This window comes from Myotis lucifugus, unplaced genomic scaffold (assembly GCF_000147115.1).
Source record: "Myotis lucifugus unplaced genomic scaffold, Myoluc2.0 scaffold_14, whole genome shotgun sequence".
Lineage (NCBI taxonomy): Eukaryota > Metazoa > Chordata > Mammalia > Chiroptera > Vespertilionidae > Myotis > Myotis lucifugus.
This window is the reverse complement of record NW_005871062.1, coordinates 10,763,807-10,835,216: the sequence shown is the minus strand read 5'-3', so window position 1 is coordinate 10,835,216 and position 71,410 is coordinate 10,763,807. Positions and strand designations below refer to the sequence as shown.

The window sequence follows — 71,410 nt, the reverse complement described above, 5'->3', positions numbered from 1 at the left end:
AAACTTTATACAGATATGTTTTTCCACTACCACCTGGAACATCCAAGAAAAAGCATTTGGGGTGTACAGTTTGATCTTTGATGGCTGAAGTTATAGTCTGAAAGGCTGCCAACTGTTCATCATTCAGAGAAATTATCAAAACCTCTGCCTGTTGTCGCTCGTACGATTCATCACATGTATTTGTATTCGTTTATATAGACAGTGGTTCTCAACCTTCCTAATGCCGCTACCCCTTAATACAGCTCCTCATGTTGTGGTGACCCTCAATCATAAAATTATTTTCGTTGCTACTTCATAACTGTAATTTTGCTACTGCTATGAATCATAATGTAAATATTTGATATGCAGGATGTATTTTCATTGTTCGCGACCCACAGGTTGAGAACCGCTGATATAGGATAGTCTGGAAGTTTGAAATGCGAACATTTCATTCCATGCAATGTGAATACCTCTTGAATTTCATTAAGGACATGCATTTCACAGTTCATACAGGCACCTTCTCTTCGGTGTAATTTCCAACAAAAATCTTCAATAAAATGAGATTTAGTCTCATCCCATAATTTGTCTGCATCAGAAGGACATCCACACACACATATATATGCAAAAAGTTGCCATAGTTGTTTGGGCATATTAAGGATGATCGCATCGTCAATCGTATCTTTCCAGACAGTGTCGTCGATTAATAATCCTCGATGTTTAGCAGCTTCATGAAATGTATCATAAATTACACCTCCTACAGTTCGCAGATCATCAGAACTTACCGCACCTTTTACATGCAGAAGCAAAAGTCTAAGGTAATATTGTTCTGGTTCTTTAAAGCTCACGGTGAACAATCTACCTAATACTTTATTCCAGTGGTTCCCAAACTTATTTGGCCTACCGCCCCCTTTCCAGAAAAAATATTACTCAGCGCCCCCTGGAAATTAATTTTTTTTTAAATTTTAATAGCAATTAAACAGAAAGATATATGTATTAATGTTTCTACCTTTTTCGTAAAATATAGTAAAGAAAGGTGTAAATTAGAAACATTGAAGTTTGAAATTATGAAACTATTTATTGAACTCAGAATAGAAAGGTAATACAAAAAAAGTTAAAACAAATGCACCTGTGGCCATCACCGCCCCCCTGGATCGCTGCAGCGCCCACCAGGGGGCGGTAGCGCCCACTTTGGGAATCACTGCTTTATTCCCACCCTTTTGGCATTTTCTCCAAGAAGAATTATTAAACACATAATGCTGTGGAATCTCCTAATAATAATAATTACGCACGTCGGAATCTTCTCTACTCAGTAAGAACCAAACCATCAAAGTCAAGTTATGCCTCTTAGCCCTATCTATAACTTCAGCAAAATCATCAGTATAAAAATACTAATTCTGATCATTTGGCAAATGAATAGCTAATCTTGTGATTGCATGAGATTGGTCATGCATTCACATTGCAAAAAGTCTCCAAACAGCCTCAGGAGCGCTCACATACCTGGAGTCAATGAAGTCCTGTACTTTGTCATGATTGATAGTATTTTTTTCAGAAATTTAAATATTTGCACAATCGTGCCCTTTATAGATGTATTTAAAGAAATATTTGACATTTGTAATTGATGCGCAGATTTCAATGTTTATATGACAGTTATATTTAAGGCACAAATATGGGTTATAAGGGACAATCCAAGTGTTATCGACAACTTTATTTCCAATAGACATGGTGCTACCAGATCTTCGTTTGTATTTGGGATACCCATCAATATTTCCAACGGTTGCATTTTGAAATTCTTTCAGATATCCCTTTGAACATTTTCCATTTTCCATACATGGACTATTTGAATTTTGTATTCCACATGGCCCATGTATCATATTTGATTTTACAATTTGAAAAAGTCGAGGACACTGGTCTACATCTGGAATTTCTGCCTTAACTATACGGTCAATGTCATCTTCCATTCATAATTTGGATTCACTATCTAATATCAATAATATGTGAGCATGAGGCAGTCCGTGTGTCTGAAATTCAATGACATGAATTTTAGCTATTACTTTGCAAATAAATCGAATTTACATATATCATTTGGTCTTCAGACATATTCTGTCACCGACGCCGGCCAGGAGGAATCGGGCTCCCTCCTCCCTCCTGTCAGGGTCCCTGGTGGGCTGATGGGAGGGGGGGTGGGGGCCGGCCGGGGAGAGGGGCCTGGCGGGGATGCAGGGGGAAGCCCGCTTTGAGGTCAGGGACACCGGCGGCTCCGAGGAGGAAGGTGGCGGGGAGGGCGCAGGGCACCCGTCATGGCCGGGGTCTGCTGGCGACTCTGCTGACCTGGGGGACTCTGCTGGCGACCTGGAGACGCACAAGAGGCCGGCACTCAAGTCCCTGCGTCCAGCGGGAAGGGCACTTGCTCCCCACAACCCCATCTTACAAATGCTGTGGTTGAACCGGAATATAAAAGTAGAAAGGCCAGTGAGGCCGAGCTGAATAAACCTCTACGGAGGCCACCGGCGGGTGATGGGGGGGGGTGGGGGTGGGGGGACGCGCGGCAGTGCCTGGTTTCCTTTCTCTGCCCGCTGGCACCCACCTTGGCTGACCTGGCGCCACCCGCTCGTAGGCCCTGCCCCCCCCACCAACCGGTCTTTCCATTCAGTGGATTTGCATATTAGGCTTTTATTATATAGGATTACATTGCAGATTAATCATTTCTAATTGAAAGTTGGGTGGAAGCTACTGAATGGCTGAATTAAATGGCATTTTTAAAATTGTGGCAAATATATATAGCATAAAATTTGCCATTTTTAAGTGTAAAATTATGTCACGAGGCAAAGGGACATCTTTCTGCCCAAATTTCTCAGGTACTTCCCCCCTAGAGACATCCAGGTGCAGATGCACATAAATCCCCTACAGATGTCATATTACTTATCTTGCTGGTGAGAGAGTGGGTGTTTAACATAAAACCGAAAACATTAGAATATCAACTAGAGATGGAAACAGGTGGGAACCACACCCCCTCGGGCAGAAGCACCAATGGGAAGGACTCGGGGTCTCTGGCTGCAAAGGCCCCGTGGTGGCTCTGCCAGCCTGGGCATTGCAGACGGAAACCCACCAGGGGATCACACCGGCCCGGGGCTCCTGTGAAGTACCCGAGCCCTCACCACCAGCTGTCTCCATGGCCTGGCTCCCAGGTGGCCTCTCCTCCCTTCCTGCACTCGGTCCTGCTGGCAGATCCAGTGCAGAGTCCACCCTTCCTTCATTCTGGGGCCGAAGGGCAGGCCTATGGCTCCTCTGCTCCCTCACCCTCTCTTCCTGAGGGCTGCGTGGCGCCCAGCCCTGCCCGGCCTGCATCTCTAGTTTTGAAAAACCTAACTAGGCCTATCTTTCAGCAGTGAGTGGCTGGCCCAGCTCATTCTTCCAGAATCATCCCCACATACCCGAGCCTGACCTGCAAACCAGGCCAAGATCTTGGGAGCCCACCTGCTAAGGAAATCAAACCCACCAGAACACAGTGGTGTGAAAGAGACTCAGGGCACCCCACTTGGATAACGCCTGGATGGCTCGAGCTCATCCCAACACACACAATGATGGCGCGTGAACTCTGGAGCAGAGTTCTCCAGGCTCCAAAGCATCCAGTTCCTTTCTTTTTTTAAAAGCAACTTATCTATCTATCTATCTATCTATCTATCATCTATCTATCTATCTTATCTATCATCTATCTATCCTCACTTGAGGAAATGCTTTTGTTGATTTTAGAGAGGAAGGGAGAAGGAGAGAAACATCAACATGAGAGTGAAACATCGATTGGCTGCTTCCCACATGCACCCCAACTCCAACCAGAGATCAAATCCATAACCTGGGTATATGCTCTGACCCGGAATCGAACCTGCCACCTTTGGGTGTATGGAATGACGCTCCAACCGGGCCCCCGGCCAGTTTCTTGCAAGAAACCTCAGTGGCTATCTAGGAGCTGTGCCCCTACCCCAGGGCAGAGGCTCTAGTGCCTGGAGCGGGAACCCACTCTCCAGGGCCTGTCCAAAGGCAGGCCAGGAGCTCTAGGTGGAGCCTGAAGAGGCAGCTGGGGAAGCAGGGAGACTGAAGGGCCAGCTCCCACATGGGGCTCCCTGGCACTGAGGTTTGTGGTGAGCAAGTGAGTATATGTCAGAGATAAACAACACAAACACATTATGAGGGGGAGACTAAAGCATTCTTGGTACATTCTTCCGAAAAACAAAGTACAAAAGTAAAATAAAGACTACTACTAGCCATAAAGACAAACAAGAACCCCAGGAACAAAAACGTGAACAAACTTAACAACAACGAAATCCTCTTATTGCCTAAGTTTGTTTCTTTGACTCTCAATAACAATGCCATGTTCTGCCATCCCCGGGTAGTAAGTCACTTCCTGTATTGGAGAATGCCAAATTCAAACGCTCAGTGGTTGGGCGTCGACCTACGAGCCCCTTTGATTCCCAGTCAGGGCACGTGCCTGGGCTGTGGGCTGGATCCCCAGTGTGGGGCGTGCAAGGGGCAGCCAATCAATGATCTCTCTCATCATTGATGTTCCTCTCTCTCTCTCTCTCTCTCTCCCTCCCTCCCTCCCTCCCTCTCTAAAATCAATAAAAAATATATATATTTTTAAAAGTGCTTAGCCTGGAGATCCAAGATGGGCAGAGTAAGGTGGAAGTTACACCCACCTCCTCCCAGGTCCAAACTGGAATCACAGCTAAAATACAGAACAATCAACCTGAATAACCAAGTGAAGACTGAACGTAAGTCTTGTAACCGAGAATTTACAAAAGAAACCACATGGAGACTGGTAGGAAGGCGGAGAGGCAGAAAGGCCTGGCCCCGCCCCCACATGTGGCAGCTGTGAATCCACAGTGGATGGGGTCGGCTGCAAAGGTCCCCGTGGGGAGGGTGGGTTTCGCAGCTCCATGCGGGCTCCCCAGACTAGAGCACCAGAGTGGAGAGGAGCCCACAAACATCTGGCTGTGAAAGTCAGCAGGGATTCTCAGGGAGAGACGAGTCTGCTAGAAACCCAGGCGCCCTCTTAAAGGGCCGATGCACCAAATCTCCTTTGCGGCCACTCACCTGGGCTCCAGCAGAGGGAGGATGGCTTGGAGTGGACTGGCGTTCTGTGAGGACAGATCGGGCTGTGTGGCTCCAGGGAAAGAGCTGAAGGGACAGCTGCCAGGGTCCCTGTGCTAAGTTTCCCTCCCACACTCGACATCTTACCTGAGCTGAGCACTCCCCTCCATGCGGCATCAGCCCATACTCCCAACTCCCTGTCACCACCCTGCTGAGCTCACGCTCTGCAAGGGAGTCAGCTTCCTGGGCCCACGGGGTAGACTTTCCTGGAGGGCTCTTGAGGGTGAATTCAGAGGTGTCAGAGACTGAGCTGGATACAGGCTCTGGGCAGGGGCCATCCCTCCCTCTGCAAGCACCTGACCCAGTGCAGCCCCACATGGGAGATCCACCAGCCCCCCTTTCCCAACCTCTAGAGGCCCCTACGGAGCAGTCAGCTGGCTGTGGCCAGCGCAGGCTCTTGGTACAGACGCTCTTGAAGGTCTCTCCAGGAGGGAGAGACTGAGTTGTGTGGCTCTGAGGTGGGGCCATTTTCTCCTGCACCCTCGACTGGTGCTACCATCTCAATGCAGCGCTCTCCCTTCACGCGGCCACATCTTGGTTGGCTTGTCCTGATGAACTCTGCTGACTCCCTGAGACCCCACCCCACCACAAGGGCAATCTTCCTTGTTTATAGCCAGATCTCATGACTATCGTGTATCTGTAAGCTGCTTCCTCGAAGATGACAGTTAATTTGTAACAAACCAGCATGGCATTTACTATGTGCCAGGCATTGTTTTAAATGCTTTACAGACACTAACTCACTTAATCCTCATTACAACCCTATGAGACAGGTACTATTATCACCCCCATCTGACAGCTGAGGACACTGAGGCACACATGTTACACAACAGCAGGGATCTGAATCCAGGCTCCACAGCTGAGGCTCCTAACCATTACGTTATGTGCCTTTAAAAGAAAAAGATAAGCAAACAAATCATGACTGTACACAATGACCTCATATGCACCCTTTTAGACCGCTCTCCTCTCCTCCCTGGGGTGAGTATCAGATGAAAGTAAACTATGGCTCTCTATCTCTGACTCTCCTAACTAATCTCATTATAAGCAAATGGTAGTTTCCAGAGTCAAAGTCACAAGTACATGATTGGAACACTAGGGTGTAAATGAACTATTTTTACTTAATTAGAAAAATGTACTTCCTGATAGTTTTTAAGCCAAAGATGAGCAGATGCTAAAAGATAGATACATTATAGACTGGAATTTAAACATAAAATAGAAGCAAGCAAAGCATAAAACATCAGCAACTGCACAGATGTCCCATGCTTGTAACTATCTGGTTGGATGCCTAATTTCTCTTCCTCTCTAAGGCTTCCTAAAAAAGCTTACCTGGTCAAGCATGCCAGAAAAAAAAAAGGATTCCTGTTTAAAGGTAAAAATAAATGTATCCTACCACATTAACATTTTGTAAAGTGAGTTATCAATATGCTAAGGGTGAATGAATTAAAAATAGAAATGAACTAAAAGAAAAGACTTACGTAATTTATTCAAGCTATACCACAGAAAGACATAAATAACATGACAGGGTAGAGAAACGTGAGTCAGAGACTATTTTGGGGACCAATAAATACTGACTGGAGATGAACTAATTGATATCCAGGTTTCACACATACATTAATCCATTTGGAATTAACCCCAAAAAGTTATATAAAAATGATCAAATAAATAGGACAGAGAAAATTAAATGGCACATTTAATCCAGCTATGGAAGGGGGATCGCCTCCATTTCCCCCCCAAAGCCAGGAACTATTAAAGGTAAGATGGATGAGTTTAAATATGAAGAGGAAAACTTTTTGTATAATGAAATTAGCATTAAACGGAAGGGGAATAAAGCTAAAGAAATGACCAGGTAATATAATATATTTTGAACAGCTAGCTTTTCTGAAAAAGACATGATTTTATAGTCCATCACTCAATGAATATTTGTTGAGGGGCTCAGGACCAGGCTCTGCTGCAGGTGCTGGGGATGCAGGAGTAAACAAACAGACCCCCACCTCAAAATCACCACCTTGATGCTGGGTACATTCTAGTATTTCTAAAAGGTCAAAATCCAGAATAACCTTCTAAATTGGTTCTCTCAAACTCTCAATTCAATGTTACCAACCAAGAAATATAAGTTAAATTTAAAAATTAAATTAAATATACCTTAATAAAAATAGAGATAAAATCTAATTCATGAAGGAGAAAAGGTAAGACAAACATAAAATCATCTGAACACTGCACCAATTATATATATACTAGAGGCCCAGGGCACGAAATTTGTGCACAGGGGAAGGGAGGTCCCTCAGCCCGGCCTGCACCCTCTCGCAATCCAGGACCCCTCAGGGATCGGGCCTACACTGGCAGTCGGACATCCTTCTCATAATCTGGGACTGCTGGCTCCTAACGGCTCACCTGCCTGCCTGCCTGATCGCCCCTAACCACTCTGCCTACCTGCCTGATCGCCCCTAATTGCCTCTGCCGCAACCCCCCCCCCACCGCAGCTTTATCCGGAAGGACCTCCGGAAGGTCTTTCGGCTGTCTGGTCTAATTAGCATATTACACTTTTATTATTGTTCGTGGGTTTTTTTGTTTGTTTGTTTGTTTAATACATTTTTATTAATTTCAGAGAGGAAGGAAGAGGGAGAGAGAGATAGAAACATCCATGGTGAGAGAGAATCATGGATTGGCTGCCTCCTGCAAGTCCCCCACTGGGAATCGAGCCCACAACCCAGGCATGTGCCCTTGACCGGAATCGAACCTGGGACCTTTCAGTTCGCAGGCCGACGCTCTATCCACTGAGCCAAACCGGCTAGGGCTACGCTTTTATTATTAAGGATGTGTGTATGTCAGTAGTGGGACGATCCACCCTTTCTACTTGCAAAGGGTGAACAGAAAGCTACTATATTTCTTTAGGACATTTACAAAGAGTTTTCTCCACTTTAAGAAGAAACTGAATAAAAAGTAAATGTCCATTGCACCAATTTGTAATATGCCACTAGTGGGTACTCAGAAAAACCAACTGGTAATATATAACATTTTAAATACTCTGTCTCCATAACTCCACTATATGAAGGAAAATTTTCCAAAGACAAAAAAGAATTTAAATCCAGTATTTTACTGGGAACTAAATGCCTCAAACAAGATTGATGGTTAAACTACACCTCAGTGCTGCCCAATGTAAGTATAACGCAAGCCACAAATGTCATTTAAATTTTTCTAGTATGCACATTAAGAAAGAAAAAGATACAGGTGAAATTAATTTTTTTATTGTTGACACTATTATAGATGTCCCCCATTCTCCCTCCTTTTACCCACCCCACCCCCAGTCCCCACCCCACCCCACCCCCACCTCTGAGTGGAATTAATTTTAATAATATAGATTGAATAATGATAAAGGCAGTGTTTATTAAAATACATTTCACTTTCAAAATTGTGCTATCAGCTATTAAAGTATGTATACATTTTTTGGGACACCCTGTATATTTATCCCAACCTATACAAAATCTTACCTTTTTAACATGTAATCAATAAAAACTTATTAATGAGCTATTTTACACTTTTTTTTTAAAGCACATGCCTGGCTACACAATAGGATCATCAGGGGAAATCCGGTGTGTATTTGATATATACACCACATCTCAATTCGGACTGGCCACGTTCCCAATGCTTGATAGCTAATGTGGCTCACGGCTAAAGTCCTGGACAGTGTAGCCCAGCAGTTCTGAAGGGAGGGCGATTTTGCTTGCCCAGGGCACATCTGGCAACGTTTAAAGACGTTTGTTACTTCTAGCATTTAGTGCAGTGATGGTGAACCTTTTGAGCTCGGCGTGTCAGCATTTTGAAAAACCCTAACTTAACTCTGGTGCCGTGTCACATATAGAAATTTTTGGATATTTGCAACCATAGTAAAAGATTTATATTTTTGATATTTATTTTATATATTTAAATGCCATTTAACAAAGAAAAATCAACCAAAAAAATGAGTTCATAGGTTCGCCATCACTGGTTTAGTGGGTAGAGGCTAGGGACACTGCTGAAATCCCAGGATGCACAGGACAGCCCCCGAAACAGAGAAGTGTCTGTGGCCCCAAATGTCAATCGTGCTAAGGTAGCTCTAGCTAGCTACACAGCTAAGACAGTGCTTGTGCGCTGGTCTAGGTGATGTATTTTATGGGGCCTGTTCTGTAAGCTATGGTGCTTTAAATCCTCGTTAGAAGTAACTTTTTAAAGCCTCTCCTGAGAAGGGAGGAGGGCCCCCATCTCTCTTCATTTCTCTTAAGGGGCACTATCTGCACACTGAATGCCTCTCCCTGGCCAGATGACACAGACACACACAGGGAGAGGTGTCCGCAGCAGTTCATTCTTTCCAAAGGGGAAATACTGTTTGATCCAGAGCTGAGAAAACATTAGACAAGGAAATACTGTTGCTATTTATATTTTCCTGAGGACTACATGGCTAGGAGACACTGAGTATTTTTTTTTCCTACCAAAGTGACACGGGTGGGGCAGGGTGGGGACACTTGGAGAGCTAATAGGGGACAATGAAATTCAGGTTCTGCTACGGTTCACACAAAGGTCAGGGAAGCACACAGTCACCTACGTGCCCATCTGGCGAGGGAAACAAGGAACATTCGATCCAGGAGCAAACAGCCATGCTTGCGCAAGAGGCTTCCCTGCTGCGTGCATTCACACCACCCCCGTGGCTGTGCTCATTGGTGCAACCACCACACCGCGGGACACCGCTTGTCTGCTTTGTCCCATCTCATTTTCTCAGGCTGCCAGAGCGGAATGTCTGCTGACAGGGCGACATGGGCTTTCCCCTGCATGGAGGCCTCTGGGACAAGATAACGGGGCCAGAAATCATTCTCCGGGCTGAACAGCCCCTCCCTGATAGCAGGACAACAGCAGGGTGGCCTTCCTAAACCTGGAGACTGAGGATTCATCCAAGCTCTTATGGATGCAGAGATGGCAGGCAGATTGAAGGCTGCAATTCTCCTGACTGGCACACCCCCTGGGGTATGATCAGAATGGACAGGCCTCAGACCCTACAGGGTATTCCCCTCCCCTCTCCGTAATCACCAGGTCTTAACACAGACACTGAACGGGCAGCCTCTTCTCATCAACCTTTCTGGCCCAAGTCAAAGCTTTTCTGTACATGTCCCAGTCCCATAGCTGCCTTTATGACGAACATCTTGGGAGACATCTCTTTAAGGGGAACTGCTGTACAATTTTAGATACAGGTTTCAGGAGACTCAAAATATTAAAAACTAAATTAAAATTTTCTTTTAAATTAAAAAAGATGATGTCCTCCCAAGCTGACATCAGGCTTTCCCATCGTCACTATCCCCAAGTTAAAGAAACTACCAAGGGACATTTCCTCTCCCAATTCTCCACACATCCTTACTCCAATGAGTATCTACATGATCCTGACCATCTCAAGCTCTTCCCTTAAGAACTTCCAAACAGTGGCCACTTCAATCAAAGAGACAGCAAAATTCTCCGACTTAGCAGCTATGAATAACTCATGCATCTCATCGGTAACTACCTGTTCACTCCTTATGCTGTAGTGCCTGGTGCTGAGGATCAGCTATTAATATACCAATGGATATAACTGCACAACATCACCATAGCAAAACAGGTGTTTTCCCACAGTTCATAATCTGGTATTACTCTATAATCAGCAGAAATTTGAGGGCTTTTAGTTGTTTTATAAATACGCTAACTTCCAAGGAACTTATTCAAAGTTCCTATTACACTGGTGCGTGAGATTAACTTTGTTATTACAATGATAAGGTTTCAAAAGATTACAGTGAACCTGAGTCACAGGGGGAAAAACCTTACAGGGAACACTTGGAGCCCCATTGGTTGAGGGGAAGAGATTTTATCCCAAGGGATTCAGGGCAGAGGTTCTCAGTGCTGCCTACACAACAGAATAACCAGGGGAGTGTTAAAGCAACGCTGAAGCCCAACTCCAACCCCAGAGACTGGATTAATTGGTCTGGGATAGGGTCCTGCATCGGTATTTTTTTTAAAGGCTCTTCAAATGACTTTAATATGCAGCCTGGGCTGAGAACCACAGATTTAGATAGATGAATACTGGTCTTCTGCATTTGACAAAAATCCCTTAAGTTCAGGCTTTGGCTTAAAAAAAATAAATTTATAAATGAAACTTTCTTCAGTGCCTAGTGTCATGTGTATGCTCATGTTAAATGCTCAGTATAAGACATCAGTGGTTCCATCATGTGACCGTGGGACTGCAGAGCAGGCTGGAACTGCTGACAATGGTGAGAAGCAACCACAAAGGTGGAGATATGAGCAGTTTGGCTATTCTTCTACTGTGAGACGACAACATTTAAGAAAACTAAGTGATCACTACACACCATGTCTGCTTTGGTAAACAGAAGTTTTCATCTGATATAACAGAGTTAAATTGATTCTTTGAACAGCTAATTTAAAAAATAATCTTATAATTTAAACATATATAACATCAACTTATCTAAATAGGCTAACTCCCTAAAAAGGGGGTGGAAAACAAAGGGAGAGAGAAGCTTAATTCTGCTAATCAGTGAGCTTCATTGTGGCAAATTAACTTAACATTAGTCTGCAAATTTTTTTGGTTTTTTGTTAATCATTTTTTGATCCATTGATTTTTAGAGAGAGTGGAAAGAAGAGGGAGAGAGAGAAACATCAATGTGAGAGAGACACATTGGTTGGTTGCCTCCTGCATGCATGACCAGGGCCAGGGAATCGAACCCAGAACCCTTCAGTCTACAGGCCGTCGCTCTATCCACTGAGCAAAACCGGCTAGGCCTGCAATTCTTTTTTAATTGAATTTTAGAGAGGGAGGAAGGGAGAAAGAAAGAGACATTGATTGGTTGCCTCTCACCCCAACCGGGGATGAAACCCACCACCTAGGTAAGAGCCCGGACCGGGAATCGAACCTGAGACCTTCCAGTGCTCGGCATAATGTTCCAACTGAGCCACACCGGCCAGGGCACACATTAGTCTGTAATTTTGATATTAACAGATTCAACCATTGCAAAACCTTCTGCAGGCTGGTTTCCTGTTCCGGCATCGGCCTTTTATTTTTGATTAAGAGAGAGGAAATGAATAGTGAGGCATTAAAGAAAAATTTGCAGAAGGCTACCTAAAAGCAGAACCAAGATGTCATTGAAAAAGTTTTCATTAACCATTTGTAACTTCCAAGCTATCTATCTCAACAAAATAATGACTGAGGTATTTAAAACTGCTTAAGAAACAGAAAGCTTGAGCATCTACCCATGTACCAGAAGGTCAAGGTTCAAATTCCCGGTCAGGGTACATGCTGGGTTGCGGGCTCAATCCCCAGTGGGGGGAGTATGCAGGAGGCAGGCGATCAATGATTCTTCTTTTTTAAAAAAATATTTTTTTTATTGATTATAGAGAGGAAGGGAGAGGGAGAGAGATAGAAACATCGATGAGAGAGAATCATTGGTCAACCACCTCCTGCATGCCCACACTGGGGATCAAGCCCACAACCTGGGCATGTGCCCTGACCAGGAACTGTGACCTCCTTGTTCATAGGTCAACGCTCAACCACTGAGCAACACCGGCCGGGCCCGATCAATGATTCTTATCTTTAATGTTTTTATCCCCTTCTTCCTCTCCCTTCCTCTCTCTGAAATCAATAAAAACATATTAAAAAACAAAACAAAAAAAGAAACAGGAAGCTAGTTCCAATACTTTTCTTCCTTTTTAACAGAAGCTCCTTTAACTACTCATGCTAACAGGCTATATTTATTTCCCTTAGGCAGCATTTCCTAGCAGAGCAGCAGCAGCCCTGCTGCAGATGGCGTAAAAGAGCTCATGATCAAGGCCAACAACCTCAGGAGACCCATGCGCTGCAGGTTCAGTCACCACCCAGCAAAGCCACTGGGGCTCTGCACCAATAGCAGCACTGTTGTCATCTCTACCAGAGAGCTCTGGACTGCTATTGGAGACCAACACCTGGCACCAGGCCAGATACCCGTATCATACACACTGAGCTCTATACAGCTTTACGGATGTGGGGGATGAGAGGGGGCCGCAGAGAGCAGGTGTTCTTACTCATCCCGTCACTGGTTGTTGAGAAAATGTGCTGAATCACTGAGTACCAATCAAGAGTAAAATAATGCAGAGACTGCAAATATGAATCTCCTTCACCCTGCCTCCTCCTTCCTAACAGCAAGAAGACTCACAGGTAATACTCTTAACTCTGAACACACTAGGGCATGGACAAATTCACACACCCTTAGTCCCTAAAGAAAAGCTTTCAGAGTCAAACTCTCAAAAATGTAAGGCACTAAACAAAACTACTTCATAACAATAACTGTCTCTGGGTAGAGGGGATAAGGGTGATTTCTAGGGTATAGCCTCAAAATATTTCAACTCACTAATTATGAAAACTCCAACCAAGGTTAAAGGGTCAGCCCAACACAAAACTAAAGGAAATACTAGGTGACGGTCACTGGGCTTTGTGAATGCTTGCTTTCTCATCTTCCTAGCGGCAGAACAGTCTAACACGGTAGAAAGAAAATTCCACCAATGGAACACTTTTGAGCGAAGGGGGAAAAAAGAGAGCAGTCATAAGGGCACATGAACTTGGGTCGACTTCCGCTTATTTTCCATTCTTCCTCCTTTTCTAGATTAGACATGCTAATGAAAATAAGTCACCCTAAACTCTGGTCTGGGAGCAGTAAGAAAACAACTACCTAATAAAAAGGTGTATAAAGCATTAAGTAGCTTTGTCTTGCTTTTGCTTAAATTTTAATTTAAAGCAACTAAAATCCAAATTCCCTGGCCTATTACTGAGGAACACACACACACAGCATCTGAAACTCACCAACCTATCCCTCTACATCTGTGACTTCACACTTTATGCTCAAAGCCAACGGAGTCCTAGTTGGCCCTATCCACAACCCTTTCTTCTGCCAGGCATGCCCTTCCTTTCTCCAAATTCTACCCATTCCTCAAATCTCCAATCAAATGTTACCTCCTCCTGAAGTCTTCCCTGACCTCAAAGGCTGAACTCTCTTTTTCATATTAATTTCCATAGCATCTAAATTACAGTCATCTATGTACATGCTTCCGAGTTTAAGCTTCTATTGGAGGACAGGCAAGCCCAGCATCAATTTATCTTTATCTGCATCAGACCACTTCATTCCGTTGTGTGCATGTATCTTGCAGAGTGCTCAAATGCTCACTGAATTAAGAAAATGAATAAACATCACATCTTAAAATAAACAAACAAACCAGGGCTCATGGAGTTATGTGATATACATATGCATATATATATGAGTGCAATCGTAAGAAAAGAAGCTGTGCCTGAACCATGCCTCAGACACAGAAACAGTGTTAAGGATTGGTCTAGACATAAATCTTCATGTTTATTGAAATAATGCCAGCCAATGTTAGTACTTAGGCCCAAAGAACTAACAGCAACAGAAGGCACCCTATTAGCACTTCAGGATTAAAGCATGCCTGCTAAGCATGGAATTGTGTGTGGCCACAGCATTAACTTAACAGTCCTAAACAAAGGAGGTGTTAGTCACCCTACCTTTAGGGTGACTAACATTATTTTACCTTCATTATCTCTCAGCAGATGTGATACAGATATCTGAAGATGTGACTGATTAGAGCAATTTTCCCAAAGAGTATTTCAAAGGAAAGATTTGACCACAATACTAAGGAATGGGCAAACTGTGCACTCTGCAACTTTGCTTACAGAGTGAAAAAAAATCACCAGCCTGTTTAAAATCAGAATCTGTTCCTTGGCGCCTTGCTTCTGACTTCTGTTTAACACAGTTTCAGGTCAGCTGGGCCTATCAAAGGCTAATGGAGGTGAGTAAAACCTTGTTTTTCAATTAAGAGTCACAGATGTATTCTGATCTTTTGTTACTTGGAGTAGTTTTTTTCTTTCTGAGGGACAGTAACTAAACCTGGCAACTGGAATGTCTGGTCCCAGATTTCCTCTCTAATAACTAATATAGAAATGATGGTTATGATTATATGACATGAAATTTTAATCTCTAATTACCAGCTTACATTTTAAAAAGCGATATGCTGTACACAGCCATTTTGCTTCCCAACTACTTAAAGTATCCATTTTTTATATCATCTCTAAACCAGAAATCTTTTGTCATCTTTTTGGTTCCATCTATCAGCAAACTATTAAACACAGTAGACAAGTTCAAGATCAATAAATCTTAAGAAATTTTGGCTTTTGACAGGTTAAATGCAAGAGCATTCTAGGTGGTATGTAAATTTGTAAAAACATTTGATGTATTCACTTTAGTGTGTATAAAAATATTGGTTGCATAAACCTATGATTTCATTGCTTAGGTCAAGGCTAAGCAAAAAGAAAAAAAAACAACTAATGAAAAATATTTTAAGTAATAAAAGTACAGAGGGTACAAGGATGTGGTAAAAACTAAAAAAAAAAAACCACAACACAAAAAAACCACACACAACAAACTAAAAAAAAAACCCCACAGGATTCAAATTTAAAAGTTTAAGAAAGATAAAAGGATAACAAAAATGAAATTCATACAGACTCCTGAAATTTTATAAAAGTGGTATTAGCCTTCCTGTTTCTTTAAGATAAGGCTCAATCACATAAAGTAAACTTGTTGTCTGATGCCTAACTTTAATTTTGGGGACAAAAGGTACAACAGTGACTCTATTTCCAGTTCTCCACTTACAAAGAAAAAGCTTACTGCACATCCCAATGTCAATTCTTCTCTACTCAATTGGGAGGGACCCTGTCCCCAGAAATTTCACAGGACCACACCCCAGCTTCCCAGGTTCGACCTCTTCCTGCTCAACAAGCCATCCTTGGACAAGCCTGCACACTCCCAAGGCCTCATCTACATCAGGGGTGGGGAACATCACCAAATATTTGACCAAATATAGCAGGCTAATTTTTTTTAAATAATTTTTATTTCTTGAAGTATTACAAAGAGTATTACATATGTCTCCTTTTTTCCCCCCCTTGACATTCCCCCGGCCCCTACCCCCTAGTGTCTTGTGTCCATTGGTTATTTTTATATGCATGCATGTAAGTCCTTCGGTTGATCTCTTAACCACCCCCCCAAACCCTCCCCAGGCTTCCCATTGTAGTTTGACAGTCTGTTCAATGCTGCTCTGCCTCTGCATCTACCCCTGTTCATCAGTCTATACTGGTCCCCATTATCTGTCCCAACCTCACTGGAGCCGTCCCAACCTCACTGGGGCTGTTTCGTCCTCACCAGGGCCGTCTTGACCTCACCGGGGCCGTCCCAACCTCAACGGGACCATCCCGACCTCAACGGGACCATCCCGACCTCACTGGGGCCATCCCTACCTCACCGGGGCTATCCCTACCTCACTGGGGCCGTCCCAACCTCACCGGGGCCGTCCCGACCTCACCGGGGCCGTTTCAACCTCACTGGGCCATCCCAACCTCACCGAGGTGCAGGCTAATTTTTTTAAAAAATATATGTTTTATTGATTTTTTAGAGAGGAAGGGAGAGGGATAGAGAGTTAGAAACATCGATGAGAGAGAAACATCGATCAGCTGCCTCCCGCACACCCACCACTGGGGATGTGCCCGCAACCACGGTACATGCCCTTGACCGGAATCGAACCTGGGACCTTTCAGTCCGCAGGCCGACACTCTATCCACTGAGCCAAACCGGTCAGGGCAAGCAGGCTAATTTTTAAAAAAATATACTTTTATTGATTTCAGAGAGGAAAGGAGAGAGAGATAGAAACATCAATGATGAGAGAGAATCATTGATCGGCTGCCTCCCACATGCCCCCCACTGGGGGTTGAGCCTGCAACCTGGGCATGTGCTCTGACCGGAATCAAACCGTGACTCCCTGGTTCATAGGTCAATGCTCAACCACTGAGCTACACTGGCTGGGCAGCAGGCTAATTTTTAAGTTGATAGTTTTATATGGCCCATGAATGTTATAAATATCCAAATGGCCCTTGGCAGAGAAAAGGTTCCCCACCCCTGATCTACATGGACGCACTAATGACTCTAAATTTGTTTCCTGTTCTCCTTCTTGCCCTGCTCTATCCATCTACTGATCATTTTACCTGGATGCACTTCAAACTCAACATGCTTAAAAGCAAACTCATTCTTACCAGCAATCCTAGGCACCCCAATGTGTCCCTCCCCTTCCAGAAATGCCCCTAAATTTCTCCCATCTCCTCCACCTCATTATTACGCTGAAGACAGACCCGGGGCCTCTCTCACGTGGGCTAGCACAAGAGCCTCCCGACTGCTCCCTGTATTTTCTCCCTCTCCTTGTACAGCTATTTTTTCCTTAACTGCCTCAAAACTAATCTTCCTAAGATAAAATCAAGTCTTAAAAATCCCTTATCAGCTCAACCTCATTAGTCATTAGGTCACACATATTAAGACTACAGTGAGATAGCAGACATACCTATCAGAATGGCTAAAATAAAGATTATGGGGCGGGGGGGTGGTCAGCTGGAAGAAGGTAAACCGGATAAATGGTGACAGAAAGAGACTAGACTCTGGATGGCGAGTACACAATGCAATGTGCAAATGATGTACTGTAGAATTGTGCCTATATAATTTTATTAACCAACGTAACCCATGTAAATTAAAAAAAAAATGAAGATAATGATAACACCAAATATTGGCAGGAATGCAGAGAAACTGGATGCATACATTATTGGTGGGAATGTAAAATTGTACAGCTACTATGAAAAAGGGTATTGATGTTTCTTACGAAACTAAACATGTACTTATCATATGACCCAGCAATCGCATTCATGGGCATTCCAGAGAAATGAAGCTTATCCACACAAAAGCCTACACACAAATATTCAAAGCAGCTGTATTTGTAATAGTGAAAAATTAGAAGTAATTCTAATGTCCTTCAACAGGTAAATGGTTAAACAAACTATGGTTTATCTACAACGTGGAATACTGCTCACAATTAAAAGGGAAGAAATATTGAAACACGACAAATTAGATGGATGTTAAGGGACTAATGCTGAATGAAAAAAGCCAATCTCTAAGATTCCATAGTATAGATTCCATTTATATACAATACTTAAAATGACAAATAGAGATGGAGAACAGAATCATGGTTGCCAGAGCTTAGGGGAGAGGATAGGGAGATGGCTGTGGTTATAAAAGGGTAGCATGGGATGGAGGTGTTTTATATTTTGACTGTGGTAGAGGTTCTTACAAATCTATACATGTGAAAAAACTGCACAGAATACACACACATACGTAAATGAGTGCATGTAAAGTTGGTGAAGTCTTAATGAGGTGGATAGACTGTATTAATGTCAATCAATCTCCTATTGTGATATTCTACTATAGTTACTCAAGAAGTTACCATTGGGGGAAGCTGGATAAAGTGCATATGGATCTCTCTACATTATTTTTTACAACAGCATGTGTCTCTACAGTTATCTCAAAATAAAAAGTTGAAAGATGGAAAAACCCTCCTCAATGACATCTAATAGCTCCCCAATACCCGTAGTAAAGCATGATATGCAGAATTTCCCTTACACATCCTACAATCGAGACAACTAGTTCCAAGAGCTAACATCTATTGAGCACAGGCTATGTGGCAGGCACCATTCTAAGCATTTTATATGTATTATCTCATTTAATCTTCAATGATCCCACAAGTTCAATTCTACCATCAATGCTATTTTAAGAAAATTTTTACAAAGATTTTTTAAAACTGATTTTTTGAGAGGAAGAGAGAGAGAGAAACATCGATGTGAGAGCGAAACATCAATCGGCACACCCCTTACCAGGGATCAAGCCCACAACTCAGGCATGTGCCCTGACCGGGAATCGAACTGGCAACCTTTCCATACATACCCAACCAACTGAGCCACACTGGCCAGGGCCTGTCAATGCTATTTTATTCATAAACCATTAAGGCACAGATGATATAAGTAGCTTGATAGCATTACCAACCAATCATCCTTCAAGCCCTGCTCCAATGTTACCTTTGTGACTTCTTCTAGATTTAAGTGCTATACTAACAGTGTCAAAAACTCAGAAGATATTAAAAAATGTTTAACAAGGTCTACACAAAAGGACACAAAAAAGTTATAAAGCTGACACCTTAAGGATTTGACACTGATTACACTGAATCTCTGCTTCTCCAAAGTTAAGCTTGAGTGGGAAAGTATTGTATAGATTATAGCGGGGACAGAAAACACCCATTAGTGAGAAAATGTTAACTAATAAGACAGCCAAAAAGACAGCTAATGTTAGGCTAATGAAACTCCAGTGTCAGCTGCAAAGCCCACATCTTTCTCAAGTTTTCACAAAACAAATACACGAACACAATTACATGACTTCTTAAACCCAGTTATCCCCACATCCCCTTTTCGTTAGTTTTCCAACTCACGAAAAGGCATTATCTCTTTTCTTAGAAAAAAGACAATTTCTCCTGTTTAAAATGTATATTCATTATTTCCCTTAGGAGAAACAAGGTTATTACATGGATTTACTTGAAAAGCTTACTAATTATCCTACAACAATCTAGAATTGTCCCAAGTACTGTCTAAATTCTGAATGAGTCTCTCCAAAGGAGTCATTTTAAACACAGACAACAGAAGCAGAGGGGAAGAAAATAATTTTAAGCCCATGAATGAAGCTTAATGGTTCAGATTTCCTCTGCTCCATTCCCCCTCCCCTCCCATAAGTTGTCTTCTCTTAAGCAAAGCCTTTGCAGAAGGCACCAAAGGTGAGCATAAGTGGCAGAGAGAAGGCAAAGGGAGAAATAGGTGGAAGGCGGAGAGCCAACCTCTCCTCTTTCGTAAGTAACCATAAATTCTTTTTTAAATGAGTTTATCTGTGCCAAACTGACACTCCAGGGTACAAGATCTCAAACGCTCCCCATAAATTCTTAACAGTGATCTAAAGCCAATAAAGAAAAAGAAACTTCTTTTAAACTATGCACTACATGAAAAAAAGGTGTGGTCTAGTATAACAAGCAGCTAAGACAAGGAACTCAGAAAGGACATACTGACCAGCCCCGTTCTCTTGTATTTGGAGTCCCCTCTGTCCTGTCTGGAAGTACTGCTTCTCTCTCGCACGTTTCTATAACCAGGACTGGGGATGATATACTCTTTTCCTATGTCGATGTCCTTCATCTTCTCTGACTGGAGACGCCAGGGCTCACAGACTCCTAGTTCCACTTGAGAATTTCTGAAATTAAAAATTCACCAAGAACAGACATTTCCTAAATTGTGCTTAATAATATGCAAAAATGTTTTAAAATAGGGAAAAGGGCCAAAGCACTGAGATTTTCTACCCTTATATCTATAAAAAATATTTAAAATCTTTTTCAAGTACTTCATATTTTCAAGAGAAAAAAAAATCAATGTAATAGGATCAAGAATATGTCCTCCCACTGCTAAGGAAAACAAAAAAGATAAGAAAAATAGACACACTGGTAAAGAGACACCCAACTTCTTCACCTAGGTTCAAACCTGAGTATTTATAGGTCTTTAAAAAAAAAAAAAAAGACTTTCTGGAAGCAATTTAAGTTTGTTCTAAGGATTATAAACTTCGCAATTTAAAAATGGGCATTATTCCTCCTACTAAGTTTTACTAAATGAAAACTTACAAAACACTTATTCTACCAATGATCTATTCCATCTTTGCATTTTTTAATTAGATAGTGAAGAAGCTGATATTAAAGTACCATGGAGTTACATAGCTAACATACAAAACAATATTATGCCTTCACTTTAAAAAACAAATGCCCCTTGGGATATGAAAGTGTTCTAAAATCAGATAGTAGTGATGCACAATTCTGTGACTATACTAACAAAACACTTCAAAAGGCTGAATTTCCATGCATGGTTTATAAATGATAGTACATCTCAACAAAGCTGTTATTAAAAAACAATAACCAAAGCAAACTGCCCACCCTGCCCTGTGAAGGCTTACCTAGTATGACCTGAAACTGTCCTAATTCTAATCAATAACCAGTTATCAACTTCCGTTACTTTTGAAAAAAATAAAACACATACACACCTCTCTGAAACATTTCCCCCACCCTATGATGGTTCAAACCTTCCCAGATAGAAGCTGAGAAAACCCCATTCATACCAGCCTCACTAGAAATTAAAGAAGTGTAGCCATGTTGCCTTTTAAATTCCATCAACTCCTGCTAGCAATCACTGCAACTTAAAAGTACTACTCTGTAGACCAAATTCTGACAGCTACAATTCATTTTTTAAGGTATCAGAAAAAAGGAGAATACTTACTAATCCTCTAAACAAGAAGGACTAAATTTCCTCCATAAGGTAAGTGCTTCCAGCACACAAAAAAGCTTGACTTCTTGCCTTTCAGAGGTCTGATTCGAGTACTCGGAGTTGATACTACTTATTTCCTTATCTCAAAAAAAAAAGTCACCTTGTCCAATGACAAATTGCACGATAAGCAATCACGTCACTGAGACCTCATTAAGCCTAAACTATAAACAGACCTGGCACCTGCCAGCGTCCCCAGTGTCTGGATGCAGATAATAGTAAATCCTTCTTGTTACCAGGGTCACAAAAGTCCAACCTTCCCCTCCAAAGGTTCCGGAGCCTAGCTAATTTCTGGAAGCTGAAAAGATTAGTCCTACTTTGAAAAAAAGGCAGGAGGAGGGGAGGGAGGAGGCCAAAGGAACACATTTATGTGATCAAATGCCATGTCAAGAGGAACATGAAGATCACCTCAGTTGTATAAGAACTCACAATAACCAAAGTTTCTTTCAATCGCTTTATTTCAATTCATTCTACATAGGAAGGACGTGGGGAGCAGTTTCCCATCACCTCTGACACTCTTGCTTTTGTATCAAGACTCTCCTTCCAGTGATACAAGTGTACAGTGAAACAGACACTGCCTGGGGGATGGGGGTTGCACAGGATTAAGAACTTCAATTAGCCAGACTGGGGTTTCCAAATTGCCTTCATAACTTAGGTTTCCAACATCTCAGGAAATCTGGTTCCAGGCCCTGAAACTGCATAAGAGAACCCGACCTGAGGCTACAAGGAGGATTCCGATGTACCACCCTCTTCCAATCCACTTGTTGTGTTGCCAACCTTCTGCACCTTTTACTTCTGGACCCCAGTATAACGACCCATCTCCTCCATCAAAACCTGAAACTTTGCCAACCATTCCCGTGCCTCCTGCCTCCCCACGTCTGTGCAGAAACCAAAAGGGCCCTGTGTAATAAATACGAAGCATCATGCAGCTCTGTGTGGTGGAAGTGGAAAGGGCACAGATGAAAGTCAAGCGATCTGGGTTCCATTCTGGGCTCTGCCCAGGGTTTGCTGGGCGTGCTTAAGTCACGAACCTCATTTGCCCATTTGCAAAAACAAAAACAAAACAAAAAAACACCAAAAACCCGAGAGGATGGCTTCTCAGGTCGCTGGCAGCTCAGAGTGTCCGGTGTGTGGCTTGAGCCGGGGTGTCCCAGGCCGTCCTCCCCACAACTTGAGGATGGGGGCTTCTCTCTGGCCAGCTTCGCCTGGGATGCCCTGGACCCTAGGGCGTTCCCGTGTCCAGTAGGGGCCTGGCGAGCCGATAGCGACCCACACCCACGGGCTGCGGGCGCAGCACCCCCTGGTGGCCGCAGCCGGGAGTGTAGCCAGCACTCTTGACCACTCATCCCACCCTACATGCCTTCCCAGGCCTGCACCTCACCACGTGCCCCGAGGGGTCGCGTCCCAAGGAGGGGGCGGCGGGAGACCTGAGGGAGGCCAGGCCCCGTTTCTCAGGTGTCTGGCTTCTCCCGAACTGCCCGTATCCCGCTCACAGCCCACCGGCCCCGGAGGAAACACAGGGGAGGGATCCAAGTGACAACCGAGGGAGAAGGAAGCGGGGCGGCGGCCGCCGCTACTTACCTGTGCCCCAGGTCCCAGACCGCCGCGCCGGCCACTCGACCACGCTCCCGAGCATCAGCTCCGGGGCAAAACAAGCCTTTATAGCGGCATTGGCCGCCAGACTGCGCAGGCGTGCTGCACAAAGAATCCCCAAGACTGAAGGGAATTGTAGTCCCCCTGCCAGGAGCCCCAGGCTGGGCACGCGGCGAAGGACTCTCTTTCCCAGAAGCACTGCAGTCGCCCTGGGGGAGGTGCGGGTGCTTTTCCACCGCGCTCCTAGCGCTGCACCATCGCTCCCCGTGCTCCTGCGACCCGGTCTGCAGTCCTCGCTGAAGCCGCGTGCCCTCGCGGGCGGCGGGGAGGGTGGACGGGAGCCCCGTGGGGTCCGGCAGCCCAGGGTTTGCAGGCAGGTGATCCGGACGGTGTGCGGTCGTGTGTGCACCAGCAACACCGTGAAGGTCACCGCAGCTTCTCTGCCCTGGTCGCCAGCCAGTCCCAAACCTTATCTGCCGTGCACTTGGCATTTTACGAGCGCTCGGTCGGGAATCCACCCTGCATTCTGATACCGCCTTTCTTTCTTTTATCCCACTGCCCAACGCGTAGTGTGTGCTGCCTGTTTCTAGATAATAAAATGCCAGGATCACCGTTTTTAGAGTGGCAAGAGCCATAGGCACAGTCTGCCAACTCATCCCCTTCTTTTTATACATGAAACAGGTTCCCAAAAAGATCGATCACTTTATCTCTGTTTCATCTGTACCTTCAACAGGATCATAACATAACTACTCTTGAGTGCCTACCTACTCTATCTGGTGCTTTACATGGGATTCTTCTTTCTTTTACTCTCTATAACAACCCTGTGTGTAGGTACTATGATGATCCATTTAAGAGATTTAAATTTTTTTAAAAAATGAAGCCCCTCGGGCATGCGGGACTCAGTGGTTGAGCGTAGACCTATGAAGGGGAGGTCGCGGTTTATATATAAAATAAATGAAGGTAAAGTGACTTGAAGACACTAAGGTGTCATAAAGCTAAAGTAATTAATACAGTGTATTTAGACAAAGATGGATTGATAGACAAGTACAATAGAATGAAGAGCCTAGAAGCAGATTAATGCATATATGTAAACTTGATCTGTAACAGGAAAAAAAAACCATTACAAATCAGTAGGGAGAGAAAGAAGATTCCATAAACAGTGCTGGGATAATAGTTATCCGTATTTTTAAAATACTCAGTGATGACTACTTCATACATACCACACAGAAAAATCTATTTCAGGTAGATCAAAGACCTAAACTGTGAACGAGAAAACTTTAACACATTTAGAAGAAAAGGTGAAATATCTATGTGAACTTGAGAGTAGAGAAGAATGTCTTACGATACAAAAACAAATAAGAAAGGAAAGATTGATACATTTTTACTGTATTAAAATTTAACTTTCTGTACAAGATGCCATAAATGAAGACAAAGCACAAGTTATAACTGACAACGTTCTTAAATGTACAATATACAAATAATTTCTACGGATCAGCAAGCAGTGGCAAATAACCCAATAGGAAAACAGGGAAATGATGTGAACAAGCTGTTCACAGAAAGGGAAACAAGAACAGCCATTCAAATATGTTTGAAAAGACACCCAATCTCACTAATAATCAGGGAAATGGAAATTAAAATAGTGCTGAGATGCCATTTTATGCCCATCTGACTGGGAAACCAAAAATCGGACACCACCAAGTGTTGTCAAGGATCTGGAGAGACAGGAGATTTCACACCTTGCTGGTAGAGTGCGTATCCATTGATAGAACCACATTAAGGAACAATTTGGCAAATTTAGTGGGTTGGAAGTGGGATGTATTGTTAGACCTCAAGTAGATCCCTAACATTCAGTAGCTTGAACTCAAGAAGTTTATGTCTCTCGTGCTAGGAGTTCATTTCTAGGGGAGGGTACCAGATCAGCAGTGCAATTCTGCTTCTTGCAGTCCGTCAGAGACCCAAGGTGAACGTGGCTCTCTCAGGTTCAACATTTGGCTTCCTACGTTGCTCCGCTCATTGCTCCCACCAGTCACCCAGGTGGGAGGAGGGGAAAAGGGAGTGTGGAGGTGTGAGCTGGTCTTCAGGCACCAGCCAGGAAGCTGCATACTTCATTTCTAATCACATTCTATGGGTGACGATTCAGTCAGATGGTCACATCTGAGAAACAACTGGGGAATGCAATGCTCAGCAGGGCAGGTATGAGCCATCTACCACTCTACTAAAATGGCAGAAGAAAAGAAGAGATTTTGGTAAAAGCTAATGGTTTTTAATGCCCCTTCTTAAACCCAGCAATTCCACTTTTGCATATATGCTCTGGACCAGTGGTTGGCAAACCGCGGCTCGGCAAACCGCGGCTCACGAGCCAAATGCAGCTCTTTGGCCCCTTGAGTGTGGCTCTTCCACAAAATACCGACTTCTGCGCATGGGCCACGAAGTTTCAATCGCACTGTCAGTGCGCGCCCGCACGTGGTATTTTGTGGAAGAGCCACACTCAAGGGGACAAAGAGCCGCATGTGGTTCGCGAGCCGCGGTTTGCAGACCACGGCTCTAGACTAACCTTTATCAGCAGGAGCTTCTGCAAGTGAATTAAACCCTACACAAAATTATTTGAGTGACTATTTTCTTATTTCTCCCAAGGATAGCATATAGCTAGTATCATTCTAGATGCCCAGGGGAGAAGTGAATTCATTACAAACAATGAATACCTTAGGACATCAGGGCTTAATGCAATTAGCTGAGAAAAGGTGACCCAAAGGGGCTCTCACACATCTGCACAAGGAGATACTTTCATTGGGCATGGTCTGTAATAGTAGAAAGAATATAAATTTCACTAATAAAGGAATAGATAACTAGTTATGGTATTCGTACAATGGAACATTATATAGCAGTCAAAGAACAAGGTCTATTATGTATCTGCATGGTGGGGTCCATCCAGCCTGCCCTGATGGGGGCCCATCGGGCGGGCCGGCGGGGGTGGGGAGGGGCCACAGGCAGTTGGTCAGCCAGCCCCACCCCTGATCGGGGTGCTGGGGGCCGACAGGGACTGGATCAGGCTGGTTGGCTGCCATAGTGCGCATCATAGCCACTGGTCATTCCGGTCTTTCTGGTCGTTCTGCCGTTCTGGTCACTGGGCTTTTATATATATAGATATGAATGAATCTCAAGAACAATGTTGAGTAAAACTAAGTTACAAAAAGACTCAAATTGTGTGACTCCATTTGTATTAATTTTATAAACATGTGATACATTGTTTAAGGATACGCACATGTATTGGGCATGCTAAACAACACTTTCAATGTATAGATAGTTAACTCTACCATTGGAGGGAGGAGCCTAAGATAAAAGAGGGACATACAAGGACATCACCTGTTTCTGTAATATTTTATTTTATTTCTTTTTAAAATGACTTATAAATATTAAAATTTAACAAAGCTTGGAGGTGGGTATATGAGCGCTTCAAATATCATTTGCTGTGTTTTGGATAGCCTTTAAGTATTTCATAATTTAAAAGTTTTAATATCGAAAAAGAAGAAGAAAGGACCACAAATAAGTCACAGAGGCATAAAGACCCCCAACCTACAGGTAACCAAAGAGAAACAACCCAGGTCACCAGCAGGATGGGCCACTGGGTCTGCAAACACGATTTAAAAAACAACAACAAAAAACTTCCAAAAGAAACATAGGGGCAGACCTTCATCCCAGCCCCACAGGCACATCATGGGCTACAGAATTTCGCGCAGATGGAAGGAAGGCAATGAACCTATCACCTCACCCAGTGGAAAGGAGCCATTCTGGATCAGGTGCCTATAAATTCCTCTCTTTATCTCACAAAATATGATGGAATTGACTGTGTCTATGGACTGGAACTTCACAAAGATGAAAGAGTTTTGTCTCCTAAAATTTTTTCTGACAGGGTGGCATCATCTCAACTCAGTGATGCAAACCTTGCAAATACCATCATTGGTAAAGCTGTGGAACATATGGTTGAGGACAAGCATGGTTCTAAGGGTGAATAGAGAGGGCTGGTCTTAGCCCAAGCACCAATAATGAAAGCCTGGTTTTATATCACCAGTGATAAGGCTCCTGTCTTGTACATGCCCCTGTCTTGTGTCAGCTTTCAGATGAGTATAAAAAAGGAGACCTCCGTATCATGCCAGTGAGTCTCCTCCAGCAGAGTCAGAGCCAGGAGGAGCTGTAGATGGCCTGATAGGCAAGCATGTGGAATATACCAAAGAAGATGGCTCCAAATGGATTGGCATGACCATTCACCAAGTGGAAGCCAAACCCTCTGTGTATTTCATCAAGTTCGATGATGATTTCCATATCTATGTCTATGATTTGGTGAAAAAGTCCTGTTAGGGTAAAATTTGCCACATTTGTGAAAATAAATGTATACTTTGTAGACATGAAAAATAATGTTGCTTTAGGAACATAAGGGTCCCCTTTATTTCAACACCCTTGCCAGCATAACTGTTGTTTTATTTTGAAAAAAACACACAAACAAAAACAAATGTATGTGAACATGACATGTTGTGTGTAAGGACTTTATCATGTTGAACAGATTGGGTGTGTTTGGTGGGTGGGGCATGAAAGAAAGGTACAGCTGTAAATTCAAGCTGAGTAAAGTTCAGCTAGTATCATAGAAAAAGTTTTAATATAATAGAAACAAACATTTCTCCTCTCAGTGGAGATACGTGCAATTTAACAGAATATTTTTTTAAAGGTGAATGCTTAGTTAAGCATTCAGAAATCAAATTTGCATTAGGATAATTATTTCACTTCAAATTGATATGAAACTTATGCAAGTTTGGGAGACACTGGGAGACTGGAGAAAGAATAAGGCAGCTAGAATGGAAGAGAAGAGTCTAGCTAGAAGTGATTGTTGTCCAGGAAAGAGGGTGCTTGCTTGGACTAGGATTGTGGTGGAAAAGAGGGAGAAAGTGGACGTGAGAGCAATTTAAGAAATAAAATCACAGACCTTGTTGATGAATCAGATGTAATGGCTGAGAAAGAGAGGTGTCAAGGAAAACACATAGGTTTCTGGTTGCAGAACCGGATGGACGGTGCTATGTCCATTGACATGAGAAGCGCTCTACTACAATAGCCTTCTGACACCCTCCTCTACCCAGCTTGTCAGGAGCTAATTAATGTCAAGTGGTAACCATCACCCCACATCTGCTGTGGTACTCGCATTGAATTCTTCTGCCAGTTATAAAGACAAAATGTCTCTTTTGAAGATCAATTTTGCCATGAAAGTAATTTTCATGGAATAAGGCTTTAAAAAAATAATTAAATCTTTTATTTGACGTCATGGAAACAGTATAGTGTGACAGAATAAGGTACCTTTTCAATGGTCTCAGGAAAATTAGAAGAGTATTTACAATGTAAACAATGCCAAATAAAGGCCAAATGACATCATACCGTGTTTTTTTTAAAAATATTTTTATTGATTTCAGAGAGGAAGGGAGAGAGGAAGAGGGAGATACACCAATGATGAGAGAGAATCATTGATTGGCTGTCTCCTGAATGTCCCCCGGTGGGGATGTGCCCGCAACCCAGGCATGTGCTCCTGCCTGGAATGGAACCTGGGACCCTTCAGTCCGCAGGCCGACACCCTATCCACTGAGCCAAACCAGCTAGGAAACATCATATCATGTTTTGCACACAAAGGTTTCACAGTATTAGTAGAGAACTGCAGTGGGATTAGCTGGGTGTTCGTGTATTACAAAGTAGTATGGTTACATTACAAGTCACATCACGCATTCATTTTATGAAGGAAAGTATTACACACTCACCATCTTTGTAATAATAACTTTCCAAGCTCATTAGCAGTAAAGTTGATAGTTAGAATAAAAGAAAGTATTGCTTTAAAAATTTTTTGAAGTACTTATATTGAGATGCACTATCAAATTGGCCCCAAATATAACAGAGGTGTTCAAGACTTAGTTACTTATTAAAAAGAAGAAAATTATTTATAGCAATTATCTAATTTTAACAAAATAATATTATCCACCACATTAAATTAGTGTTGTGTTGATTCTGTAGTCTTGTATGTACATAATTTGTACATTAAAGTTAACTTTATAGTAGTATAAGAGCTGTAAGTAGAAGGACTTTATACATGGATTCATGAAAGTACATATTCGAGTAATATTATAATATAAATTTAAATAAACATCAGGGCTTTAGGATAATTATTTCCCTTCAAATAGGTCTGAACCTTATGCAAGTTTGGGAGACACTGGGCATTAAACCAACTTTAGTTTGGTCTACAAGACCTTCCGTGATCTGGGCCCACATAATACCACAGCTTCATTTCCTGCCACTCTCCTACTCAAATCTGAGGTCCTGACAACACTGTAATTTCCATGTTTGTACCCTAGCTGTTCCCTCCACCCAGAACAAGCCATCTAAATCTACTCAGCTAAAACAACAAGCATTACAGCCCATAGACATGTGTTGGGATTTTAATCCTCCCAGAGTGATAATTAAGGATTATTTACCCAAATGAATAAAATGATACAGTATGTCTAGCATCTCTAATGGTAACAGGCGCATGAGGACTCTCCTCCATTATTGAAAAGTACGGCTGGACACCTGTAAGGCCACAACATGGGATGCAATAGGGTCTCACTAAGGGAGACAGTAATCCAGCCAAGATGGAACCTTCTGCCCAAAACAGGTCTAGGCACTTCCCAAATGTTTTGCTTTATAAATACTGGCTTTTTATCAGAAGAAGAGATAAACAACTTTGGTCTACATTGGTGATAACCTTTTTGGCATGGATGTCAGTTCAGAAAAATTAAAAATCTATGCAAGCTGCATTTTATTTTCATTCAAAATAGTTCATTTATGGAGTCCCAGGCTGAAATAATATGTATTCTTAAAACAAAAATTGCTTTATTGATTCGAAGACCACTAATGAGAAAAATTCCCGTTACTTTTCAGCTACTAAAATATTACTGAGTACATTTGAGAAGTAACAATACCCAAGCATCTTTTAAAACTCTTATCCTAAAATTAGATATAGATCTAGGTGGATGATATGTGGCCTGCAGCTGACAGCCTGTTGATCTAAAGGAAAAGAAAAGGGAAAATATTTCTCCTTGAGTCAGTCTAAGTTTATATTGCCTAGGGATTCAGAAACAGCTTTTAATTAATATTTTACTTTCTATTTGCTTGTAGATTTTTATAGCTCAAATAAAATATCAGATTTTAAAATACTTATTTAGCCCTAGCTGGTTTGACTCAGTGGATAGACCATCGGCCTGTGGACCAAAGGGTCCTGGGTTTGATTCCAGTCAAGGGCATGTACATTGGTTGCAGGCTCCTTCCTGGCCAAGGCTCTGGTTGGGGCTCATGCAGGAGACAACCCATCGATGTGTTTCTCTCACATCGATGTTTCTGTCTTTCCCTCTCTCTTTCACTCTCCCTAAAAACCAATGAAAAAATATCCTTGGGTGAGATCCACAAATAATCCTATATAATAAAAGGCCAGCAACCATAACGACTGGAATGACCACTCGACCAGTCGCTGTGAGGTGCATTGACCACCTCTCGGTCCCTCCCATCAGCCCGCAGGCTCTGATCGCAGCATGGCAAACGGGGAACCATAGGGCACCGGGTGGGTAGCAGCCCAGGTTTCGGGTGGGTGGCGGCGGCAGCAGCTGGAACGAAGCAGCCCCCGGTCCGGTCCGGGTGCCTGGCAGTGGTGGCCAGAGCAAAGCAGCCTGGGTCCCGGGTGCCGGAGGGGAGCTAGTGCCAGCAGTTGGGGGAAGGAAGGCCTACTCTTGCATGATTTTTTTGTGCATCAGGCCTCTAGTAATAATAATAAAATACTTATCTATTTTTTAGTTATTTATTTATACATATGCAACTTGCATGCTATATTCTATCTGTAGTAAGTTTAAGACAATTTTTTCAAAATTGTAGTAATTTTATTTTCTTCTGGATTTATTCTATTTAACTAACGCAATTTTTTCCCCAAATAATCAATGGAGTGCTAGTCCTGCAAGATATTCTGAGAAGCAGAAATTTTCAAAGTCAACTAAGTGGAAAATTATGTATATGGTATTCAATTCACATAAACAAATTTTAGATAAATACTCTGAGAAATAAAGCCTATTTAGTTAGACCTAGCCAGTTTGGTTCAGTGGATAGAGCGTCGGCCCATGATTGAAGGGTCCTGGGTTCAATTCTGGTCAAGGGATCATGCTTGGCTTGTGGGCTTGGTCCCCAGTTGGGGACGTGCAGGAGGCAGCCGATCAATGATTCTCTCTCATCATTGATGTTTCTATCTCTCTGAAATCAGTAAAAATATATATATTTTTACAAATCAATGGAAAAAATATCCTCTGTTGAGGATTAACCAAAAAATAAAAACCAAAAGCACACACACAAAAAAAAACCCTATTTAGCCTCGTTTAATTCAGTATTTCTCAGACTTATTTGAATGTGAAATAACAAAGAGAAGGGAACGCCTGCTGTGAAGAGCAGAGGGATGAACCTTATCAGTACCTACTTGAGTGAGGCTGACTGAAAAGGGCTCATAAGAACAGGGTGGCTTCAGTCAAACTGACAGCTTAAGTCCAGAAGATTCCATTCCGGCTGAAGTGACCCAAGCAATCTCAGATGAGCCAGGATAACAGTAACAACTGTTACTGCCATTATTTCTGCTTCAAATTGTTAATTGCTCAGGATGGAAGGCACTAGACATACATTATCTCTAACCTCATAACACTCCTGCAAGATAGGTTTCATCCGATTTTATTTATTTGTATTTATTTATTTATTTTTAACAATTACTTTTTTTTTAAATTATTGATTTCAGAGAGGAAGGAGGAGGGAGAGAGAGATAAAAACATCAATGATGAGAGAGAATCATTGATCAGCTGCCTCCTGCATGCCCCACACTGAGGATCAAGCCGCAACCGTGACCTCCTGGTTCATAGGTCGACGCTCAACCACTGAACCACGCCGGCTGGAGCATCCTCCAAATTTTAGAGATAAGGAATCTGAGGCTGAGAGAAAGTGAAATCATCCCAGCAGAAACAGGATTTGGTCTTAGACCCATCTTACTGCCATACCAGCTCAGTCTGAAGCTTCTTCATTGATGCCACTGCTCTCCCTTTGTTCTCCAAGCCACTGATTACCCTCTCTGGAGTCTTCCCTAACAGAAATAATTCTAGAGAAAACAGGTTAAACCACTGATTATTTTGGCCACTTAACTATACCATGTCTGCTTTCCTCTATGAACCAAATATTTGCACATTCTAAATCTGACGAGACCTCTGATCACCTAGGCATGAAATGGTATTTTGAAATTACTTCTCGAGGCTCTTTAAGAATCACACAAGCCCGGCCAGTGTGGCTCAGTGGTTGAGCATTGACCTATGAACCAGGAGGTCACAGTTCAATTCCTGGTCAGGACACATGCCCAAGTTGCGGGCTCGATCCCCACTGTGGGGCTTGCAGGAGGCAGCCAATCAATGATTCTCTCTCATCATTGATGTTTCTATCTCTCTTTTCCTCAATAAAAAAAAGATTTTTTTTGTTTTAAAGAATCACACAATAAAATCAATCTTAACAGTCAAAACCAACTCAAACACCTATAGAGGCCAAGCAGATAACATGAAGGAGGGGAGCTGGTCAGGAACAAGACAACAGTTGGTGACAAACTGTGATTGCTCCACCAAAGGGCTTAACTGTTTCTTAGCTTTGGCATATTGTTGTCAAGCAGAAACGTGAGCCCAGTATTGTTTATTTATTGTATATTTTTCAAATGAATCCGGAAACACAGTTTTTATGTGAAATCTCCCAAATGTTGACAACTAATTTCTTTTTTAAAATATATTTTTATTGATTTCAGAGAGGAAGGGACAGAGAGAGAGATGGAAACATCAATGATGAGATTCATTGATCAGCTGCCTCCTGCATTCCCCCTATTGGGGATCGAGCCCGCAACCCAGGCATGTGCCCTGACTGGGAATCAAACCTTGACCTCCTGGTTCATAGGTTGATGCTCAACCACTGAGCCACACTGGCAGGGCAACAACTAATTTCATTAAAACTTTGGCACTGCCCAAAACAACATAAAATTGCAGGCTGATCGCTCATAACCTCATAAGTCAACTTCTACTAAAAACAATATTACTTCTGCCACCTCCCCTCTACCCCACTGATCACTCCCTCCATCCAGTAGACCTGGGTCCACATTGTTTTTGATACACTCAAAAAAATCAAAAGTTAAGACCTGTCAGTACTGGAGTCATGTTTAAAACCTTAGAGTCTAAAGTTGGTTATAAAAACAAGGAGACCCCCCCCCCTTTTTTTTTAAAGATGGCAAGAGGGTTAAAATAAGTGCATGTGTCACTTGAAGACAGTGGCGGTCATTGTGTTTCTTCTGTGGGATGCATTGTATGCCAAAGTGACTCCACAGTATGAGGAAGTCATTGGCACTTCTCCAGTGACCAAATATTTTTGCTTCCTCCTCTCCAAACTGATTTCCCAGATTAATTTTGGAGACTAGATTCAGGTCCAATTAGGTCTCAGGGTGGGTAGTCCTCCATGACATTCTTTTAGCACTAAGGGTGCTTGTTAGAGGGGTGGCTAATGCCACCCGACACCTGTATTATTCAAAGCTAGGGCTCAAGGTGTGGCCTCTGGTCTTTTAAGGTCAACATCACCACTGTCTCCAGAGAAGAGCCAAGAAGAGGAGGATGGAAAGAGGTTGGCTCCATGGGGAGGGATTCCTCTTCTGCCTCATTCTCCACCTGCTGCTTCAAGGTAAGATGGGACAAGGGCAGGAGCAAAGCAGACATATAGCTTTTGGGGAACAGAGAAACCAGGCTAATTCTTGTTATTCCAAGGCAGCCAATGATTGGATATTCATTTTGGTAAAAACAGAAACTTATAACACTGACAGCTTTGTACCTCTTTCTAGGATCCTAAAAGTTAGCTCACTCTTCTCTTTAGCTACTTCATCACTCGCCTGCTTCGATTGGCCTCTTCTTCCCTGTGTCTTTTTCTTTCCAAGCATATAATCCATCCCCATGGTTTCTGGATATCAGGTAATGTTAAGAAGAGAATTCCTTTTTAGCTCTCTTGAAACAAATGAAATGGAACAGGAAGGAAGCTAAGGGAAAGAATGTGAATAAGACATCATGAAGAGGGAAACTTTTCCAGTATAATTTTCCCCAGTCTAGAGTATTTTTTCTGTTCATTATTGAAAATGAGCAACCAGGAATAGTACAACATCAGAGATAAATAAATATAGATGTTACCACATCATTCTCTGTTTCTATTCCACAAAGTATGACTAGGAAGGGGTTGGGTATAAGATTGGTATCAAGGAACTCTCTTTATGATAGTCTCAGCCCAGGCAGGGTGGCTCAGTGGTTGAGCATTGACCTATGAACCTGGAGGTCATGGTCCAATTCCCGGTCAGGGCACATGCCTGGGTTGCAGGCTCAATCCTCAGTGTGGGGAGTGCAGGAGGCAGCCAATCAATGATACTCTCTCTTATCATTAATGTTTCAATCTCTTTCTTCCTCTTCCTTCCTCTCTGAAATCAATAAAAAAAATATATATTTTTTAAAAAAGATAGTCTTAGTGGTGCCCTGGCCGGTGATTAGAGTGACGGTCCTCACACCAAACGGTCTTGGGTTTGATCCTCAATCAAGGGCACATACCTGGGTTGCAGATTCAATCCCCCCATGCTGGAAGCAACCAATCAATGTGTCTCTCTCAAAAGTCTCTCTCTCTTCCTCCCTCTTTCTTTCTCTCCAAAAATCAATGGAAAAAATATCCTCAGGTGAGGATTAACAAAAAATACAAAGGTAGTCTCAGTGGTGATGACTACTGAGTTTTAGAAGAGAACAATCACAGCACATAGTAGAAACTCATTTAAATATTCATTAAATTGAAAAATTGGGTTCCTTCCTTAAGGTCCTGCATATCTCATACTACCTACCTGATGCCAACAGTGTGTAAGGCCATACCACCCTGAATGTGCCTGATCTCACACTACTTATCTGATTACTCCCCTTTTCGTTAATTTATCATCATCTATGCCTTATTAATATAGTGAGGAAGAGAACTGTGGTTGCAAAATTTGTCACTGACATCACCCAGATGGCTCAAGGACAGAGATGAGCAATGGAAGGACATTGCGTGAAGGTGAAAAGGTTGGTGGTGAGATTGTTAAGAACATAGCAGGACACCGAAAAGCAGTGGTCAGGGCTGAGTTTGCATGCACCTTTGGATAAGTTTTGCATGGAGACAGAAACAATGAAATTAAGGATGGAGCCCTGACTCAGCTCACCTCATCAACTTCCACCATTTGCCTACTAGCTCAGCCCATGTTCCCTGCTCAGGAAGGAGGAGCTCATATGCTTCTCCCATGCCTCCTATTTTCTCACTGTGCAGAAACACTCCCAGGCCCCAGCCCTGGCACTTCTCTCACAGAGTCTCTGGTCTCTATAGGAAGAGCCGACATTTTTACCATCAATTGCTCAGGGTTTGACCAGAATGGGGTGGATCCTGCTGCCTTCCAAGCAGTATTTGACAGAAAGGCCTTTCGTCCAGTCATCAACTACAGCATTCCCACTCAAGTCAACATCTCCTTCACCCTGTCTGCCATCCTGGAAGTGGTAAGTCCTGACCCAACACTGCAATAATCTAGTGGTAAGTTGTGGGTCTCCTGATTGTATTTTGTAAAATTAAGAGCTCATTCTACTATGGGTAGAGGGACATGACATACAATATTACTGCAGGTTAAGTCTGTCCCTTTTTGGAATACTCCACAAGAAACATAATTCCAATGGCCTCATACTGCTTTTTTTACTTATGTTTCCCATGTGCCCTGGATTATTTAACCTACATTTCTCAGTGGCTTACGATTGAAAAATCCTAATTGCCACACAGAACAGCCTTGGAAATGAGTAGGAGGTGAGTGGTGGCATTGGACCTGACTTCATAGATCTAATGATCCCGGATGAAAATTGTCTTTCCAGGATGCACAGCTTCAACTGATGACATCATTCCTGTGGCTAAATCTGGTATGATAGTCTAAGCTTCCTCTTTATTATAGTACCTTCCTTTTTCTACTCCTTGGTCCAACTTTGCAGATTACAATGTATTAAGCCGAGAATACCCATGAATTAGAAAGTTCAAACAGAGCAAGACCAACAATGAAAGCACAAAGCTTCCTGACTATTCTGCCAGTTTAGGAGGGAAGAGATGGGGCACAGGGAGAAGGTAGAATAAACCAAGGTCATGGAAGCCAAGATTTAAATGGCTCCACCCAACGGAATCCAAAGCCAAGCTCAAGGTCTTCCTTGAAAGCTCTGAGAAAGAAGTGGACGTAAGTAAGGCTTTGTTAGTGACATTGTGACAGCTTCACTAGAGAGGGGGTGGGAAAGTGGAAAAAGGAATGTAAAGTGCAGGAGATAGAGCAAGACTAAAACTAGTTCCCATCCCATTTGCCCATGTCCTGGTTTCCTTTAGATCTGGTACAATCCATTCATCAGGTGGAACCCAGAGGAATGTGGGGGCATCAGTAAGCTCAGCATAGCAACTGAGAACCTGTGGCTTCCAGATATCTTCATCAATGAGTTGTGAGTACCAGGGATGAAAAAGGCAAGAAGGAAACCATATCTCCACAGAGGAGCATAATGTAGTCCATAGGGGCCACCCAAAGACTCAATTTAGAAAGGAGCAGAATCTGAACTGAGGAGCTTACAAAATCCCCAGAACATGGAGATCGGTAGAAGGGGGAAACCAGACAAGCGGGCTGGAGTACAGGAATGAGGGGACCTGAGAAAGAAGGCCACGTCTAATGGGGAACCCACAGCACCCACCTCCTCCTCTTTCTCATGTACAGCATGGATGTGGATCAAACACCTACAGGGCTCATGGCTTATGTCACCAGTCAGGGGAAGATCAGATATGATAAACCAATGAAGGTGACCAGCATCTGTAACATGGACATCTTCTATTTCCCCTTTGATGAACAAAACTGCACGCTCAGCTTCACCTCTTTCTTGTACACAGGTGAGTGAGGCTCATATACAGTAGTCTGTTGAGAGGCAGAGAAAGGGTTTTGGAAGAGGAGAGGACCGAAAGCTGGGAACAGTGAGGGAATCTCACTGAAAGTGATGTGGAAGCTAAGTGGCAAGAAATCCAACAGTCTGGGCAAAGAGGTTGGGAGCATTTGGGGAGGCTGAGTTGTCTGGATCTCTTTGCAGTGGAGACCATGGTCCTGGGCCTGGAGAAGGATGTGCAGGAGATTTCTAACATATCACAGAACCTCATGCAGAACAAGGGGGAGTGGATACTTCTGGATATCCGCCAGACCATGATGAGGATGGCTGTGGATGACAGCCAGTACGACCAAATCACTTTCTATGTGAGCTCAGGGGCCCCGGTTGTGATTTTCTCCTAAGATGCATAGCTTATGTCCCTCACTAGAGCATAAGCTCTCCCACTAGAAAATAAACTCTATGAGGGCAGAGATTTTTATCACTTTTTTTTACTGATAAATCTCCAGTGCCTAGCCCAGTATCTAGCACTCAGCAAATATTGATGGAATAAATCCTCCCTGACGAAGAAACAAAGCTCCTAAGGCAGTGATTGCAGTGAGAGTGAGCGTCCCACCCCGAGGGACATCAGAACTTTTTGGAGGGCTGGAATTTTTATGTTCACCTTTTAAAAGAGATGGTGGAAGACACAGGCAACAGTTTGGTGGTTACCAGAGGGAAAGTGGAGAGGGGAGGTAAAAGAGAGTAAAGGGGGGGAGGGTAAATGGTGATGAAAGGAGAGTTAACTTGGGGTGATGAACAACCAATACAATACACAGATGATGGACTGTAGAATGGCACACCTGAAACCTATATAATTTTATGTCAAGCCAATAAAGTCAATAAAAATTTTTTAAAAATAAAAAGAGAGGGTGGGAAAGTTATGAAACACTGTCTTGGGGATATTATGATTCCAAATCCTAGTGACCCCAAAATAATCTGCCACTGTCTTACTTTCCCTCCCATTGGTCTTAAATTCTATTAGCAAATTCACTAGGTATTAAACCTTGATGAGGAGAGCAAGCAGAAAAACAAGGATAAAATGCACATGATAATCTAAGAATCTGGTTCCTCAATCTTGCTAAGAGCACATTGATAGGGACAAAAATGTAAGTGGGAAAAGTTGACACTTTGAGCCAAGAAGGAATGAGATATGTTTCAGTAGTAACCAGTATGGAAAAATCAAACCCTGGGAAGGCAGGCTGTAGTGATGAAGATGACTTTGTTGAAGAGACAGTGAATGTGACTTTTCCTTACTAGACAGATTGTGCTGGGACAAATCTCAACTCTTTTTTAAAAAAAAACCAAAACATTTTTTAATTCATTTTCAAAGAGAGAGGAAGGGAGAGGGAGAGAGAGATAGAAACCTCAATGATGACAGAGAATCATTGATCAGCTGCCTCCTGTAACCCGGGCATGTGCCCTGACTGGGAATTGAACTGTGGCCTCCTGATTCATGGGTCCGCGCTCAACCACTGAGCCACTCTGACCAGGTCAAATCTCAACTCTTGCTCTTAACTTGCTTGGCAGCCTCGCAGCCTACTCTTCACTTGCTACCTCTCTCCTTACCAGGTGGCCATCAGGCGCAGGCCCTTCCTCTACATCATAAACCTTCTGGTGCCCAGTGGTTTTCTGATGGCCATTGATGCCCTCAGCTTCTTCCTGCCAGCAGAAAGCGAGAGCCGTGCCCCCTTCAAGATGACCCTTCTGCTGGGCTACAACGTCTTCCTGCTCATGATGAATAACTTACTCCCGGACAATGGCACCCCCCTCATCAGTATGGCCCCTCCCTCTTTCAGGAGAGTAAAAGCAAGGTTGGGGGGATGGGGCGGGGAGAGAGACCGGTGGAACCAGTTCAGAGTGAAAAGTAATCTTTAAAAAGGGTACCTTAAGAAGAGAGGAAACAAGAAGTCCTGGGACTTGCCACTGGCTCTCACATAGGCTTGCCTTCCCTCCAGGTGTCTACTTTGCCCTGTGTCTCTCCCTGATGGTGCTCAGCCTGCTGGAGACCGTCTTCATCACCTACCTGCTGCACCTGGTCACCACCCAGCCCCCACCCATGCCCCGATGGCTCCGTTCTCTGCTTCTGCACTGCACCAGCCCAAGGGAACGCTGTCTCACTGCACCCCAGAAGGGAAACAAGGGCCTGCGTCTCACCCCCGTCCAACTGCCTGGTAACGAAGTCAGCACTGTCCTCACTTCCTCTTGCAACACCTCCACTTCTCTGCTCCTGCCTCCTTCCCTGTTCCTCTCCATCCTCAAATGACCTTTGCAGCCCATGTCTGGGTCTCTGTCTCTCCTTAGGTCTGAAGGAGCCTGTGGAATTGGTGGGGAAGGTGCCAGGTCCCCAAGAGGCAGAGTTAAATGGGTGCCCTGAGTCAACAAGGACCCAACAGGAAGATGAGGCTCAGAAGCAGCACTTGGTCAGCTTGTGGGTGCAGTTTAGCTACATGATGGACACCCTGCTGTTCCGCCTTTACCTGCTCTTCATGGCCATCTCCCTCACCACGGTCATTGTGCTCTGGAGCACCTAGGCAGATGCCCATCTGCAAGCTCCAGCCTGGAGCTTCTCTGGCCTCTGGAAACCAGAGGCTCTCAGGCCCATCCATACCCCAGCCTCACCTTATTTTTAATCTAGTCCTTCTGTGCAGTCAGGCCAGTCCTGGGTGGTTTCCTATACCCTCCCAGAGTTAGGTCCTTGCTCCTGCATGCCATCAACCCCCTCAGCCTTCCCATAAGTCTTGCCTGCCTGACTCTTCAGGAATACTTCATTGATTGAATCACCCCAATAAACCCCTTTGCATAAAGCACTGGTTCTTCCCTGAATTATATTATAGTATAAAAAAAATCTTGGGATTAGTCTTCTTGACTAAACATGAGTCTTCTTGAAGAAACTTCTCATTACAGCCCTAACTGGTTTGGCTCAGTAGATAGAGCGTCGATCTGCGGACTGAAGGGTCCCAGGTTCGATTCCAGTCAAGGGCATGTACCTTGGTTGCGGGCACATCCCCAGTAGGGGGTGTGCAAGAGGCAGCTGATCCATGTTTCTTTCTCATCTATGTTTCTAACTCTCTATCCCTCTCCCTTCCTCTCTGTAAAAAAATCAATCAATCAATCAATATATATATATATATAAAAGAAACTTCTCATTGCAAAAATAGTGTTTTTCTTCTCTCTCTCTCTCTCTCTCTCTCTCTCTCTCTCTCTCTCTCTCTCTCTCTCCTATATGAGACAATATGTGGAAGTGGAAGAAGGGAGAGAAGAGACCAAATTTATTACAAGGAATTATAATAGAAGAGGAATTAACCTCCTAAATCCATTTATCCTGGATTTAAGCTTCAGAAATTAATAATGTGCTAGAACCAGACATCTCTTACTTGAAGAGTGAAGCCTTTTGTCACAGTCTGACATATGAGTCATTTATCATTAAGCACTTAGAGTGCTAACATAATCTCAAATTAACGTTAACTATGCTGCAATGAGTTGATCTGCCCTTAATCGTGCTAAAAAAAAAAAAAAAGAAAAATGAACATTAGACCAAGAAAAGCACATTTGAAAATGTCATCTGCTTTATTTGGGAGTTATACAAATGAAACTGGAAAATTTCCCTTCCTAGCACTTGCCTCATGATTTTGAGAGTCTTTGTCTATTGGCCATCACTCCCACTAGCTGCCTGGGAAAGTAGAGACCCCACTGTGTCGCTGTACATAAGAGCTGTGGCATGATTTGCTGGACACCCCAGGTTCAGAAAAGGACAGATTTGAGAGCAACTTAATTACAACTCAAACATGATCTTTACTTTTTACAACCATTTCTTGTCCTTTCTTTCGTTTATTCTATTCTCTATCTGAAGCCTAAATTTCCCAGATCACAACCAGCTAGGAGTAAAAAGAGAGTCATAATATTGTTCATTAAACAGTATTTTCCTGACTCCTCCTCTTCACTATTCTTCCTCAAACGCCTTGGGCTCCCTCCAGTCACTGTAGATGACCAGAAGTGGCAAGGACACCCACGTCCACTAGAAGTGCTGCTGTGGTGGTGTGGGCCTACGGTCCTACCCCAGTGTTCTCTGCAGGAGCACCTGCCCTCCCAGAGCCCAAGCCACTGGAGGGCAGAATCCTGGAGTGCAGATGTTCCCAGCTGGATGCTGAGTTGCCAGGACCAGTTGTTACTTGCTCTTGCCTTGCAGTCCCCTTCTGCAGGCAGAAGTCCATGGGAATTGCAGTATGGAGGCAGAAATACTCTGCTGTAGTCTGAATCTCTCCTTTCACAAGCCCCTGGTCTTCCCTTAAACTTGTATCCCTTAATGCCCCCTGTTCCCCTCTCTGCATTGTTTTTCCAAGAAGGTGTTGGCTCCTCAGTTTCCAGAACCCTGTCAAGTATTCCCCTGACCATCACCAGTCCTCCAGGCATGACCAAGACCCAGTGCATACAAACTAGGCTCAAATCAGGAGCCCTGACATTCACCTACATAAATTAGTCTACCTGTGATTATTTTGGCACTTCCTCAACTCAGCTTTCTACAAAGTGGGCCTTTAGAAAGGACACAGTAATACTAGTAATACTAGTCACCAACATTTATTAAGTTATTAATATGTGGCATTTAATCCTTATAGTTACCCAATGAAATGAGTACTACAGATCCACAAACCCTTGGAGTCAAATGTTTTGGAGTTCAAATATTTTCAGGTTCTAAAAAGGTAACAATTGTGCATGTGCTGTGTATTTCAAACACCCAAGTAGGATATGGTACAGCACTCTATAATCCAACATTAATATTTCTGCATTGAAGGGGTCCGGCTGGTGTGCCTCAGTGGTTGAGTTTTGACCTACGAACCAGGAGGTCACGGTTCTATTCCGTTAAGGCATATGCCCGAGTTCTGGGCTCCATCCTCAGTAGGGGGCATGTAAGAGGCAGCCAATCAATGATTTTCTCTCATCATTGATGTTTCTCTCTCCCTCTCCCTCTACCTCTCCCTTCCTCTCTAATTGATGTTTCTCTCTCTCCTTCTCCCCCTCCCTTCCTCTCTAAAATCAATAAAAACATATTTTTAAAAAATATCCTTGGGTGAGGATTAACAAAACAACAACAACAAAAATCATTGGCAGAAGACCTGAATAGATATTTCTCCAAAGAGGACATACAAATGGTCAAGAGACATATGAAAACATGCTCAAAGTCTCTAATCATTGAAGAAATGCAAATTAAAGCCACAATGAGATATCACCTCACATCTGTCAGAATGGTTATCATTAAAAAAATCAACACACAACACATGCTGGCAAGGATGTGGAAAAAAGGGAACACTAGTTCACTGCTGGTGGGAATGCAGACTGGTGCAGCCACTGTAGAAAACAGTATGGAGTTTCCTCAAAAAATCAAAAATGGAACTCCCATTTGACCCAGGAATCCCACTTCTGGGAATATATCCTAAAAAAACCCAAAACACCAATCAGAAAGAATATGTGCACCCCTATGTTCATAGCAGCATAATTTATGATAGCTAATATTTGGAAACAGCCCAGGTGCCTATCAGTAGATTAATGTATAAAAAAGCTATAGAACATTTACACTATGGAATATTATGCAGCTATTAAAAAAGAAGGATCTCTTACCCTTTGGGACAGCATGAATGGACTTGGAAAATATTATGTTAAGTGAAATAAGCCACACTGAGACTATCACATGACCTCACTTATTTGTGGAATCTAGTGAACAAAATCAATTGTCCAACAAAATAAGACATGAAGCATGGAGGCATGGAACAGACTAACATACCTTGATGTGAGGTTGAGGGGACAAGAAGAGATAAACCACAAAACTTATATACTTATATGCATAGCCCACAGACCTGGGGGGCGGGTAGGGACTGGGAGGAGGAAAAGGGGGGAATGGGAGATATCTGTAATACTATCAACAATAAAATATTTTTAAAATATTTTATTGATTTCAAAGAAGAAGGGAGAGGGAGAGAGATAGAAATATCAATGATGAGAGAGAATCACTGATCGGCTGCCTCCTGCATGCCCCACACTAGGGATTGAGCCCACAACCCAGGCATGTGCCCTGACCGGGAATTGAACTGTGACCTCCTGGTTCATAGGTCGACACTCAACCACTGGGCTACGCTGGCTGGACAGCAATAAAATACTTTTTATAAATCATTGCTAAGTGTACAGAAACTAGAAAGCCAAATGTGACACACTAAAGAACACCTATTTATCATGCAGGCTGACACCTAAAGAGCAAAATTGAATTCTAGGTGGGAGGTAATAGACATAAAGAATTACAGACTTTATAGTTCAATCCTCTCATTTTTTAGATGAGAAAAGTGAAGTGGAGAAAAGTAAAATGATAAATAATGGGTTGCCATGCTTAAAGAGAACGTGGGATCAGAGGCTGTGCCTGTCAGAGTGGCAGCCCGGGTGAGTGCTTGTCTGTGGGACTCTTTTCCCAGGTGCCTTTCAAGAGTTTCAAGACCCTCCGTCTCTCCTGCTCCAGGCACCATAGTCAGTCTGACCTCAACTACTACCCCATCCTGCAGGATGTTTTGGCTGCCTCCTGACCTCCTAAGTCCTGAGCCCTGGCCAACAGTCTCTGCATGTGATTGCTGTCCATTTGGGCTGCAAAACAATGACTCTCACTTCCCCTGTCCATCAACTAATTCTGCCTTTGCCAGTTTACAGCTATTTTCCCAACCTGATCCCCCAGGGTCTCAGATGAATGGGGCCACCAGAGGGCCATGCAGTATGATCCGTCTCTCCCCACCCCCCACCCCCACACACACACCACCACCACCTTAGAATAAGCTAAGGAGAAAAGTGTTGCTGTCTGTGACTTGCAAAAGTACAGCTCCTGTCCCCACTGTTGAACTTTGTGTTCAGGCATTGTTTAGGCCTGCGGATTTCATTGGGAAACCTGAAGGTCTACTGATCCAGTCCATCAGACTTCCCAGCTATAGAGCAATGAAAATAGCAAGGAAAGAGCAATGGAATCAGATTGGCCTGGATTTGAATCTGGATTCTACCAATTCCCACATGGGTGGACATTGAGCAAGATTTCTTGACCTCTCTGCACCTCAGTTTCCTAATCTGTAAAATGGGAGTAACAGTGCTTACCTCTCAAAGCAGTTGTGAAGCTATGAGTACTATAAATAAAAGGCCTAACATAGTATAGAGCACATAGCACAAACTCAATAAATGGTAGCTCTGATTAAGTTATTCTGAGCCTGCCCTTGATTGGAAACTTAGAGGGAGCAGTCAGAAAGAAAAGGCTGGGCCCTGGCTCCTGCCCTCTGGATCCTACCTGCTTCAGACTGCTGTGCTTCTGCCAGCCCCCACCTCCACCTACCTGCACCCAGGATGGAGGCCCACACCTCAGCCACACTGGGGGAACAGCAAGTGACTTCTCTGATTTGGCCTCAGGACTCCCCTGAGGTTCCCAACCACCTTTCTTACCTCTGTCCAAGGTGCCTGTGTCTTTCCTCATCCATGGTGAACTGACAACCAGGTATTTGACATTTATTGACTACACACCACTGTATGCCACAGACTGAGGGAAGGTGGGGGTGGAACAAAATATGCTTTCTGCTCTCAGTGAGGTTCCAGAGCAAGAGGGAAGGTGCACATATAAAGAGATGTTTCCAATAGAAGGATCACAACAGATTTCAGCAGTGTGTGTGTGTGTGTGTGTGTGTGTGTGTGTGTGTGAGAGAGAGAGAGAGAGAGAGAGAGAGAGAGAGAGAGAGAGAGATTCACAGATGACTAGAAGCTTGAGTCGAGCTGAATCTTTAAGAATTTATTAGTGGAACAAGTGATCAATGGTAGAAGATATATTTTAGGTTGAGGGAACATGGAGGAGTAAAATCACATATTGAGTATTAGGGTGCTGCTATGTAATACGCAGTGTTTTTCCATGTTAGTCCAAGGCCCCTGAGCATTCGAATCAGCTGTGGATCTAGTTAAAACTGTAAATTCTTGATCACTACTGCCTGCAATTCTGATATGGGGCTAAGATTCTGATTTAGGGCCAAAGGGGTGAGGGTCAGATGTGTAAGCTACATATTAAAGATAAGAACAATTCCTTTTTTTTTTAAAGAACAATTCTTTTAGAACATAAAATCCAAGATAAAATGATTGAAAGAGAGGTGGGAGTTAAGTCACAAAGAGCCTTTTAGTCAAGCTAAGGAGCTAGATTTCATCCTGTGGGCCATGGGTTTTCTGAGTGTGGTCCCAGGACATGGGGCCACAGCATCACCCAGAAATTTTCAGCCCAGGCGTTCTTAACATAACTCTAAAGACAATGGAACCCATGGAAAGATTTCAAACATAAGAAGGGTACAGTCACATCTGCATTTCAAACAAATCGCACAGGCTGCTCAGTGGAGGCTAATTTAGAAGAAGCCAGACTGGGAGTGAGATCAGGAAGGAGGTGACCAGGTGTGAAGCCAGAGGGCACTGACGGTACCGCATAGTTTCTAGAGAGATTTTTTTTCACATGAAAGTTTAGCTCATTAATCCTCTCATGAAAAATCTGCGCAATCACCACAGATAAAGTCACTGAAGAATCTTCACTCCTTCTGTTGTTCCATCTCCAGCTCACTTTTGGCCAGCACCAACATTGGCCTTTGCAGTCCCCCTGACGTTCTTCACTCTGTTCTTGCGTTCCTTTCTCTGTTTTCTTGAGGTCTTCTTCTCATCTAGGCCGTGTCTTGCAAGTCTGCGTTTGGGTTCATTTTTCTTTGCGTAACGCAAGGATTCATAAATCATGCCAAAGCCAGTGGTCTTGCCACCGTCAAAGTGGGTTCTGAATCCAAACACAAAGATGACATCAGGTATAGTCTTATACATTTTGGCTAGTTTTCCCCGAATTTCTGTCTTGGATACTGTTGCCTTCCCAGAGTGAAGGACGTCAATGACCATTTGCTTCCGCTGACGTAATCTGTTGGTCATGAACTTCCTGGTCTCGATAGTTACTGTGTCACTCATGATGAAGGCTGATCTTCAAGCAGCCAGGGAGGAAAAGAGAGCCACTCTTCCTTGGCCAATCATGTCAACGCGTACGGAACGAGAGATTCTTTACTTTGGCTTTCTACGCTCCTGGGAAGGCTGGCTTGTGCTGCACGAGGCTGCTGCACGAGGATGAAGGATATGCTTTTCCAGGCGGGGTGCCCATTGCTGAGCTGCAACTGGTGACAGAAACCCCAGGGGAAAACAGAGATTCCTAGGAACCCCCTGCCCTCTAGGCTGATGGTATCCTCCAATAGATCTAAGACTGCTCCCAAACAGGAAGGACTCAGAAACCCAGCCGTGTCCTCAGCACTGACTCAAACCACTGCCAACTTCCCTTAACGCCTGAAGGCATGCCCAGTGCTCCGGGCCCAGTGCTCTATGCCCAGCCTCTGGCCCCTCTGCAGCTCCGTGGTCCTTTCTGCTCAGACACCCTGAGTAGCCCTCAGCCAGAACAAGATGTGTGCCCCGGGCAAGGACAATACCCATCTGGTGCCTCCACAGGGCCTACGTAACTGGACAAGATGACACTTGCCCACCTCTCAGAGGGGAGCAAGCTCGCCAGCCTCCTCCCACAGCCCCTGCTGGCTGGCCTGGACACTGGGCCCCTGCCCCTGGACCTCAGACACCGTAGCTCACCTGGGCTCCTAAATCCAGTGTCTGTGCCTCTGGCCTCAGTAGCCTGAAGCCTCAGGGACTCTGTTGCCCAACCTCACTTTTCCTGATTCCCCAGAGCACAGCCATGGAGACATCAGATACTAATACCAAGAAGCTTGGAAAGGATGCTCAGGTGGCTGCTCACTGTACATCCTGGAAGTTCCATGGAGATAGAGCAGAAGTTGTCCTGCCAGTCAGAACAAGGAATGAGAGGAGAGGACACAGTGGCCATCCTATAATTGTTTGGGATAAAGAAAGGTGTTAAATCCCTAGGAATCCAAGTTGCCAGTGGTTCTCAATAGTGGGCAATTTTACCCCCAGCTGGACCTTTGGCAATATTTGCAGATATTATTAATGGTTGCAACTGGGATAGGGGGATGTTACTAGCATCTGGTGGGCCAGAGATGCTGCTAAACATTCTACAATCCTAGGACGGCCCCCCAAACAAAGAATTATGCAGCCCAAATGTCAACAGTACCAAGGATGGGAATCTCTGCTCTGGGCAATCCCAGGCTCACAGCAGTCCTTAACTGACCCAAGGAGGCAGTTGAAGTCCAAATTCAAAGCCTCTGTCTATAGCTGTCCCAGCTGAGTGCCTAAGAATCCTAGAGATATGTGAACCCAAGATGGAGACTCCAAAGATGCCCAGAGAAAGCAGGGAGTGTGGAGGAAGTCCCTGACCCTCACACAATGACCCCTGAATCAGCTAAGAGTTTCGAAACCACCTCCTAATTCCAGGTCGCCATAAAAGCCCACGGCTTGGCTTAGGACAGACATGTGCCTGGAGCTAAAATGGGAATTTTAGGGACTCCCCAGGATATTCCTGGGAATGTAGGGTAAAGCTATTTCTAATGGCCTTAGAAAATGATAACCCAGCTACTGAAGCTCTGTCTAAATATCAGAGCCGACTGGAGAAGGGAAGGAGGAGGCAGGCACACCCAGGAGGAATGTCCAAAGCACATTTGTAACAAGGAACTCTGTCCTGGGATGAACTCTGAGAGCCGGCCTCCCAAACAAGCATTCCAGGTGCTTAATTATTTGACTGAGCCGGAGGGCTGGCCAGTGTGGGAAGTATGTCGTACACCCAAAGAACTCTGAAGGTAGAAAGAGACCCCATGTCCATGCCGAGACTTATATGTGAGTCTTATATGGCTTGCTATATGCTGTAAGCAGTAGAAAACCTGCAACCCTGGTTATTTTAAGTACTACCATTTTTCTTGCTTTACTTGAATATGGTCTCTCACTCATCATTTTAGGTGTTTCTTATAAAAGATGATCAATTAATTGGGGGTGTTCATTTTTTTTGTTAATGATAAGATTTATTTTTTCTCAAATTTACTGTGTTTTAAAATATGGTCAGGAAATATAAGGTCCAATCGCCATCTCTTTCCTTGGCTGCATTGCTTTTACCGCATACTCCTGCCTAATATCTGTGCTATAGGATTGTTGGGAGGCATACATAAAATAAGGTAGGTAAGAAAGACATCACAATGCCTGGCATACGGTAAGGTACTCAATGTTCGTTATCATTACTACCACCAGCCCAGTATTACCTGAGATTTCCAGATCCCAGAGGTGCAACTCTAACTCCCCAGGTAGGATAAATCCAGGCCTTACTACTTTATTTCTCCTGCCCCTATCATCTCCATCCCCTGGCAGCTAAATTTACTTTAGAATCCAACCCATAGACTTAGGTGCAGTTTTTCAGCCAACCTTGATAAAAACAAGATGTGCATCAACCATCTTCAGGCACTTTCAGCAGGGCTTGATGCTAAGCTTCCTTTCCTGGATCCAAAATCTGGTAGCCTAGCCTACCTGCAGAACTCAAGCACCCCTTAAAAGTCCTTCACTCTTGCCTGCCTCCTGTGGCTCAGCCGTTGAGGTCATGGTTCCATTCCTGATCAGGGCACATACCCGGTTTTGGGTCCGATCCCCAGTAGGGGGCGTGCAAGAGGCAGCTGATGGATGATGTTTCTATCTCTCTATCCCTCTCCCTTCCTCTCTCTCTAAAAATCATTTTTAAAATGTTTTTAAAAAATAGTGTTGAGTGCAAACTGTAATAGAAAAATAAATAAACTAATTTTTTAAAAGTTCTTCTCTCTTAGCCAGTCCAGGAGTCCAGTGTGCCACATGTATGTGTCCATGTGGATACAGACATAGCAGGACTTTGGTCCAAATGACACGATGGCCCAATCTTTTGACCAAGTTTCTAAGGAAGGAAAGAAATGATGTAGAGAGTTTGTGGGCTGAAAGACTGCGCATGTGGCAAATCTCAAATGGAAGCTATTACACCCTCTCTCCTGTACTTTCCTATTCTGGGCCCCTAAGTCGTTCGTTCCTACCTTCCTCAGCACTTTCTAGTTAGGGCTGTCATGATCTTTCATTCTGAACAAAGTCTCTTTTGTATTCTAAAAGAAACTTTACCCTTCTGCAAGAAAAAAATTTCCAAGTCTTTCTGGAAATGTAACTAATGTAACATAACAATGCTTCAACTCACTCTTTCACTCTCTGATTGTTTTTTATAGAGGTGTGACATAAGATATAATATTGATACATGCCATTAATATGAATATCATCTGAGATTACTAGTTTATGATAATGTATAACACTATTGACAACATAAAACATTAAAAACAGCTCTACTATCTGTTAATTTTATGACTTCTATTATCATGTAATTAATGCATAGAGTAAAAAAAATGTATTCGGGACATTGATTTGGGGGAGAATGAATCAGGGAGGCAGAGAGATTGGAAAGAGAAAACCTAGATAAGGGGTCTTGGGGAAAGATAATCAATGATGAAGATATGAGTCAAAATTATAATTTGGTATTTGCACTTAAACCTAGTGAATACATAACCAAATCCTTAAATATTGTCACCTTTCCAAATCTGCAGATTACTTGGTCTTACAAGAACATAATTCTTATTTCCCCAGCCCACACTCCTCACTATGGCAAGTTATTTTGTTACTGATCTCAGCACAGAGTAGCCAAACAGGCCCTTCTCCCTTAGTTTTGGCCCAACTTCCTCCCTGCCTGGAGCCCGGTAGGCATACCTGGACAAGGGCAAAGCAGAACACTTTGCTGTGACCTCTCTGGGCACAGCCTCTCACCAGGGAGTGGTCATAAGCAGTATTCAAAACCAGGATCCAAGGTGTGGTCTGAGCTCCTTTAAGCCCAAGGGATTTGGGAGCTCCTGGTGAGTCCCCAGAGAAGAGTGCAGAAGAGAAGATGGAAGGGGAGTGGCCCCCTGGGGGGCAACTCCTCTTCTACCTCATGGTCAGCCTTCTGCTTCAAGGTAAGACGGGGCAAGAACAGGGAAGACCAGAGTGTGGTTCTGAAGGACATCTAAGAATTCCCCTCTAGTATTTGGAGGACATTCAGAATTAAGATGTTAAATATTTCTTCCATAATGTCTGTGTCTTGATTTCCTTTTGGTGACAGAAAGACAATCCACTGATCAGGGCACAGCCTTCCTCTATTCCTACCTGCATAGGGATCTACCAAGCTGTCCCATTTCACCATCTCTCCAATTCCATCTTTTCACTGACCCCAGAGCTCCTTCCAGTGTGTCATCCCACTCTCCCTATCTCTTTTTCCTTTGATATGGTATCTATGAAAAGAGTAGATGCTAATTTCAAACTTGCCCTGAAGGAGTAAGTGAAACATCAAGGGAGGGTGGGGAACAATCTGAGGCAAAAGGAAGTGGATACTTTGCTTCCACTGGGGAATATTTGTTCCAAGTCAGGGTACATAGCTTCAACAGTATGGAAAGAAATGGAGGTGAAGAGGAGCAGGCAGAGAAAAAGAACCAACAAAGGTGACAATGGGGCAAAGATTCTGCTCAGGTACTACCCAGACGGCTCCCTGGCCATGGCCAAGAGACACCACCACAAAGCCCCACTATGTGATCAGCACATAGTATATGCTCAGTGGTACCACCTAATAATTCCAATGCTGGAAATAAACCCCAACATATCTGGGGTCACTAAATCTGAGATAAGCAGCATAAAAATGCATAGCACCAAGGTAAACATCCATTCAGAATACCTTACATATTTCCCACATCCACTTAGTACTAGTAAGTGCTGTTGTTTGCTTCTCTTATCTTTTTGATACATCTGTTCTTGCAGAAGTCCCTGAGGAAGAAATGCAAATGAGAAATACATCAGAACAGACTAACTACCCGTTTTAGGGCAGTGCTCAGCAGTCTACTCGGTGGGCCCAAGAACATGGTGATGGGTCCACTAAGACTCCTTAAAGTGGCTGCCATTGCAGCAAGGCTGGTTTGCATATAGATTCGGACAGGTTTTGCATGAGAATGAAACAATGGGAATGAGGATAGAGCCCTGACTCAGCTCACCACATAGACTTCCACCATTTGCCTACCAGACCAGCTCATCCTCTGACCCTGGCAGGAAGGGCTTGGCCTTGGGAGGTTTGGTACAGGAAGGAGGGTTCACCTGCTTCTCCCAGTATGTCCCCTGCTTTCTCTCTCTGCAAAGAGGCTCTATGGAGACCCTCTCTCACAGAGTCTCTGCTCTCTACAGGAAGAGCCGACACTTTCACCATCAATTGCTCAGGGTTTGACCAGAATGGGGTGGATCCTGCTGCCTTCCAAGCAGTGTTTGACAGAAAAGCCTTTCGTCCAGTCATCAACTACAGCATCCCCACTCATGTCAACATCTCCTTCACCTTGTCTGCCATCCTGGAAGTGGTGAGACCTGGTCCCCACTTTCCATAGCTTCTAATGGGGAATAAGGATCCTCTGTCCTGTCGACCCAGCATTGTACTGGTCTAGTGGTGGACAATAGGTACTCTGAATGGATTTCGTATAAATAGAGGGGTTTCCTATAAGATGAGGAAACATAAAGAAGAAAGCTGCAGTGGTATTTTTTTTCAGGAATGATTTGTCCGTGAGTCCTGTTCTTTGTGAATGCTCTAAAAGGAAGTGATCTGTCTGTTGATTAAAACCTGAATGGTATCTAGATACAAGAGGAGGCAAGTAAGGAAAAGACAGTCCAACATTTAGAACGATGCCTGGCCCAATACATTAGTCAATATTATTAAGACTATGACCTGGGAGCAGGGCAAGACTTTTTTGCACTAATGCACTAATGGTCCTGGGTGGGAATTTCTTCACCAGGATGTACGGCTCCAGCTTCTGACGTCATTCCTGTGGATTAATTTGGTAAGGCAGATTCAACTATCCCCTTCCCACTTCCATTTATAAGTTATTTTTGAGGAGTTACCTTAAGGTTTTCCAGTCCAAACCTCTAGTCAGTGTATAAATCTTTCTGAGACCAAATAACTCCATTTAGAACAGTGAGGACACAAATCTCCCTGAGCATCTTAGGAAGGGAGAAATGGTGACCGAAGAAAATGGGCAAGTGGTTATAAGCCAGTCTATTGGTGTGTTCCTGGGTCTAAGTGATATTAGGCTATATTTAAGGACTGCCTGGAAAAGGGGCCATTGTGGGGTATTTTGCCAATGACAGCTGGCTAGATAAAGAGGAGGAGGTAGGAATGGGTTAGTAGGGACATGACTGGTGTGAGAGGATCAGAGTTTAAAGAAGAATGGGAGAGGCTGATTGGACCTCTGTTTCCCACTGCCTTGCCTGTAGATGTGGGACAATCCTTTCATCAGCTGGAACCCAGAAGAGTGTGTCGAAGTCAATAAACTCACTGTATCAGCAGAAAACCTGTGGCTTCCAGATATCTTCATTGTAGAATCGTGCGTATCTGGGCTGGGAAAAGCCTGTACGAAGCCCATCTTAAAAGAACAGCCTAGGGTCAAATGCAGGGCACAGGGACACCAAAAGATTCAGACAGGGGCACAGCCTCCATTCATTGACTCCCACAATTCACTGATTCCCACAAAACACATGAGGAGTAGCATAGGCGACATAGAGTGACGTTAGAGAAAGAACCCAAAAGGAGAACACAGTAAGGGAAGACCTGGGAAGAAAGGGAGACACAGGCTGATTAAGGCCCCCACAGCCCCCACCTCTCCTCCTCTCAAAAACAGCATGGATGTGGATCGGGCACCTACAGGTCTCTCCGCGTATGTCAGCAGTGACGGTCGGATCAAGTACGATAGGCCAGTGCGGGTGACCAGCATCTGTAACCTGGACATCTTCTACTTCCCTTTTGACCAACAGAACTGCACCTTCACCTTCACTTCCTTCCTCTACACAGGTGAGTGAGACATGTTTTGGCAGCTATTTTAGATTCGCAGGAAGACAATGAGTGGTGTAGGTATTATGAGGGAAAGTTTTAGACCAGTCTTTCCCAATTCTGGCTGCCCATTAAAGCTTTTAAAAATAGCAATAACTATACAACACCCTAGAGATTCTAATTCCATTGTTCCAGGTGGGGCCCAGATGCTCTTATCTTTTAAGATCTATTTTTATTTATTTTAGAGAGGAAGGGAGAGGGAGAGAGAGATAGAAACATCAATGATGAGAGAGAATCATTGATCAGCTGCCTCCTGCATGCCCCCTAATGGGGATCAAGCCTGCAACCCAGGCCTAGGCCCTGACAGGGAATTGAACTGTGACCTCCTGGTTAATAAGTCAACGCTCAACTACTGAGCCACACCTACCAGGCAGTACTGTTATTTTCTATGTATCTCCCCAGGTTTTGCTAGTTAGTGTGCAGAGTTAAGAATTACTGCTTTAATTCCTCAATAAATTCTTTTTTTTTTAATAGTCACCAAACTACTGCTTTAGTCTTAAGTGGCCTTTGCACCATATCTGACCCTGAGCTACTGAACCTCTATAATTTTTAGCTCAACCCTTTTAACTTTAATAGCTAACACACTTAAACCACTAACTCAATGTAACTGAATGCCACCAGGTATCACTGGGCAGATTTGAATATATCAATCATTAAATGGGCATACAGGTAATGATAAAAATGTTGAGCTGTTCCATGATTGATTCCACTAAAACAGCACCATACAACTGGGGAATTGAGAAGGAAAATGGGAATGACTCTCGTTTGAGTCACATCCAAAATTCCCCTAACAACTTTGACTCATCCTTGTTTTCAACAACAACAAAATCAGTGCTACAGCACACACATATGACTTTCTGGTCCTGGAACCCACTTCTGAAAAATCCTGATGCCCTGCTTTTAAAAAGACGAAGAGGAAAATTTGTTGAAGAAACTCAGTGGGGGAGGAATTGAATTTTGTGGGCAGGAGACTCAGGAACTTGTGGACTGAGCTGCCCTGGCTCCCTTGCAGTGGACAGCATGCTTCTGGGCATGGACAAGGAAGTGTGGGAGATAACAGCTACGTCTCATGACATCATTCAGACCCAGGGAGAGTGGGAGCTCCTGGGCATCAACAAGGCCACCCTAAAGATGTTGGTGGGCAGCAATGTATATGACCAGATCACGTTCTATGTAAGTCCAGGGAACACGCTTTGACTTCCTATCCCAATTGCTCTGCGATTTTTCTCTTGATCCAAGGCTTTTTGAGGTAGAAAAAGAAGCTTTAGGGGGTTAAGCACCTGCTCCCCACCCCACCCTATACCCTGATGGTCCTAAAGAAGGATCCCCAAGGACCTCTGCCTTGCAGAGAGGAGGAGCAGCTGGGCTTCCCCCTCAATGGAAAAGCCACCATCTGATGGTGCAAAGGGCACTCCTTGCCCCTAAACATCTACAGTTGTATTCCCAGCAGGTTGGACACAAATGCAAATTAGAAGACAAACTGGGGACGCTTCTGTAGAAGGCATGTGTTACTTAAAGAGATCATCCCATGACCAGCCAAACACCACACCCGCAAAGATTAGAGTCAAATATGCAACTGAGCCTTTAGCATCAATGTAATTGCCACATTCTCCACACTGTCTCCTCCCCCACCAGGTGGCCATCAGGCGCAGGCCCTTCCTCTATGTCATAAACCTTCTGGTGCCCAGTGGTTTTCTGATTGCCATTGACGCCTTCAGCTTCTTCCTGCCAGCAGAAAGCGAGAGCCGTGCCCCATTCAAGATAACCCTTCTGCTGGGCTACAACGTCTTCCTGCTCCTGATGAATGAGTTACTCCCTGCCAGTGGCACCCCCCTCATCAGTATGGCCCCTCCCATTTTCTGGGGAGGAGAAGGCAGCAGAGGACAGGGAGGGGAACCTGGAGAACTGGCTGCCTCTCCACTTAAGGAGGAAGGGGGTTCTGGGGAAATATTGAATTTGGGGAAAGAGGCTTAAGAAAAGTGTAGAGATGATCCACCCTCGTTTAGTGTTAATTGCATTTGTCTTCAGGTGTCTACTTTGCTCTGTGTCTGTCTCTGATGGTGCTCAGCCTGCTGGAGACCATTTTCATCACCTACCTGCTACACCTGGCCACCACTCAGCCCCCACCTATGCCCCGGTGGCTCCATTCCCTGCTTCTGCACTGCACCAACCCAATGAAATGCTGTCCCACTGCACCCCAGAAGGGAAACAAGGGTCTGGGTCTCGCCCCTGCCCACCTGCCTGGTAAGGAAGTCAGCACTGCCCACATTTTTTCCTCCAACATCTTCATTTCTCTGCTTCAGCCTCCTCCCCTGCCCCCTCTCCCTCCCAGTTGATCTTCACAGCCCATGGCTGAGTCTATCTTTCTCTGTAGGTCTGAAGGAGCCTGTGGAATTGGTGGGGAAGGTGCCAGGTCCCCAAGAGGCAGAGTTAAATGGGTGCCCTGAGTCAACAAGGAGCCAACAGGAAGATGAGGCTCAGAAGCAGCACTTGGCCAGCCTGTGGGTACAGTTCAGCCACATGATGGACACCCTGCTGTTCCTCCTCTACCTGCTCTTCATGGCCACCTTCATCACCTCCGTCATCGTCCTCTGGAGCACCTAGGCTGACATCCACGTCCATCTCTCCCTGCAAACCACAGTTTGAGTTTCTCCTTGTATTAGGGCCAGCCAAACTCTGACCTCTTTCATAATCTTAGCCACTTCTCCAGTGACTACCATGTCCTCTTCTATATTCTCAAAACTTCAACACAGCCCTACCGAGTAGGTTCAGAACAGCCATAGTCCTCTCGTATTCCATGGTCATCATTCCTGCACAAGTTTAGTGTCCCTCAGCCACACCTAACTTAACTCTGACTTCCTTATCCATTGAGATCCAGGTCAGTGCAGTCTCTCCTTGATTGATTGACCCAATAAACAACTTTCCAGGAAGCACTGACCCCTCAGTACCTTTATGATAGGTCCACAAACTCTGGGGTGGAGAGTCCTCCTGCAGAAGTTTTGACACTTCACCCTAAACAGTGTATCGTAATATTATTTGATTTTAAGTCTTTCAGACACTTTCAGAGTTTAAAAGATTACAAAGGTAAAGTCTCATTTGCAAGAAATTACTATAAAATGGTTATAATTGCAAAATATTTCTTTCATCAATCATTTTCATTTTCCTTTACCTCTCTCATTTCGTAAATTGCTCTTTGAAATAAATATTGTGTCATTTTTAAAAATTCTGACAGATTCCTCTGATTCCACAAAATCAAACAGAGAGGGCAGTCTGAATACACATGCTTGGAGGAGGGCCAGGAAGGCAGTCAAGGACCTCAGAGTTCAAGTTAAGTAAATTGTCATGCAGCCACATGATGGAATGCCTTGTAGCCATCTAAAGTGGGAATATAGATCTATGTTCATAAACATGGAAACAGGTCCATGGTATATAAAGTGGAGAAAACAAGTTACAAAACAGTATGTACATATTATTTCTGTAGGGGAAAAAAAAGCGCTAGAGAGAAATGTAGAGAAAAAGGTATGGATGTCTAAACACCAAAACATGAGCAAATTTTGTGCTGGATAATGGAATTGGGATTATGAGTGATTGCTGTTTTCTTTTATATATTTAACTATATTTTCTTAACTGTTTTCAATGAACAAATATTACTTTTACTATCAAAAATCATATTTAAAATGTTTAATTTTTTTACTTTTCAATTACAGTTGTTGTATAATATTATATTAGTTTCAGATGTACAACCTGGTGATTAGAAATTTACATAATTTACAAAATAATCCCTCCAATATTTCCAGTAGCTACTTGACACCACACATAATTATTACTATATTATTGACTATATTCCCTGTGCTGTATTTTACATCCCCATGACTGTTCTGTAACTACCAATTTGTACTTTTTAATCCCTTCACTTTTTCACCCATCCTCTCCAACCCCTCTTTCATCTGGCAATCATCAAAATGTGCTCTGTATCTATGAGTCTATTTCTGTCTTGCTTGTTCATGTAATTTGTTTTTTTAGATTCCACATATAAGTGAAATCATATGGCATTTATCTTTTCCTATCTGACTTATATCACTCAGCGCAATACCCTCTAGATTCATTATGTTGCTGCAGACGGCAAGATTTTATTGTTTTTATTCCTGCCTATCACTTAGAATCAAAGGACAGATAAAGAGCTTTCCAGGCAAGAATAACTACTGAGTTCACCACCATCAAACTAGTATCACAAGAAATTTGAAAGGGTCTTCTTTAAGAAAAAGAAGAAGAAAGATAAAAATATGAATAATAAAATGGCATTAAATACATATCTATCAACAATTAATTTAAATGCAAATAGATTAAATACTTCAATCAAAAGATGTATGGTGACTGAATGTGTAACAGTGGGAAATTGTAACCTACCCCACCCCACCATTCTTTTGATGTTGTTTCGATAAATGCAGACTCTGACTAATATGTAACTTATAGATAAGCAGCATATTTGTATAAGAATACTAGGAACTAACTTCAGAAGATGCAACCCAGACCGACAGTCATCCCAGTTCCAGGAGATTTACTGACCTTCAACCATAGAACCAGGATGATGAAGACCAGGGTGATACACACCAGACCATCACATAACCAGTTTCAAGATCCTCATCAGAATGGACTATGCTGGCCTGCATGTAGAGAACTTTTCAACCCCACTCTTTGTTCTGCTTTCCCTCTCCCGCCTTATAAAAACCTCTGCTTGCACTGAGATGTTGAGATGGACTTTGTGACAAGAGTCCATCTTCTCGAGATGCCTGCATTTGAATAAACCTCTTTCCTTCTTCACCAGCATCTGTTTTACGAATTTGGTTTTCCTGGTGGCAGGCAGCCGAACTTGGGTTCCCGTTACAAATGGGTAACAAAACAAGATCCTTATGTATGGTGTCTACAAGAGACTCACTTTAGATCAATAGACACACACAGACTAGAAGTAAAGAATGGAAAAAGATAGTTCATGAAAATGGAAATTGCCCATGCACCAAGAAGTTGCTGGTTCAATTCCAGGTCAGGGCACTTGCCCGGGCAGGACACAGCCAATCGATGTTTCTCTCTCTCTCTCTCTCTCTCTCTCTTCCCCCTTCCTCTCTCTAAAAAAATCAATAAAAATATATTTTAAAAAAAGAAATAAGAAAATGGACGTGGGAAAAAAAGAAGCTATAGTAGCAATACTTATAACAAACACTATAACAAGAGACAAGAAAGAACCCAGCAATTCCACTTCTGGGTATTTATCCAAAGAAACCCAAAATACCATTTAAAAGACATACACATTTAAAAATAATAATAAGACATATATATTCATATGTTCATTGAAGCATTATTTGCAATAGCCAAGATTTGGAAGCAACCTAAGTGTCCATCAGTAGATGAATGGATAAAGAAGAAGTGGTACATATACTAGTATACAATGGAATAAAACCCCATATATTTTTTTAAATCTTTATTGTTGAAAGTATTACATAAGCCATCCTTTTTTCCCCATTAAACTCTTCCAACCCACTCCTGGTCTCCCCGCCCCCCCCTTTAAAAAAAAAAAAAGAATTCCCTATTAATAGCACTTCTTACCTTCATCAGCAGTTATTATCCTGAGGAGGATTTTAACAGCTAGCTGGGAACAAGGCCTTGAGGACAGACAGAAACTGAAAGGGAAAGTAAAAGCATACCAAAAAATATATCTGAATTATATTTCAATTAGGTGAATACATTTCAGGGATCTATTTACATTTGTATCTCCCCTAAGAGAGTGTGCTTTTCTAAAGATCAGGTACAAATCTTATCCATTTTTTTAATCCTCCCCAGAGGATATTTTTCCATTGATCTTTAGAGAGAGAGGAAGAGACAGAGTGAAACATCAATGTGAGAGAAACACATCAATTGGTTGCCTCTTGCACATGCCTCGACCAGGGCCCGGGCCAGGGAGGAGCCTGCAACCCAGGTACATGCCCTTGACCAGAATGGAACCAGGACCCGTCAGTCCACAAGCCGAGGCTCTATCCACTAAGCCAAACTGGCTGGGGCTCTCATCCATTTTTATAGCTCAGTATATGGTACCATGCCTGACATAGCATAGGTGCTTAATACAGACTTGTTGAAGTGTTAATATATGAATGTATGCTAGCCAATCAAGAAGCACTATTTTAGAGGAAGAGGGGGCAGGGGGAGAAAATGAGAGATATCTGTAATACTATCAATAATAAAAAATATATATTTTTTAAAAAAGAACCACTATTTTTCTAGCTCTAGGTGTAATCCCTTTATCCCATCCTGGTATAGTTCATTTTATTTTTCCCTAACTAATGTGGAAAGTTAGCAGCCCATTTTTATATGTGAATTTAACTATCTTTGAGTTCTTAGACATGTTACTTATACACTAGTGAAGGCATTTCTGCTTACAGATTCTCTTATGTTTCCTTCTTTCCATCACTTGGAACATATTTCTCCTTCAGAACCTTGTCCTTGACTTTTACAATAACTTAAAATGAAGAGTGTTTGCCACATAGTTGAGAAATTTCAAATTTCTTAAGATCACATTGCACCATTTTTTTTCTTTTCCCACCTCCACATTTATATTTCTCTAGATGTTATCTTGCAATTTTTTTCCCCATCTTATGGATATGTGACTAGGTTTTCTGTGCCAAAATTGTTATAATTGGCAATGTCCTTTGCAAAAAAAACAAAAAACAAAAAACAACACAACCTGTTCATAAATTAGGTCTGAGGTGAGCCTTGTGGTCTAAAATAAGAAGTGAAACAGAGTTAATAACCCTCACACAGATTATTTCACATATAAAGCATGGTTGTAGAAATCTATACAAAATAAGTAGCACTTTTTAAATACACCATGAAGATGTTTCCTAACATGTGTGGCTGGCTACCTTTCTCAGGGAACCACCAGAAAGGTTTGGAGCTTCTCAGTAAGCAAGCAGGAGGACTTATAAAGGCACAATTTAGCATCCTGAAGGTAAATGCAATTATGAAATAGGTCATTAAGATACTCTCCCTGAGAGTAATTGAGTGATTCTGCCTAGCTACCCAAAGCCAACATTTTCTCTTTTAAAAAAAGAACAAAAACAAAAACATATTTTTATTGTTTTCAGAGAGGAAGGGAGAGAGATTGAAACATCAATGATGAGAGAATCATTGATTGGCTGCCTCCTGCATACCCACTACTGGGGATTGAGCCCACAACCCAGACATGTGCCCTTGACCGGAATCGAACCTGGGACCCTTCAGTCCACAGGCCGACGCTCTATCCACTGAGCCAAACTCGCTAGGGCCAAAGCCAACATTTTCCATGCCCAGGTTTCACTTACCTGTTCCACCCTGTTCTATTATGACCTTTGCTAGATACCAAAAGAGCAGTAATTCTACCTGCTTACTTAATTCCTACTAAGTTAAGAACACATCTCTTGCCTATTTCCTCATACTTGCTGAAGAAAGATCTGCTTAGATTCCTAGTCTCAGGAATCTTGAGTTCACAAACTACTTTCCTTTCATTCTTCTCTCCCTTACACTTTGCTCTGCATTTCTGTGGCCCTCTTAGGAGGTGGGTTCTTCGGTAGAGTAGCTGCATAATATTGGGGATAAAAGAGATCACCCGTGTTTCTGGTAACTATCGCACTTGCCACGCAGCCAGCAAACCAGGGGCCCCATAACAGAAGACTGCCTGTCACCACAGGTCCCTGCAGCATGAAGGAACAGGCTGAGAGCACCTTGCTTTCAGTGCTGATGGGTGGAAGGTCAGAGACCTCTGCCCTCTGACCCCTCAGCAATTTAGTCTGTTCTTCTTCAGCGTTGGTGATTGTACACACAGCTCCAAGTTCGCATTAGTTTACTGCATGGATATAAGGGGGGAAAGGCTTGTTCTTGGCATCAGTCTTATCCAGTGGCTGGGTGGCATTCTTTAGTTTGATCTGAGGTTCTTGGGGTTCCACACTGGGAACTGCTTATTTGGTTTTCCACTTCCTTGGCTGTGCCCCTTCTCTTCCTCCGTTGCCTCTGCTTTTTTGGCTTTGGCTCTCCATCTGCAGAGCCTTCCGGTGTTTGAGGGGGTTGAGGGGGGCTTGGGCAGTGGCCCGTTTCTGCTTCTTTTGCTTATTCACACTGCCAGTGGGTCTCCCCTTCTTCCTTCCTGAAGGGAAACCCTCTTGTTTGGGGGAAATGGTCATTGTATCAGTCTCCTTCCCTTCAGCCTTGGGGTTTGCCTCAGGGGCTAGTACACCCACTGGAGGTACATTCTTTGAATCAGAAAAGATTCAAGCTGCTGCCCCACTTAAGGAACTATCTGGTCTCCCTAGATTACTCCCAGATTTCTGTGAGGTTGCGGATGCCCTGGTACCAGGGGGTTTCTTTCCAGCAGTGACCAGATCTGGGTGTGTCTCTGTCTTCACTTTGTGGTCCCCACTGCCATACCTCTCCTTGAAAGACCTCTCAAGGAACATTTCTACGTTCAACTCCTGGTTTGTTGGACAGACTGGGTCTGATACCACCTAACTTTTTCTCTTTCCATCTCAGCATCCTGAGCAGCAACACTCCCACCTTCGGGAGGGCCACTTCAGAGACAGTATGTCATCCAGGGCAACTATGTCTCCCTCCATCTCTGCACTGTTTGAAGACACACTCCTAATATTTGGGGACCATGATCTTCTGAACTATAGCTTCCAATTTCAATCCCCATCCTTTCCATGGGGTAGTATTTTGGTCTTAGCAAGACTTGTGAGGCTTAGCAGCAGGGCAGTTTCTACTGTCTGGACTTGGAAGGTCCTTGGTGGGTTCCCTCTTAGATATTGTTAGAAATAAGGCGAGCCCCCCCCCAAGTCAGGGGTCCTGGTAGAGCATAAAACATACTCGGGAGCCCTAGCCAGTTGGGCTCAGTGGATAGAGCGTCGGCCTGCGGACTCAAGGGTCCCAGGTTCGATTCCGGCCAAGGGCACATGCCTGGGTTGCAGGCTCAATCCCCAGTAGGGGGCATGCAAGAGGCAGCCGATCAATGATTCTCTCTCATCATTGATGTTTCTCTCTCTCTATCCCTCTCCCTTCCTCTCTAAAATCAATTTAAAAAAATTTTTTTTAATTAAAAAAAAAAAAACATACTCTGGAGCCAGGCGGCATGGCAAACATCTTTACTTCTACGTAGAAGGGTGGGCACACATGGTCTGGAAGCAGGCCCACACCGAGCAGGTGGTCTGCCCGGGATTTATAACCCCTGACGCAGGTGACCTGTCCCTTGCTCTTGATTGGAGCTCAGGGCACAGTCTTTCACGATTGGCTGATTCAAAGGGAGGGGTTGGCCTTTGCTGTTTCAAGATGGTAGCCCCCAGGGGAGCTGCAAGCCATGCGGCCAACATGGCGGCTGCCAAGTCACGCAGTCCAAAATGGCGGCTGTCTAAATTGTTCTTTGACAGAAAAGATGACTTGTTTATTCTCACAGTATGGACTTGAAATCCTGTGTAAAAAGATGGGCATAGAAATTAAATGCTTTCTCAGCACCATCTTTTGATGGGTGAAGGAGGTGTCCTTTATCTTCAGTGTTACTGTTCTTCACATCCTGTGACTGTCTCTTACTGGGAATGGGAGAGAAAAAACAACAGACATGACTCCTCGTGATTAAGGGGTTTTGAAAAAAATGTTCCTCTTGACCTGGAAGCCTCAGCATAACGTTACTAGGTTTGGTGACTGTGTAGGCTCAGCCAGGTCATGTCCCTCAGTCTCTTGGGGTGGCCCGTACACATTTTAATTGCGCATTCCTGGAGGGCTGCTGCTGTTGGCTGGAGAAGTCTGCTGAGAAAGATCCCAACGAGATTCTTGCTGTAACTTCTAAAGTTCATAACCAATTTTCTATGCTGCCTCTTTAGTCACAATTACACTAGAAATGATTAACAAAAAAATAACTACCCTCTTATACATTTGTAGACTAAAAAGTATATTTCTAAATAACTCATAATTCCAACAAATAAATTATTGAATTTTTTTTAAATCCCTACAGTTGAAGATAGTACATATTAAAATGTCAGTGGTAAATATTTCAAAGGAAATGTGTAGCTTTAAATAAACATAGTATAAGGAAAGAAGAAAGGATACAAAGATTCTAGGAAATGTTAAAGCAATGCGTAGTAACAGATCTGTGGTCACCTGGCAATCAGAATGGAGTGGGGAAGGGCAAGAGAGAGCGATTCCAAAGGGTCACATAGAAAATTTGGAAGATAATAAACTGTTCGTTATCTTGATTGTGATGATGGTTTCACAGGTGTATACATTACCAAAACTTGTCAGAGTGTAGTGTTGAAATAGCTTATTTTATATCGATTATACCTCAATATAACTGTTCTTAAAATGTGCCCATGGAGGAACCCTCCTGCGTTGTTGGTGGGACTGAAAATTGGTGCAGCCACTATGGAAAACAGTATGGAGGGGCCTCAAAAATTTTAAAATAAAACTACCTTATGACCCAGCAATTCCACTTCTGGGTTTTTATCTGAAGAAATCCAAAACACTAACTTGAAAAGATATATGCACCCTATGTTCATTGCAGCATTATTTACAATAGCCAAGATATGGAAGCAACCTAAGTGCCCCACCCCCATAGACGATTGAATATAGAAGAGATGGTACAACCCTGGCCAGTGAGTCTCTGTTGGTTGGAATGTTGTCCTGTATAGCAAAAGTTTTTGGGTTTGATTCCAGGTCAGGGCACATACCTAGGTTGCAGGTTCAATCCCACATCAGGGCACCTAAGGAAGGCAACCAGTTGATGTTCTCTCTCACATTAATGTTTCTCTCTCACTCTCTCCCTTCCCTTCTCTCCAAAATCAATAAGCACATCCTCAGGTGAGGATTTTTTTTAAGGAAGATGTAATACAGATATACAATGGAATATTAACCAGCCATAAAAAAATAATAAAATCTTACCAATTGTGACAACAAGGATGGACCTAGAGGGTATTGTACTAAGTGAAATGTCAGACAAAGAAATCAAATACCATATGATTTCACTTATTTGTGGAATCTAAAGAACAAAATAAATGAACAAACAGACTCATAGATACAAATAAACTGATAGTTGCCAGATGGGAAGGGGGTTGAGGGGCTGGGTGAAAAAGATAAAGGACTTAAGAGCCCTGGCCAGTGTGCTCAGGGTTAGAGCATCGGCCCAGGTATCGGAAGGTCTCGGGTTCAATTCCCAGTCAAGGGCATATATCTTCGTTGCAGGTTCAATTCCCAGCCCCAGTTGGGTGTGCAGAGGCAACCAATCAATGTGCCTTTCTCACATCAGTCTCTCTCTCTCTCTCTCTCTCTCTCTCTCTCTCTCTCTCTCTCTCTTTCTCTCTCTCTCCCCCTTGCCTCCTTCCACTCTCTCTTAAAAAAATCAATGGAAAAAAAATATCCTAAGGATTAACAACAACAACAAAAGGTAAAGGGATTAAGAAATACAAATTGGTCCCAGCCGGTGTGGCTCAGAGGTTGAGTATCAACCTATGAATCAAGAGGTCACCAGTTTGATTCCCAGTCAGGGCACATGCCTGGGTTGCAGGCTTGATCCCCCATAGGGGGCCTACAGGAAGCAGCCAGTCAATGATTCTTTCTCATCATTGATGTTTCTATCTCTCTCTCCCTCTCCCTTCCTCTCTGAAAATCAATAAAAAGATATATATTTTTTAAGTACAAATTGGTAGTTAAAAAATAGTCACAGGGATGTAAAGTACAGCATAGGGAATATAGCCAATACTATTGTAATAGCTATGTAGTGCCAGGTGGGTACTAGAATTATCAGGTGATCACTTCAAAAATTATATAAATGTCTAATGACTATGCTATATCCCTGAAACTAGTATAAAATAATATTGAATGTTAATTGTAATGAAAAATAAAATAAAATATGCCCATGATGAAAAAAACTTAAATATTATGTAACAATGTAAAATGAAAAGTTAAAGTCCTTCTACATACCCCACCTACAACTACTAATGTCTTTGAAGTCTTCCACAAGGGCCTTCACAAGCATATCCATCTCTCTTTCCTCCAAATAGATAACTGTACTGAATTTTGCATTTATTATTCTCTTACTTTTTGTTTCGGTTTTACTGCATATGCATGAATTTTAAACAATATATTGTTTAAATATGTATACTTTAGAATGCACACATGTTATGTAACATCATACTTCATATATTTTGCAGCTTGTTTTTAATCATTCAATATTATGCTCTTGAGGGTGAAAAAGATGAAGGGATTAAACAAACAAAACAAAACAAAAAACTCATAGACACAGACAACAGTATGGTGATTACCAGAGGGAAAGGGGTAGGGAGAGGTAGAAGAGGAGAATATAGGGGGATAAATGGTGATGGAAGGAGACTTGACTGGGGATGGTGAACATACAATACAATATACAGATGATGTATTACAGAATTGTACACCTGAAACCTATATAATTTTATTAACCAATGTCACCCAAATAAATTCAATAACAAAGAAAAAATATAGTATGCTCTTGAATTTAACCATGTTGATGGGTAAAGTTAATAAATCTTTTTGTTGCATAGTATTCCATTACATAATTCTGCACTAATATACTGTACGTGTGGTTATTGAACATTTGACATATGGCTATTGTGAAAAAGAAAAAATAATGTTGCTATTGTGACGGGGGAACTTAATTTTTAATTTTAGTTCATTTAAATTTTAATAGCCACATGGGACCAGCAGTACAGTGCTAGAATATACCCAGGAGGAGAATTCACTGGGTCTTATGATATATACATCTTCTATTTTATGAGACCATGATAAATTGTTTTCCAAATGTTTTACTCCCACCCACAGTGCATAGGAGTTCCTGTGGCCCTACAGCCTCACCAACACTTCTATTATCAATGAAATGAGTGTGAATCAGAACTATCTGGGGAGCTTTTATTTATTTTTTAAATATTTTTTAATATATTTTATTGATTTTTTACAGAGAGGAAGGGAGAGGGATAGAGAGTTAGAAACATCGATGAGAGAGAAACATCGATCAGCTGCCTCCTGCACACCTCCCACTGGGGATGTGCTCACAACCACGGTACATGCCCTTGACCGGAATCGAACCTGGGACCCTTCAGTCCGCAGGCCGACGCTCTATCCACGGAGCCACACCAGTCAGGGCATTTTAAAAATATTTTTATTGATTTTTAGAGAGTAAAGGAAGGGAGAGGGAAAGAGAGATAGAAACATCAATGAGAAAGGAACATCACCAATTGGCTGCCTCCTGCATGGTCCATACTGGGGATTGAGCCTGCAACCGAGGTATATGCCCTGAGCTGGAATAGAACCTGAACGTTTTAGTCCACAGGCCAACGCTCTATCCACTGAGCCAAACTGGCTAGGGCTTTTAAACACACACACACACACACACACACACACACACACACACACACACATACACACTTCTATAGGTGTGGGAAGGTGTGAGTGCAGGTATTTTCAAAAAGCTCATCAAATGATTTTTTATTTCCACACATTCCCTGGTGGCCTCAGGGATGTAGGCTTTTGGAAACTTTAGATAAGGAAGGATAAGCAGGACAGTTCTGTTTTAGGAGAATGGCAAAATGAAGGATTAGACTGGAAGGGGATGGACTAAATATCTAGAAGACATCTAATCAATAAGCTATTCTAATAGGGCGCGAACAGGGCATAATGCAGACCCACACTATGGTGCTAACTGTGGAGACAGAGATCTGTCAGTCAGGTTTATATAACAAGGAAGGAACTTAACTTCTCAATCAAGCTACTTATCTCAATATTGGCAATAATCACTAATGTCCACAATTGGACAAAGGATGCATTTCTAGAGCTTTGTTACTATGCAAAAAAGAGTTTCATTAACTTCACTTTACCCATCAACACAATAATTACATGTTCTTGCCTTCTGAAACTAACAGGTCCCTGCATAACTGTCCCTCTCTCAGGGTTCCATGCACGTTCTCTGAGGCACAGTAACTTCCAGAAGGACCTCATGAGGCCTTCATCAATGGCCTCACCTGTCCCATCTCTCAAGTCACCCATTTTCCTTAAAAAGTACTTGGAACTCAGATGTAAAACCACTCATTAGACAAGGTTGCTAAACCTTGGCCTAACTTCTTCCCTTCCTGGAGCTCAGAAGACATACCTGAACTGGGGCAAAGCAGGACACTCTATCGTGACCTCTCTTGCCACAGCCTCTCACCAGGGAGTGGTCACCTGTCATGAGCGGTATTCAAAACCAGGAACCAAGGTGTGGTCTGAGCTCCTTTAAGCTCAAGGGTTTGGGGGCTCCTGGTGAGTCCCCACAGAAGAGTTCAGAAGAGGAGGATGGAAGGGGGGTGGTCCAGTAGGGGGGGTCTCTTCCTTTGCCTCACTGCCAGCCTTCTGCTTCAAGGTAAGATGGGCAAGAATAGAGAAAGATGGGAATATTTTCTGGGGGAAATCCAGGAACTCTCTCATTCCCCAGAACTAGTAGAGTGTATCTAAAATAATTGAGTTAAACATTTCCTTTCTTTGTCGTATGTATGTTTTGGTTTCCTTTGGGGATAGATGAAAAACGCATTTCACTGATCGGTAAACACAGCCCCTCTCTCATTTGCCTGTATAGGTAGCTACCAAACTGTCTGTCCTACCATTTTATCACCTGTCCAATTCCACCCCTTTATAATGTCCAACTTCTCCTTTCTACCAAGATATAGAAGGTATGAACAGGGTAGCTTGGTCCCATTAACATGGGAAGATCTTGTGGAAAAGGTATATGGAGGGAAGAGGAGAGCATTTGCTTCCCCCTTTCTCCTTAGTTTGGATATATGCCTTATGAGTTAACTGGTCTGGCAAGATAGTGGAAGGTCTTGGGAAAGAACTTGCTGGGCTATGGTACAGGAATATCCATGGAGCCATCTGGGATTGGGGTGCAGGTGAGGTGGGCAGAAGGGCTTTTACAGTTTATTGCATAGCTTCACCAACCACATGGTGAATGATCAAAGAGATCTTCTCAAGATGGTGATGATGAAAATGGCACCCACGGATCTTAGAGGAAGTCACTGAATTTGAGCAGGGCACAGAGCACAGCACACAGTGGGCAGTCAATAAATTCACATTGAATAAAGCGTCCTTAAGTCTCCGCATATTTCACATCACGCTCATGTTTCTGTCTCTCCAAACTTTTCCTTTCAAGGAAGTGGGAAAACATGAAAGTGGGAAAGGAAAATTGAGAAGATGGTAGGGAAATTCTGGTCAGTGACTATGAGGAAGAATCCTAAGAGAGCTAGAGAGGAAAGAGTATGGCCAAACAAGAGCCAAAACTTTAAGTGCATCTAAAGTTTGCAACTATGGAAGGAATAAGACTCCCCGGAGAGGCTGTTTGCATACACATTTGGGTAGACTTTATACGGGAGCAAAAGCTCAGGAAGAGAGGTCTGAGGTCTGAGCCCTGAAAGGTCAGCTCACCACATCAGCTTCCGCCATTTGCCTACCAAACCAGCCTATCTTCCCAGCCCCGGCAGAAAGAGCTTGGCCTTCGAGAAAGAGGGGCTCAGATGCCTCACCCCACGTCTTCATGTTTATCTCTGCAGAGAGGCTCTCAGACCCCAGCCCGGGCAGTCCTCTCACTTAGGAAACACAAAAGCCCTGTCCGCATCTCACAAGGTCTCTGCTCTCTGCAGGAAGGGCGAACACTTTCACCATCAACTGCTCAGGTTTTGATCAGCATGGGGTGGACCCTCTTGCCTTCCAAACTGTATTTAAACAGAAGAACTTCCGTCCAGTCATCAATTATAGCATCCCTACTCAGGTCAACATCTCCTTCACTCTGTCTGCCATCTTGGAAGTGGTAAGTGCTGACTACATTTTTTTCCATAGGCTGCTAATAGGGAACAAAGGGTCTTTAACCTGTTAACCCAACGTTGCTCTAGTCCAGTGGTGAGCAATGAGTCCCTGGATGTTGTACAAATTAGGTGTTCATCCTATGGGGTGGAGAGACACGAAGGGGAATGCTGCAGTGACCTTTCTGCAGGGAACACTTGTCCTTGAGTCCTGGCCTTATGGGGATAGTCTATAAAAAACATATTCCCAGTGAGTCCCCATGCTGTTTTTCCCCCTATACTTTTCATTCAACCTACATTTTTCTGACCTACCTTTCATTTGGAACTTGTGAATGAGAAGCTGAACTGTCACATAGGACCACTTAGGAAACAAAAGGAGGAGGTAGACTAGGACCTGATTTTGTGGCATTAATCATCCTAAATGGTTTTTTGTTTGTCTGTTTGTTTGTTCAGGATGCACAACTTCAGCTGCTGACATCATTTCTGTGGTTAGATTTGGTATGTAACTTCTGCTTTCTTCTCTTTTTCTCCTTCCCTTTTTTTTTCTGGCTTTGTTGCAAAAATCACATTTGTTGCAATTGACAGTGCCCAAAGGCATAGACACATCCAACCAGAATGGGGCCAATGCTGATGACAAATAGTTTTCTGGGCTGCCAATCAAAGACAGATGGAAAATACAAGAAGAAGGACAATACAGTTGGAAGCCCCCACGGAAGTTTCAGGGCCCAAATGTATCTAACACCCAGCTTAAGATTTCTCTGAGTGGCCCTGACCGGTTTGGCTCAGTGGATACAGCGTCGGCCTGCAGACTGAAGGGTCCCGGGTTCGATTCTGGTCAGGGGCATGTGCCTTGGTTGTGGGCACATCCCCAGTCAAGGGTGTGCAGGAGGCAGCTGATCGATGTTACTCTCTCATCAATGTTTCTAGCTCTCTATCCCTCTCCCTTCCTCTCTGTAAAAAATCAATAAAATATATTTTTAAAAAAAAAAGATTTCCCGGAGTGGAAAGTGAAATCCAGTAAGACTTTTGTTAATTAGAGAAGAGGAGGCATTATCATGAGGATTAGAAGACTAATCAGAGTTCAAAATGAGCTCAGAAAAGCAGCATGCATAACAACGTGCATAGTATGATTCTATCTGTATAAATAAAAGTGAACGCTGGAATATGTATTAATTTTTTTCTAGAATGATACACAAGAAACTGTTAATAATGGAACTGAGTTGGGGATATGGACTGAGTGGGAGTGTTGAGGAGGGAGAAGATTTCTTTTTATATTATAACTTTCTGGAATGGTTGAAGTTTTATCATACAGTGGGGCCTTGACTTACGAGTTTAATTCGTTCCGTGATGGAGCTCGTAACTCAAATTACTCGTATGTCAAATCATTAAAGTGAACGAGTGAGACACGTGATGCTGGGCTGATGTTGTGGCGTTCACTGTGACGTTGGCTGCGCCAACTAGCGGTGGGGTATCTGAAGCTGGCTCGTAACCCGAATTTTAGCTCGCAACTCAAAGCAAAAAATTGGCCGAGAGACTGCTCGTATCTCAAAAAAACTCGTTAGTCGGGACACTCGTAAGTCAAGGCCCCACTGTATATCCTGAGTACATACATTTCGAAGATATACATACATATGTATATATTTTTAAGGGAATGGAAGGGCAGGAGATGCTGGCATAACTAGCTCCAGGTTCCAGCCATACCATCCCTCTGTGTCTTGTGCTCTAGACCTGGAATAACCCATTCATCAGCTGGGACCCAGAAGAATGTGGTCATATCAATAAACTCACTGTGACAACTGAGAACCTGTGGCTACCAGACATCTTCATTGTGGAATCGTGGGTATCAGGGCTGGGAAACTGGAGGGGAAAACCCTTCTGCAAGGAGAAGACCAGGGTAGTGCAGGGCAAACCCGTTCTGTTGGGGCCACTAAAAATGGATTTCAGCGAGGAGCACAACCACAGCTTGTTAACTTCTCCCCTAGAAATTGGAAAGTGGTGGGCACAAAAGATGGCAGAGTGGCCATAATGAGCAACGTTGGGAAGCCTTACCTTAAGAGAGAAACTTAAACTGGTGTGAAACCCAGAGCATTTGCCTCCCTCCCCTCCTGCCACCTAGCATGGATGTGGATCATACCATGGAAGGCCTCTCGGCGTATGTGTCTAGTGATGGTCACATTGTATATAGCAAACCAATGCGGGTAACCAGCATCTGTAGACTGGACATCTTCTACTTCCCCTTTGACCAGCAGAACTGCACGTTCACCTTTAGCTCTTTCCTCTACACAGGTGAGTGGCAGTAGAGGTTCTGGTTTGAGGTAAAATGAGATCAACCAGTGGGGCAACAAAAAAGTACATATAAGCAAAGTCATTTTAATGCATAAAAAGGGACAGTTGAGTATTTGCTAACTGGGGAGGGTGTGGATGGTAGGGTGGGGAACTTAGGCTGGGACAAGACTTCCTGAGAAAGCCCATAATCAAAAACAGGCAATTGAGCAGCAAGAAAGTGATGTTATAGGGCAGTCTGAAAGAGGTAGCTAAAACAGTTTTCTAA

At 43.3% G+C, this 71,410-nt stretch overlaps 4 protein-coding genes, 1 non-coding gene and 2 pseudogenes across 6 annotated transcripts in view; 4 read left to right on the top strand and 3 right to left on the bottom strand.

Moving 5' to 3' along the window:
- Positions 1-23,130, bottom strand: part of ABCC5 (ATP binding cassette subfamily C member 5) — an 82,223-nt gene extending 59,093 nt beyond the window's left edge. The window contains exons 1-2 of one of the 2 annotated variants that reach the window (XM_006084862.3): positions 23,012-23,130; positions 20,141-20,318 (exon numbers count right to left, since the gene is read on the bottom strand). In XM_006084862.3, coding sequence (XP_006084924.1) covers positions 20,141-20,263 — 123 coding nt within the window. In that variant the 5' untranslated portion in view covers positions 20,264-20,318; positions 23,012-23,130. Of the gene's footprint in view, positions 1-20,140; positions 20,319-21,385; positions 21,407-23,011 lie in introns of those variants that run through there. The other variant, XM_014452294.2, reaches the window with a different exon arrangement.
- On the bottom strand, positions 7,942-8,072 carry LOC111825141. The gene has a single exon (XR_002828262.1).
- On the top strand, positions 22,521-27,379 carry LOC102419567 (annotated as a pseudogene).
- A 6,359-nt stretch (positions 27,380-33,738) lies between these two features.
- LOC102421327 (5-hydroxytryptamine receptor 3C) lies at positions 33,739-39,632 on the top strand. Its single transcript, XM_006084861.3, has 9 exons — positions 33,739-33,805; positions 35,504-35,670; positions 36,034-36,078; positions 36,527-36,636; positions 36,903-37,072; positions 37,267-37,427; positions 38,671-38,875; positions 39,057-39,272; positions 39,403-39,632. Exons 1-9 carry the CDS (start codon positions 33,739-33,741, stop codon positions 39,630-39,632), a joined length of 1,371 nt encoding a protein of 456 aa, XP_006084923.1.
- A 6,064-nt stretch (positions 39,633-45,696) lies between these two features.
- Positions 45,697-46,086, bottom strand: LOC102421033 (annotated as a pseudogene).
- Positions 46,087-49,996: 3,910 nt separating this feature from the next.
- Positions 49,997-55,606, top strand: LOC102420721 (5-hydroxytryptamine receptor 3C). Its single transcript, XM_006084859.3, has 9 exons — positions 49,997-50,063; positions 51,316-51,482; positions 51,912-51,956; positions 52,390-52,499; positions 52,794-52,963; positions 54,015-54,175; positions 54,638-54,842; positions 55,031-55,246; positions 55,377-55,606. Exons 1-9 carry the CDS (start codon positions 49,997-49,999, stop codon positions 55,604-55,606), a joined length of 1,371 nt encoding a protein of 456 aa, XP_006084921.1.
- Positions 55,607-67,363: 11,757 nt separating this feature from the next.
- The window catches only part of LOC102420400 (5-hydroxytryptamine receptor 3C-like), a 5,555-nt gene continuing 1,508 nt past the window's right edge, over positions 67,364-71,410 (top strand). The window contains exons 1-5 of the mRNA XM_006084858.1: positions 67,364-67,430; positions 68,701-68,867; positions 69,313-69,357; positions 70,586-70,695; positions 70,976-71,145. Of these exons, the coding sequence (XP_006084920.1) occupies positions 67,364-67,430; positions 68,701-68,867; positions 69,313-69,357; positions 70,586-70,695; positions 70,976-71,145 (559 nt within the window). The remainder of the gene's footprint in view (positions 67,431-68,700; positions 68,868-69,312; positions 69,358-70,585; positions 70,696-70,975; positions 71,146-71,410) is intronic.

Coding starts and splice junctions, on each gene's coding strand:
- LOC102420721 (XM_006084859.3), top strand. CDS start 49,997: ATGGAAGGGGAGTGGCCCCCTGGGGGGCAACTCCTCTTCTACCTCATG. Junction 51,957..52,389: donor CATTCCTGTGGATTAATTTG/GTAAGGCAGATT, acceptor CCTTGCCTGTAG/ATGTGGGACAATCCTTTCAT. Junction 52,964..54,014: donor CACTTCCTTCCTCTACACAG/GTGAGTGAGACA, acceptor GCTCCCTTGCAG/TGGACAGCATGCTTCTGGGC.
- LOC102421327 (XM_006084861.3), top strand. CDS start 33,739: ATGGAAAGAGGTTGGCTCCATGGGGAGGGATTCCTCTTCTGCCTCATT. Junction 33,806..35,503: donor TCTCCACCTGCTGCTTCAAG/GTAAGATGGGAC, acceptor TGGTCTCTATAG/GAAGAGCCGACATTTTTACC. Junction 39,273..39,402: donor CACCCCCGTCCAACTGCCTG/GTAACGAAGTCA, acceptor GTCTCTCCTTAG/GTCTGAAGGAGCCTGTGGAA.